At 37.1% G+C, this 69,389-nt stretch overlaps 7 protein-coding genes and 2 long non-coding RNA genes across 16 annotated transcripts; 4 read left to right on the forward strand and 5 right to left on the reverse strand.

The window, feature by feature from the left end:
* Positions 1-10,587: 10,587 nt before the first annotated feature.
* Positions 10,588-13,022, reverse strand: LOC140009846 (replication protein A 70 kDa DNA-binding subunit B-like). Its single transcript, XM_072056181.1, has 11 exons — positions 12,879-13,022; positions 12,509-12,782; positions 12,316-12,412; positions 12,090-12,214; positions 11,924-12,002; positions 11,704-11,833; positions 11,482-11,543; positions 11,252-11,372; positions 10,933-11,122; positions 10,760-10,822; positions 10,588-10,682 (listed from the first exon to the last, which is right to left on the reverse strand). Exons 1-11 carry the CDS (start codon positions 13,020-13,022, stop codon positions 10,588-10,590), a joined length of 1,380 nt encoding a protein of 459 aa, XP_071912282.1.
* A 360-nt stretch (positions 13,023-13,382) lies between these two features.
* On the reverse strand, positions 13,383-18,842 carry LOC140009847 (uncharacterized). The gene is made up of 5 exons (XM_072056182.1): positions 18,341-18,842; positions 18,108-18,224; positions 17,080-17,994; positions 14,202-16,827; positions 13,383-14,094 (listed from the first exon to the last, which is right to left on the reverse strand). Exons 1-5 carry the CDS (start codon positions 18,840-18,842, stop codon positions 13,383-13,385), a joined length of 4,872 nt encoding a protein of 1,623 aa, XP_071912283.1.
* A 2,049-nt stretch (positions 18,843-20,891) lies between these two features.
* LOC113697104 (replication protein A 70 kDa DNA-binding subunit B) lies at positions 20,892-32,178 on the reverse strand. Of its 5 annotated transcripts, none has more exons than XM_072055708.1 (12): positions 31,506-32,175; positions 30,885-31,045; positions 29,856-30,638; positions 23,106-23,273; positions 22,761-23,034; positions 22,567-22,663; positions 22,347-22,471; positions 22,154-22,232; positions 21,911-22,043; positions 21,634-21,794; positions 21,393-21,513; positions 20,892-21,292 (listed from the first exon to the last, which is right to left on the reverse strand). In XM_072055708.1, the coding sequence occupies exons 3-12, from the start codon at positions 30,051-30,053 to the stop codon at positions 21,134-21,136; spliced, it is 1,515 nt and encodes a 504-aa protein (XP_071911809.1). In that variant the 5' UTR covers positions 30,054-30,638; positions 30,885-31,045; positions 31,506-32,175; the 3' UTR covers positions 20,892-21,133. The 5 variants fall into 5 exon arrangements, with proteins under 5 accessions (XP_071911809.1, XP_071911810.1, XP_071911811.1 ...); XM_072055709.1 differs by having other exon boundaries at positions 30,885-31,051; XM_072055710.1 differs by lacking the exon at positions 29,856-30,638 and having other exon boundaries at positions 31,506-32,173.
* Positions 32,179-34,240: 2,062 nt separating this feature from the next.
* LOC113696691 (calcineurin B-like protein 3) lies at positions 34,241-37,226 on the reverse strand. Of its 4 annotated transcripts, none has more exons than XM_072056410.1 (6): positions 36,649-37,226; positions 35,624-35,706; positions 35,394-35,453; positions 34,746-34,822; positions 34,568-34,656; positions 34,241-34,478 (listed from the first exon to the last, which is right to left on the reverse strand). In XM_072056410.1, exons 1-6 carry the CDS (start codon positions 36,770-36,772, stop codon positions 34,471-34,473), a joined length of 441 nt encoding a protein of 146 aa, XP_071912511.1. In that variant the 5' UTR covers positions 36,773-37,226; the 3' UTR covers positions 34,241-34,470. The 4 variants fall into 4 exon arrangements, with proteins under 4 accessions (XP_071912511.1, XP_071912514.1, XP_071912512.1 ...); XM_072056413.1 differs by lacking the exon at positions 36,649-37,226 and adding an exon at positions 36,145-36,446 and having other exon boundaries at positions 34,243-34,478; positions 35,624-35,712; XM_072056411.1 differs by lacking the exon at positions 34,241-34,478 and adding an exon at positions 35,104-35,212 and having other exon boundaries at positions 34,575-34,666.
* Positions 37,227-39,105: 1,879 nt separating this feature from the next.
* LOC113696692 (calcineurin B-like protein 3) lies at positions 39,106-40,611 on the forward strand (the record flags this gene model as incomplete). Its single annotated transcript, XM_072056183.1, has 4 exons — positions 39,106-39,250; positions 39,683-39,771; positions 39,942-40,001; positions 40,573-40,611. Coding segments are annotated over exons 1-4 (234 nt in total), but the record flags the coding sequence as incomplete, so codon positions are not given.
* A 3-nt stretch (positions 40,612-40,614) lies between these two features.
* Positions 40,615-41,015, forward strand: LOC113694933 (uncharacterized). Its single transcript, XR_003449506.2, has 3 exons — positions 40,615-40,649; positions 40,729-40,827; positions 40,918-41,015. It is a non-coding gene; the product is annotated as an uncharacterized lncRNA (long non-coding RNA).
* A 3,805-nt stretch (positions 41,016-44,820) lies between these two features.
* LOC113694827 (protein transport protein SEC24 A-like) lies at positions 44,821-56,092 on the forward strand. Its single transcript, XM_027213716.2, has 14 exons — positions 44,821-45,273; positions 48,472-49,629; positions 49,725-49,863; positions 50,611-50,801; positions 51,013-51,120; positions 51,220-51,423; positions 51,636-51,867; positions 52,382-52,531; positions 52,658-52,814; positions 53,339-53,466; positions 53,548-53,870; positions 53,961-54,146; positions 54,783-55,023; positions 55,443-56,092. The coding sequence occupies exons 2-13, from the start codon at positions 48,529-48,531 to the stop codon at positions 55,014-55,016; spliced, it is 3,153 nt and encodes a 1,050-aa protein (XP_027069517.1). The 5' UTR covers positions 44,821-45,273; positions 48,472-48,528; the 3' UTR covers positions 55,017-55,023; positions 55,443-56,092.
* A 5,261-nt stretch (positions 56,093-61,353) lies between these two features.
* Positions 61,354-64,710, forward strand: LOC140010041 (uncharacterized). Its single transcript, XR_011817297.1, has 5 exons — positions 61,354-61,765; positions 63,561-63,621; positions 63,831-63,937; positions 64,206-64,253; positions 64,365-64,710. It is a non-coding gene; the product is annotated as an uncharacterized lncRNA (long non-coding RNA).
* Positions 64,711-65,677: 967 nt separating this feature from the next.
* Positions 65,678-67,222, reverse strand: LOC113696693 (uncharacterized). The gene is made up of 6 exons (XM_027216072.2): positions 67,027-67,222; positions 66,688-66,944; positions 66,398-66,601; positions 66,227-66,319; positions 66,001-66,102; positions 65,678-65,911 (listed from the first exon to the last, which is right to left on the reverse strand). The coding sequence occupies exons 1-6, from the start codon at positions 67,220-67,222 to the stop codon at positions 65,678-65,680; spliced, it is 1,086 nt and encodes a 361-aa protein (XP_027071873.2).
* Positions 67,223-69,389: the final 2,167 nt, after the last annotated feature.

The raw sequence follows: 69,389 nt of genomic DNA on the forward strand, positions 1-69,389 counted from the left end.
AGCCAAACATCATTTGTTTCTCTGCTCTAGGAAATTCCCGTGGACAGACGGTGCTATCATGTAGCAATGGCTTACTGTCATGAGCCATTAATATTCTTCTCCATAAACCATTACTATTCTTCTTTTATCGGATTACAGTCAGATGGTTGGAGTGTGTGCAATCAAAGGTTCATTAGCTTTGTTGGTGAGGAAAAATTTAAAATGGAGGCACCTGTCTGTTGCCATGTAGAGGGAAGCACCGTTTGTTCCTTTGTTCCAGAAAATTCATTATCTCATATAGATAGATGGTGGTTTTGTGTCATAACCCATTAACGTACTGATATCTTTGAAATTGCATTAGTGTCACTGCATTCTTTTTGTGCGTTCCAAGTGGAGTTTTAGTTTTCTGCCGTCTGTCTTTTCTTTGTGTCAAAGAAGGTAATGACTCTATTTCTCTTCGAATATATAATGATTCTATTCTTGTTGCATGTTCTGTTCATCACCTTCCATTTTCTTCTTTGCAGCTTTTAAACAATTTCCACCTCTTAAACAACTTCCTCTTTCTTTCTTTTGTCGACTTCTAGCTTCGTTTGCTAAGTTTCTCCTTTCCTGCTTGTTATATCTGCAACTCCATCAGCTGGTTGTTATCCGTGCAAGTTTGCTCACCAGTTACAGGTTCGGTTTTATATGCATGCTTATTTTTGTCATTCTTCTGTTTATTGAATGTCTTATCAGTCCAAGGTATGATGCAACACTCCACTCTAAAAAACATTTACAAATTGCTATATACTGAAAAAATTTATTCCTCAACACTCTTCGCTTCAAAATAGATGTAGATTAACTGTGCAACTGGAAGATTACACCAGAAACATGACTTTGGATCTCTATGGAAATGATGCTTCCCAATTGCTTCCTTTTACAATACAAGAGATTCAGCAACAAGAGCAGCAGGTAACCATACATTAACTGAATACATTTTAACTTGCTATTATTACACAAACACCTACATATAACGTACGCTCATAACAACCTGTGACTATGTTTTCCTTGTAGAACGCACTTAATTATCAAGCAATAGAAGAGAATACGAGCAGCAATATAATAATTTGCTTCATCAAGAAGATTGCTTCAAACTATGCCACTCCTTCAAGGTATGCTCCCCTAACCAACACCAAATACTCAGCCATTATGGTACACAAACTTCCCAACATGACCAACACTTCAGAGAGCAGCTCCAGCGGCCTTAGTGGAGAAAAAAACACAACAAAGATGCTCATCGACTCTCCACCACACCCAGTGTGAGAACCCGTAATTTTTCCATTTCCTAGGTTTTATTATATTCAATGGCTTGTTTTCTACATTTTCGTGATTAGGAAAAATTCTAGATACTTTTAAGGAGCAGATATAGTTTTTAGATGATTTTTCTAGTATCGAATAGTTTTTGAGAAATTAAGAGCGTATACCGGACGTGGGACCCGCTAGTGCGGAAAGTTCGGAAAAATTTGGCCAACTAGGTTAAGTTTTGGATACTAGGTTTAAATTATCGGGTGTTATGAGATAATTAGAGGTTGCTATATGGATTGATGTGAAAGGAAACAAAGAGATAGAGATGCATTGATGAAGTGACAAGTGTCACCTTATGAGTGGATTTTGCTTTATGACTACTATTCATTTTCTTACCATTTGACCAAATAAATCAAACAAAAACTACCAAAAATTCACCATTTTCTCCTTCATCTTGGCCGACCTCTTCAAGCAACAAAAGAAAGAAAACTCTTCAAGTTTTTGGCTTCAATCTTGCTTAAATCTACCAAATCAACCACTTAAACTTGCTTTTGTTCCATAAAACCTCTTCAATTAGTGTTGGTGAGGTGATTGGTGAAGTTGTTTGGAAAGCTAAGGTGACTAGTTGCTCTCTCTCTTGTGTTGCAAAGGTGAGTTGTGAAGGAACCCCTCTCCTCCCTCCAATGATGTTTAATTCATGATTGGTGGTGGTATAAGATGCAATTTTATGGATTATATCTTGATTTTTGGTTGAATTGGTGAAGTTTTATAATTATTGGGGATTTTTCTGTTTTCATATGAATATGATTATGTGGTTATGTATGATGATTGCAAATGGTATTTAAGAAAGCTAGAAGGTGGAAAAAGTGGTTAATTGCAAGCAATTTCTGTTTTAGAAAGAAAATTGGAAAGTAGGGTTTCTTTGAATTACATTCTGCCCGGTTTTGTAGCTCATAGTTAGAGGCCGAATTGGTCTTGGTTTAAAACATGAAAGTTGTAGGGAATGATATTTTAGAGGTGCCTTCAAAATTTCAGGTCAATCGGAGTAGCGTAGCTTGAGAAAAGACAGAATTACCCTTGCTGCCCTGGTTTTACTCGAATTTGGGAATTGCTTCTGTAATTGGTTATTTTGGTTAGGAATGCTTCCGAATTGGTTGTTGAGATTTTATGATGAAATGTATCCCTGTTTCTTAGCTTTCAGATGGCTTTGGAATTTCTGGATTTGGACTTAGGTAGGCTGATTTATGATGTTTGTACTAGAATGCGTTCTGTGAATCTATTTTTGCGGTTCTGGTGTAGTAGATTGCATGTTTGACCTGGTTACACTCAAAATTGGGCTGAGTAACCTTCTACAATATTGTAGCCCTATCTCTTAGATTCGAAACGGTGTATCTTGCACCTTTATCCGATAATCGTAGTGCCCTTGGTGCCAATACCGCAAAATGAGATCAAAAACTATTTTTTTCCGGGTTAACACTTACTCCATTTCCGGATTTTTCTGGTTTCCTCTATTGCTTGTGTGTGCTTATGGAACCTTATTTTGGGAATATTTAGCATTGGTTTATGACTCGTTATCGAGTCTCATTGTACTTGTTTGAATGTTTTAGGGCGTGACGGTGGTTCACGACGCTCCTTTGACGGAGGTGCATGAAATATCATTTTCAAGTTTGGTGAGTGTACTACTCACTTGTGTGTTACTATATGGCTTTGATACTTGAACTTGATGAGTTAAATGTTATTGCACCATCGATATTGATTGAAGTGAGGGTGTACTTTATCACTCTCACTTATTTCTCATGTTATTGGAATGTTACATGGAATGTTACATGAAATGAAAAGTACTTGACTTGGTGTCGATTGGACGAGTATCCAACGACCATGATTGTTACCATTGAGCTCAACCCCATTGGTAATTGATTGAATCGAACCGGCGAGGGATTGGTCGTGCCAATTAATGAACCATGGGGATTGTTATATGGAATCTTGTAGTATGAGAGACTCTCGATTCCGGTATACTCGAGTAATACCATAGTGCAAGTGTTTGGAGTTCGGGCCCGGTAGGGGTATGTTGGGTGGAAGAAATGGAAGTAAAGTGGAGTCTACGGTTGGTTACTCTTAAACATTGACGGTGGGTCAATGAGTTTCGATCAAGAATGCAAACGAGGAAAAGGGCTCTTGAGAGCCGCCCGTATCCTTTTATCACCACCATTAATGTGTGCCTTTGTTTACTTTTGATGAATTGGAATGAAAAGCTTTATGCTTATGTGAACTTTGCTGCTTGAGTGGTATTATCTCATTGGGCGTAAACTCACCCTATTCCTTTTGTTTTCTTTACAGGAAAATAAATACTTTTGGACTGCAATTGATAATTGGTTGCCGAATTGTGCTAGTTGGACATATCTTTTGTATAGCTCATTTATTGAAACCCTAAATGTACTTTTGGGACCGTTTCTCTTTTGATTTGGCAAACCAGACATGTATCCACTTTTGAATACTTTTGTATGCCACTTTGGTTTGTAAATGCTAAATTTCAAGATGTAAATATTTGCTTTATATTTAGTTGGGTTCTGACGGGTCGGTTACTATTCATGACCGACTCCATTTTCGTTCTTTTTATTGTCATTTTGACCTGTTTACACGCGTTTGTAAGTTCCGGAACGTTTTAGCTCGCTCTATACTGAACCGTTAGTCCTGGCGAGAGTTGGGCAGGCAGTCCACTAACCCCTTTGGTTCGCCTTAGGGGAAGGTGGGGCTGTCACAGGTGGTATCAGAACTGCTTCGCGTGGTCTCTGCGCGGAGTGAGTTTGGGCCAAGTGGTGTTATGGTCCTGGTTTCGTGCATGCGTCTAAAGGTATAAGTGCTCTTTTGAGCATAAACTATGAACCGTGCATGTCATAAGTGTAGAGATCTTTATCATGGGACTTGAGGAAGTTAGGTACGTATGTCGGGTAGGAATCTTTAATATGGATGATTTACGCTTGGGACCGGCCGGCTCGAGTTGGTAATTATCTTATTTTAGATTCTTGGACTTGAGTACTGAATTTGAGGCAAGTCGTGATGGCAAAGGTCAAGGTACGGAAGGTCCTTACATTTGACCTAGTAATTAGACCGATTGAGAGGATTGGAGATGGAAGTGTTATCATGGACGGATTTCATACTCGTCTGGCTAGATCTCACACCTAAGACTTGGTTTCTTTTACTATGATCTCTGTACTCAGCTTAGGGAGAAGAGCCTTAGCTAATCGTTTGTACGTTTGGGTTAGCTACGTGTATATTTCTTTTGGATGGGGCTTTTCCTCCGTGGATTGTCCATGTTTGTACTTGACTTGACTGGTTGTTTATATGTGTGTTGTTGCCTTGTTTGGAATGTATGTATATGTGTGTAAAAGTTTTGGGATTTTATTTACATGCATTGTCATTTTATTGTTCTAGTACGTTTGTCTAGATCAAATAGTTTTTATGGAAGGCACACGTAGTGGACGGGGGCGTGGGCGCGGGAATAGGCAACCTACGCCAGACCGGGGTGCCGGAGAAACCTCTTCTGGACCTAATCCTGAACCGAGAGTTGACCCCAATGTGCAGATAGCTGCCGCTATGCAGCAAATGACCAACCTGTTGGCACAAGTGGTGCAGCAACAAGGCCAGAACCCAAACCCTAATCTTGGAAACCCTGGCAACCACGTCGAGAGTGAAGACAGAACTCTCGAACGATTTCAAAAGTTTGCTCCACCTAAGTTCATTGGGGGGTCCGATCCGGATGTCACCGAAAGGTGGCTCGAGAAGATGAGTTCATCCGACTCCGCCCAGTGGCTCAATTTGTGACGGAATACGAGAGTCAATTCACCCGCTTGTCTAAATTTGCGCCTGAGCTGATCATGACCGAGCAACGGCGGATCAGGCGTTTTATCCAGGGCTTGAATGTCGAAATCCAGAAGGATCTCGCAGTGGCTCAAATCAATGCTTTTAGCGAGGTCGTGGAAAAGGCCCAACGGGTAGAGAGTGCTAGATTGCAAGTCCGAAACTTCCAGGCGAAAAAACGAGGATTTTTCGGAAGTAGTTCGGGGTAGGGGGATGAGAGTACCCCTTCCAAGTTTGGGCGGGAAACGGAAGGAGAAAGGATGCCGGGAGTGTCACGAGGCGGCCAAGTGGGGAGAGGCCAGAGAGGAGGCTCGGCTTCTGCAGCACGCGGACCTTGCGGGTATTGCGGAAAGTCAAACCACTCGGAGGACAATTGCTGGAAGAAGGAGGGAAAAGGTTTGTGTCGTGGAAGTACAAACCATCAAATCGCTACTTGTCCAATCCTATCACGAGATGGAAAGGGGAGTCAGCAATTGACGAGGACTACTTCCGAACCCGCCGTGGTGGAGGGGACCAAACCTAAGGTAGCGGTTCGAGTGTATTCACTGGAGCCACAACAGGTCCCCAATTTTTCTGAAATTGAGGAAGGTACGATTTCAGTATTTCACCGATTTGCGAAAATCTTAGTAGATCCCGGTGTTACTTATTCATTTGTCAACCCCAATGTTATGTACGGAATAGATACAAAACCTGCTCGTCTACCCTACGACCTGAAAGTAGTACTCCTGTGGGGAAACATCGTTTGAGCACTGGTATGGTTTGTAAGGATTGCCGCGTTTGGGTAGGAGAGAAGGTTTGGGGTGTGTGTTGACGCAAAACCAGAATGTGAAATCTTTTGCCTCTAAAACCCCACGAACAAAAACAATCCAACCCACGATCTGGAGGTAGTCGCAGTTGTTCTCGCTCAGGAAAAGTGGTGAAATCATGGGATAGAAGAGACTATCTGGGAGATGCAAGAGGAGCTGCAAAAGAAAAAAAATCCTGAACTTTTCGTGAGATGAGGTGAGAAATTTCGAGGGCGAAATTCTTTTAAGGGGGAGAGAGTGTGAGAACCCGTAATTTTTCCATTTCCTAGGTTTTATTATATTCAATGGCTTGTTTTCTGCATTTTCGTGATTAGGAAAAATTCTAGATACTTTTAAGGAGCAAATATAGTTTTTAAATAATTTTTTTAGTATCGAATAGTTTTTGAAAAATTAAGAGCGTATACCGAACGTGGGACCCGCTAGTGCGGAAAGTTCGAAAAAATTCAGCCAACTAGGTTAAGTTTTGGATACTGGGTTTAAATTACCGGGTGTTATGAGATAATTAGAGGTTGCTATATGGATTGATGTGAAAGGAAACAAAGAGATAGAGATGCATTGATGAAGTGACAAGTGTCACCTTATGAGTGGATTTTGCTTTATGACTACTATTCATTTTTTTACCATTTGACCAAATAAATCAAACAAAAACTACCAAAAATTCACCATTTTCTCCTTCATCTTGGCCGACCTCTTCAAGCAACAAAAGAAAGAAAACTCTTCAAGTTTTTGGCTTCAATCTTGCTTAAATCTATCAAATCAACCACTTAAACTTGCTTTTGTTCCATAAAACCTCTTCAATTAGTGTTGGTGAGGTGATTGGTGAAGTTGTTTGGAAAGGTAAGGTGACTAGTTTCTCTATCTCTTGTGTTGCTAAGTTGAGTTGTGAAGGAACCCCTCTCCTCCCTCTAATGATGTTTAATTCATGATTGGTGGTGGTATAAGATGCAATTTTATGGATTATATCTTGATTTTTGGTTGAATTGGTGAAGTTTTATAATTATTGGGGATTTTTCTGTTTTCATATGAATATGATTATGTGGTTATGTATGATGATTGCAAATGGTATTTAAGGAAGTTAGAAGGTGGAAAAAGTGGTTAATTGCAAGCAATTTCTGTTTTAGAAAGAAAATTGGAAAGTAGGGTTTCTTTGAATTACATTCTGCCCGGTTTTGTAGCTCATAGTTAGAGGCCGAATTGGTCTTGGTTTAAAACATGAAAGTTGTAGGGAATGATATTTTAGAGGTACCTTCAAAATTTTAGGTCAATCGGAGTAGGGTAACTTGAGAAAAGATGGAATTACCCTTGCTGCCCTAGTTTTACCCGAATTTGGGAATTGCTTCTGTAATTGGTTATTTTGGTTAGGAATGCTTCCGAATTGGTTGTTGAGGTCTTCTGATGAAATGTAGCCCTGTTTCTTAGCTTTCAGATGGCTTTCGAATTTCTGGATTTGGATTTAGGTAGGCTGGTTTATGATGTTTGCACTAGAATGCGTTCTGTGAATCTATTTTTGCGGTTCTGGTGTAGTAGATTGCATGTTTGACCTGGTTACACTCAAAACTGGGCTGAGTGACCTTCTGTAATATTGTAGCCCTATCTCTTAGCTTCGAAACGGTGTATCTTGTACCTTCATCCGATAATCGTAGTGCCCTTGGTGCCAATACCGTAAAATGAGGTCAAAAACTGTTTTTTTCCGGGTTAACACTTACTCCATTTCCGAATTTTTCTGGTTTCCTCTATTGCTTGTGTTTGCTTATGGAACCCTATTTTGGGAATATTTAGCATTGGTTTATGACTCTTTATCGAGTCTCATTGTACTTGTTTGAATGTTTTAGGGCGTGACGGTGGTTCACGACGCTCCTTTGACGGAGGTGCATGAAATGTCATTTTCAAGCTTGGTGAGTGTACTACTCACTTGTGTGTTACTATATGGCTTTGATACTTGAACTTGATGAGTTAAATGTTATTGCACCATCGATATTGATTGAAGTGAGGGTGTATTTTATCACTCTCACTTATTTCTCATGTTATTGGAATGTTACATGGAATGTTACATGAAATGAAAAGTACTTGACTTGGTGTCGATTGGACGAGTATCTAACGACCATGATTGTTATCATTGAGCTCAACCCCATTGGTAATTGATTGAATCGAGCCGGCGAGGGATTGGTCGTGCCAATTAATGAACCTTGGGGACTGTTATATGGAATCTTGTAGTATGAGAGACTCTCGATTCCGGTATACTCGAGTAATACCACAGTGCAAGTGACTAGGAGGCATAAACCGCGTGGTGCGCGGTGGTATAGAAAGAGAAGATGCCCAGGCAAGTATATGATGTGGAAGGAAAGTAATGGAGGAGGATATATTAGCTTAGGTTAATGGGGGTTTTTTTTAATGGTTTTTGTTATTTTTTTTGGTATATGGGGTTTCTTTAATGGTTTTTTGTTTTTTTTTTTGGTATATGGGTTAAATAAGAGCAAAAAAATAAGCAGTAATAAACTGGAGCTTTAGGAAGATTGGAGCCGAATAGAACAAGATTTATAATGGAAACAATTTCCGTAGAAAGAAAGCTCTATAAAATAGAGCAAGACACAGAACTACAATTTATTCTCAAAGACTATCGCAGCACTTAGTAACCCAACACGGACTAAGTTAGATGAACAGTGAAATTAAAATGCCACGGATATAGTTTTTCAATGCCTTTTTTGTTGAATATGATAAAAGCAAAAGAGGTGGCCGACTGTGGAATAAAAAGCAATATGTCTCCAGGGCAAAGAGCATGATCGACTGCGAAAGTGGCCCAATTTTTGTCGAGGGATCTCTGCTTCATGCCAATGCAATACGTTTTATAGCCGCTTATAAGAATTACTGTTGGTGTTGTGTTTTCATGTAGCCGAAGGTCAGCAAACTGTGGAAGGGCCTATTTTAGGGGAAAAAAACATTTGTTAGATCAGCTAAGAATGCAGGTGTAAATAAATAGTATAAAGGAAAGTATTTACCAAGCTGTGCTTAGAACGGTTTGTATAAAACTGGTAGAAAGAAACAAAGGATGTCCAATCGTGCTGCAGAAACTGATTTATGGAGGAGGTGATAGTACATGAATCGGGCTGGTGTCTCAACAAGGAACCAGATGCTTCAACATTAGATGTAATGTTTGAAAGCATAGGCAGAGGAAGTGTCCATGGCATGAGAATATGTGACTGGGAAGTGCAGAAAGCCATGGAATCATAGGATAATTTTCCCTTGATTCTAAAGAAGACCATGTCATTCTTGTGGAGTAAATTCTTTGAACAGTACAGTTCCCAACCTTCTTCAAAGTATCCATCCTTAATTTTAATATTCCAGCAGCGTATGCCATGATACACTTTAATTGTTATGTCATCTTGGAATCCAATTGAATCAAAAAGATCAGCAGAGATTTTCTATAGAAGGGGAAACAAACAGAGTTAAATCTATTATGTGAGAAACGAATAGTTGGAAAACAGGTTTATTCTTATTTACCAACCTGTTTGGTCCTATTTGAGCAGAAAAAAACAAAACACCATGGTCGTCCGACTGGTATGCTTTCAAGGGAAGCGATGGTTGTATCTATAGACAAGGTTATAGTATGAGAAACGAAAGACACTTCAAGCAATAAATATAAAAGATGCAAGATATGAGTATACCAGTGGCTGTAAAAGCTTCAGGTGGAAGATTGATTATGTTCTGCAGCCACTGAGTAATCGAGTTAAACGAATATAAAGATGGTTCTCCTGTATAGCTTAGCACCTGCGGATAAGCCGCAAGGAATTTTTTTTTTATATAACACATGTTCTGTTCCCCAGGATTTTCAACCATTGTTGCAGCATGGATTGTTGCTTTGCTGAAAGTACAGAGAAAGAACCTGGTTTTGCTGTCGTGGGGAATGGCAACCCATTTCCTGAAAGGATTTTTTTGTGTGGTCATTGGCACGTTGGGAAGCACAATAAGAAGAAAGTGAGTAGGGAAAATGCTAAGGGGCGATATACAATAAAAGCTGCAGCAATGTTAGAGAAGTCTGAGTTTGTAAAGTGCAGCTGGCCAGGCATTTGTATGTCCTTATATGCTAGGGGAGCTTTCTGGATTTAATTATAGAATAGTTAAAAGGGAGTAAATACGGTAGGTAGATGAAAGCACTTAGGAATAAATTTTCAGAGATGTAATGAATGGCCGTGGCTAAAATGGTAGCATTTGTGTCCATCTTTATGGTGTTAGACCTTTAACCTAACTGGAAATGGCTCGGGTATAGTTATTGAAGCGAAAATCTGCCAAAACCAAACAGAACAAAGCTGGAAACTCCAAGAGTAGAGAAACATTAATTGCGCAAATGGTTATATCTATCAAGGTAGGAAAGAACCAAGCACGTTCCTGATGAAATTAATGGACATCTGCGCTGCTACACTGCAATGGAGTAAAAGGCAACTGTAGTTTTACCCTGGTTGCACAAAATCTTGGAAACAATAAATAGTTTACGGCCATCCAGAATGTATTGAGAAAAGAAAAGGTAACGAAACTTCTATAGCTTGGCAACAAAAGCTAGCAGCTTGTAAAAGATTGTTAAAAGTGCTTAGGACGATGAGATTAATAACATAAGTAGCTTCATGAGCAAACAGTGACTTGCTTAGCAACTGTTGCCATCTGACAACTATTTGTTGCGCTGCTTCTTTGAAGTGGCTTCCTCAGATTCATCAAAACTACTTCGAAGACAGCGGCGTGTTTTAGATGGCAATTCTTCTTTCTCTGAAAAAAAATAATAATTTGACAGTCAAAATAATATTTTAAGAAAGCTAGTATGAACAAGAGTTCAAACTACATACCTGGAGGTAAAGCAACAGAAGAAGTAGCCTGATCATTACTATTCTGAAGGTAGCTCTCCTTGTCTGCAAAAGGAAAATATAAGGCCAGTGAAATTAGTTATTACATACATGGAAACAGCTATAGCAAAAGCATCACATCTACATCAAAAAACTTAGAGCTTCAAGAAGCGCACCAGTCCCAGATTTCGAACCAACATGCATCTGATTCTCAGCAGAGGCAGTCTCAGCATTTTCTTCAAAATAATATACAACAGTGTAGTTCTGATATGATCCATCATTTCTTGTGCTTCCTGGTTTAAGTTGTACTATGAACATTTTATTCTTCAAGGCTTCATGGGTCCTAGCTAAAGGCAGGTCTTCATTCTATTAAGGAGGAAACAAACTGCAGGAATTAGAGCAAAGATATGGCATGGTCTGATATACATATATTGTCTATTTTTTACGTATATAAGGCCTGAAATTAAACAAGGGAAAAAAACTGCTCATTTAAACCTTGTTGAAGGAATCTATTGCTTGTAAAGCAGTAAATCCAAGCAATGCCTCGGCTTGTTCACCAAAAACTGATGCTGTAAGCGTGTCAGTTTCATCAGTAAGGTCAATATCAAAGCGGCATCTGCAATAGTTACATGTGAAAAAAAGATAAATATTTATGCAAGACATTCAGCAGGGTTGGAGAAATTCAGAAACTGCTGTAAATATCTTTCCTTGGCTGAGCAGATTGCTTTTCATTGCAATGGTTGCAAGTATAAGTGCATCCATAGTCAGCTGAAGTTATGCGACGGCACTTTACACATGCCATATACCAATACTTTTGCAGTATGTGTTCAAAAGAGAACATGCACTTGACCCACGAAACCTTTGAGGATAAGAATAGTGTTATCTGATTTATAGCAGGCGGTAGAATGAAATGGAAAGTTACTCAATAAAAGACAACTGCAGCTCACCTTTTCAGTTGGCAAAACATCTCGTATAGCAGTTAGTTTTTGTTGAGGGCCGTAGAACATTTTAGGAGATTGGTTACTATACGGCTTATCACGGCGGAGAGCAAGTAATTCCTTGTCATTCCTTGATGCCCTATGCATATATAATAACAGAGAGCAGAGCAGATAAATAATCAGTGGAATCGAAAACGTAAATGTACTTTTTTTTTACGCTAATGATTACCAATTTTTTAGGCTTCTAGCATCTCCAACAGGTGGATCAACAACAATTACTGAGTCATTTCTTGTTGACAGTGCTATTCCTGTTAGAACAATTACAACAAGGTGAGTTTAATTAGTAAAACAATACTATCTGAGCATGAACAAAACGGATCAAAGATTCTATATACCATTGTACGTGACAACTTTAAGTCTACGGCATATAACAACTGGATGCCTGTTGCGGTGGTCTGTAAGTAGCTTCCCTTCATTCTCGACAAATGCATTCCACAAAGATAGCACAGTAGGGACCATCCTAACATGTAAAGCAACAGGAAGAATATTTTTTTAGATAAGACTCATAAACAATTTTGTATTGAGACTGAAAGATTCTGAAGCAAAGACAAAATGATATACTCTTCATTCACAATAAGAAATCTCTGGACAAATGACTCCTGCGAATCATTTTTAATTGGAACAACAGGCATTGCGTCAACAACTACGGCCATAATATCTGATAAACGATGTAAAGAAGTAATTAGTTAGGTTTTCAATCAAAGTTCTGGGATTGACTACAAAAGAACTGATCAGAAGCAGAACGCATACTGACCAACAGTTTGAGACTTTGAATCAGCATAACTGGCTAAGTCTTTAAAGCTTATAGGAGCGAACTCGGACGGCAAAACAATGCTCCCCTGTTCATTAAGCTCCTCAACAACAGTTTGTGTGCTTATCACCCACTGCATCGTAAGGCCATTAGTTTGATACCGCTCCTCAATTTCTCTGACATCAGCATTTGATATCAGATACTTCTTAAAAACATGGAGTTTTGTTCCCATCTTTTCAATAGCAGCATTAAACATAATTCCCTCAACTCTGGATCCCTGGTATTACATTCAAAAGAATATGTTAACTCTGTATACTATTTTAGTTAAGCAAAAATATAGACCAATCAATTCATCACAAAGTGTGGTTCATACCTGTTCATCAGCAAAAACAAATTTCTGGTATCTTGTGGGAGACTTTTGTGAAGAAGCAACGTGCATCTTTTCCTGAACAGTAACGTGGGCTGACCATCCTCTCATTCTTGGTCTGATATCAGCAATGCAGAGCAGATTCACCATTCTACTAAAAAAGAAAAGTTTTAAGTAAGTATAACTGATGAACCTGTAGTATTGGGACAATTGCCTCGGGTTTCCTTTGAACTGGCATTCTTAACTACAGCAACAACTCCTCCTATTAGCTAAGAAAACATTACAATCAAATGCTTAAAGATACAACTTTTTTATGCTTAAAACAAAGCAGGACAATCCACTATACTGCTGATTAATAAAATCCCACATTGCAAATTAAGATTTACTTCAAGGTCAAAGAACAGTTGCATACAAAACTTAACTATTTAAATGATGAGGAAAGTACAATCCAAAAATAGAGCATTTAAGGGAGTAAATTGACAAATGGGAAAAACAAACCAGAAATAAAAGCTACTGCTTAGCTAACGTAAGAACTTCATCAAAGACCACATTTCTAGTTTTGCATTCAGTGACTGTGTCACGATATGTTGCTGGCACTATTAGGACTTTAACTGCAGATGAACTTTTTGCACGGGAAAGGGCAACGTATAGCTGGCCATGAGAAAAAACAGGTTCACGCAAGTAAATCCCTACATCATCCAAAGTCTGTCCTTGAGACTTGTTTATCGTCATGGCAAAACACAATTTGATAGGAAACTGAGTTCTTTTAAAGGGTATGCCATTCTTTTCGCCGTCGGAAGTTTGGAGAGGAATCTTTGGCAAGAAGACTTTTTTACCGCAGTACTGACCCACTGCAATCTCTGCACAAATAGTGTTGTGCCGGAGCTCTCGGCATATAAGCCTGGTGCCATTACAAAGGCCTTCCATTGGGTTTAAGTTTCTGAGAAGAATAACTGGACAGTTCTCCTTTAAGATCAGCTTATGAGGGGGTAACCCCTTTGGACTTAAAGAATTGAGAAAGTCTTCATAGTCGCCTTGATCTTTCTCATTTAAAGTTCTATCAGAACTTATATAAACATGCGGATCTTTAGGAAACCTATCAATAATGATCTGGTTAACATCATCAACAGCATTGTTTGTTGGTGATAGAATACACCGATTAATCATCTGATATGGATCTGAAGCATAGATGTTTAGATCACCAAAAACAGATTCTATTAACCTGGTGATTAAAACACAAAGTCAGAACAAAATACCGAGGGTCAACTAAAAGTAACCTATCACATAAATAAATGATATAGTAACACTATACAGAAGAAATATAGTCACCTGTTAAGAGAAGCTTCCTTTCCATCATAAGGGATGATCATATCCTTACATAAAGATATTTTGCCGTCTTTGTCTTCTGGTTCACGGCCCTCGCCTATCCGTAGCAAGAATTCAGAGAAAGCACGATCCATAACAGCCCTCATATTTTCAGTTAAAGTAATTTTCTGCAAAGCACTCCAGAGAGGGGAGTTAACAAAACTTGACTGAACCAAAACATCTCTAGTTGCATCTCGAATCACAGGTAGGGTCTGCCGGAAATCACCTCCGAAAACCACTACCTTGCCACCAAAAGGATCATCGCTTTCCATTATATCTCTAAGAAGCATATCAAATGCTTCGATTGTTTCCTTCTTAGCCATTGAAGCTTCATCCCACAATATAAGTTTGGCCTCTATAAGCAACTTAGCAATAGAGCTTTGCTTACTAACTTGGCAAGCCTTAGTTTTAGATATGTCAAGAGGGATCTTAAAGCGCGAATGCGCAGTCCTCCCACCAGGAAGAATGGAGGCAGCAACACCGGACGATGCTACAGCAATGGCTATATAGCCTTGAGAACGCAGTGTAGCAAGGAGTGATCGATAAAGAAAAGTTTTCCCCGTTCCACCAGGGCCGTCGATGAAAAAACTTTGGGCTTTGGTCGAGAAAACTTGTGCCATGATAGAGTCATAGGCACATTTCTGACCTGCATTAAATTTTGAAGACATTAGCAAATCCTCCTCTGCGAACTGAACACTTCTCTCAGCTTCAATTTCCTTTGTAATCCGCTGATCCAATGTAACACCAAGATAATCAGAAACCAAGTGAAAATCATTTACACTTTTACCCATTTGTTCCAAAAATTTGCTGAGCTCCTGAAGAACCAACATTCTGATGTATTCAGAAGAATATCCAGTGAGTGAACTATGTTTTTGATAATCCCTTGATAGTTCAGTTTCATACTTTTCCCACAGGTGTTTGGGGTTTGATGGGGAGCAGAAAGCTAGCATCACAGCAAATAAGCTTCTGAGCGAAGAAGGCATCTGGAAAGTAGCAGCCTCATCAAGGGTGTCTTCGATATACGTATCTGATTGTAACAATCCCATTTGGAAAGCAGCTTCTCTGTAGGAATTCATACGTATGCCATTTACAGTCAACAAGTGGTCAAATGAAGCAGGTGCACAGACACAAGACAAAAGCAACCTCAAGAAATATCTTTCTCCTTCTGCTGGGCTAACAGTCACCAATCGGCCAACAACTTTTCGCCGTTTTCTTTGAGACCAACGCTTCTTGGCTGGCTTCCATACAAAAAACTCAGGAAATTGTTTGTAAAGCAGCTTGAGCTCCTGAGCATACTTATTTGTTTGATTCATATAAAAGAACTCAGTCAGCATTGTCTTTGAGAAGTCAACATCAGCAACCAAATCAGCAAGATTAGTTTTTCTGTGAAAAGAAACCATTTGCTCTCCAGGCAGATGGACCTGTAATGCGTAGACGCTCGGGGTCATTTCATTTAAACCAAACCGAAATATGCGCCAAAAAGCTTCTGCAGCAGCGACCCATCGCCCAGACTGGAAGTCGGAAATCTCATCAACATCTTCAAAGGTTTTGTCAGAGTGGATATAAAAGCTCACACGATCATGTCCTTTATAAACATATTTGTACAGATACTTAACTAACTTAACAGTGGAACAGATTTCCACATTCAAGTGGCAGTCAAACAATGCTAGAAGGTATGGATTATATGGAACAACCCATCTGTTATCTAACAAATGATCCCTTACTCTTACACAGCGACCATCCATCCTTCTCCTATAATGAGGATAACCATCCTCTGTATAAGTTGTGTAGTCAGTGAAGCTCTTTGGATAATGGTTCTTGCACACTCCATCTTTCATACAAACATTATCTTTTTTTAACGAACCACATGGACCATGCAACATGTGTTTCATAACCAGAAAGTGCAAATGAGGTTGCTTCGCAGGATCAGGTATTTCAGCCGAAACTATCATGTCATAAGCTTCAGGATTGAGGGGCTTATATTCTGGTTTCAAAATGATCAACATATGAGCATGAGGAAGTCCTCTCTTTTGAAACTCAATCACATACACACAAGCAGCAACTTCACCAAATATTTTCTTTTTTGTGATTTCAGCCTTTAATAATTCCAACTTTGCTCTAAACACTCTTGAAACTAAATCAGGTCTATCCTGAGCTTCTTCTCCGTATTTGAGGTTGTCCTGTATTTCCTTCCACATCCTATTACAAGTCATGGTAATGAATATGTCAGGTTTACCGTACCTCTGGACCAAAGACATAGCATCTATATACCTCCGTCTCATGTCCCTTGGACCACCAATAAAGGAAGATGGAAGGTAAACTCTTCGGCCAACCTTACTACCTTCGGTCTGACCAGAAGAGATGCTATCTGTTACACCTTTAAGAATTTCAGTTCTAATTTCTTTTTGTTTTTTCCTATGGAATTCAAGCCTAGAGGTCTCTATCTTAACATAAATATCAACGGCGAACTGCTGCAAGAGTCTCCCTGTGTGCAAGAGCATTGACCTATCATTGTCTCTAATCTGCAATTTGTAGCAATAATATTCTCGAGCAGAAACAGTGTCACGTTTCTTTTTTCCCTCCTCAGCAGCTAAAAAATGAAAAACAAAAGATAAGAAATTTAATATTTTTAAAAACCAATTAACCATTGAAGAAATTATATATTGGTAGGACAAGTTTAAAAGACTTTTAAACAAGACATGAGGACAAACATAAAAGAGTAAATAACAGGCAGCAAAAATGGCAATAAAAAAAATAAGCAGAATTAAGTAAAATTCTTCCCTTGAGGGGAAAACTGAATGTAGGACAGCAAACGAAGAATGATCTTCAGAAATAAAGATACCTTCATTTTCCCTTTGAATAAGACCAATAGCTGTTCCTATTTGAGCGGCATCAACAAGACCACCATCATCAGTTTCCTTCCTCTTTCTTTTATCAGTAGTGGTGTTTCTTGGAATACCATAGTGCCAGCCAGCTTCACCTCGAGGAAACAATAGCGGATATTGCAGAGAATCGTAGCACGCAAAATAGTGCTGAATTCTATGGCTTGTATTTGCATGAGTATAAACTTGTATGTGGGCGCCCTTGTCTAAGGCTTCATTGTCAGTCTCTGTCCATATTGCAGCAACTTCTGAAGACGTTGGCATGTTATATAAACGCTGATCAAGCCCTGGATTGGAATTAAGAAATATACTATGGTCATCCAGATTAGGAAGTTCTCTTAGCGACTTGAAAACCTTGGTATAAGGATTCTGTTCAAGAATACCCATTAGGAGTTTAAGAGTGCTGTCACGTAATCTTGGAGAAGCATCAAGTCTCTTCGACAGTTCCTCCTCTTGATCATAGAAGTATAGCTGGATACCAGTAGGAGGATGGCCATTTGGCTTCAGACTATTCAGAAGGTGATAAATTTGGCCTTGTACACGAAAAGTGTAAACTCCCTTAGTATTCTTGGTCAGATCCTTATCATATTTTGCAGCAAAAGTGCTAAAGGCAAGATTATTATTGTATGTGCGGACATTCTTCCGGAAATGAACGCAGTCCTCATCTGTACCAGAATAGAGCCGGAAGAGGTCGTAAGGCATCACAGGATGAACAACCGAAACCTCACCACCTGAACAGCAAAAATTCGGAGGTTCCAAATGGAATCGCTTAGCACTGCAGTGTTGACACATTGGCGCATCAGGGAGGACCAATGTTTCAGTTGGAATCTGTTTCAAGCGAGAAAAACTGCCTTTTTTGGTCCTTTGTCGCTTACCTAACAACACACAAAACCATATACTAATCAAATTCAAGGGGGGGGGAAGGAAAAATAATGTGACCTGTAGCACTTGAAGGCACAGTTAGAGTAAAATATATACTAAAACTAACCGCTATTTTGGAGTTGTGTGCTAACAAGAATCTGTTGGATGCCGTTTTGTTTAGAGGAATCAGATGGTTCAACATTGATGATACAAGTTCCTTCTCCAACCAGGGAGTCAGTATACGCTGGCACAGCAAGTTCATAAGAAAAACTCATAAGAACTGAAAACATTTATAAAAGAGCCATTCAGATAAATAAGCAAACGTTTGTTAAGAAACAGAGTTTAAACTGAGTATCGCACCTTCAGGCACACAAGACTGCCCAGGAGTAGTAGCTAAAGAAGAGGGCAAAGCAGATGAAGGCAAAGCAGATGATGATGACTGGAGTTTTGTGGATATGCTATCAAACAAATCAGCTAATTCATTATTGTCAGGAATAGGGTTTGGTGCAGAGCTGCACGTCTCAGGTGCAGAAGCATTCAGAATTTGCTCTGGGGGAGGCTTCTTGGCAAAGGCCCTATAGTTTTTCTGACAATGTTTAACTCTGGGGACATTGCACACAGGAGTAGAAGCCGTGGGTGGAGCAACGTGCTCTGTTTTTTTCGCAGCATATAACTCCCTCCTGTGCTGGCGAATTTTATTTTTTTGCTCTTCTGGCATAGCTGAATAGCTAGATTGCTCAGCAGTATGCATGTTACCTGCCTTTTTCCTAGCATACCGCTCCCGTCTTCGCTGCAATAACTCATCCTTTTTCTCTTTTGGCATATTAGCATAATGTATACGTCTAACGGTATTGCGGTCCATGTAGAAACTTACTATAGTATTTCATACAGCGAGGCAAAAGATCAGAGGGTAGCTATTTTTTGAGTTTATGAGAGAAACACGCTGCAACATTGCATATATTAAGATAAAAGATAAACAGCTAGCTATTTTGAGCCGAACATCTAGCAAGTAAATGCATAAACATAAGCATATAAATGCACAAACAGAAACATCTCCACCTAAACAGAACAAGTAAAAAGGCAACTGGACAGGTAACACTCAGAATAACACACCATCAGTTGAGCCTAAGGCATGGAAAGAGAGGAATGAACTAATGAACCTAGTCAGAAAAAAGCATATGCAGAATAAGGTAAGTAAGCACATTTCTACTGAACAATACCTGAAGGCCTTCAAGGGATCGAAAAAGAGCCAGAGAATGATAAAAGGCAAGTCACAGTAGAGCCTCAAGAATACTTGAGCTATCAGGAGCTCTCTGACGGGGGAAAAAGAGAAGAGAAGGCTAGTGAGAACAGAAAAACAGAAGCTGGAAAGTGAGTAACTTCATGCCTAGAAATATACACACACATTAGGAACATTATTATGGCCAAGTAAAACAAGGAAATAGACTAATTAACTATTCAATGGCTTAGTAAAAAAAAAAAAGAAAAAGTCTTAACAAAAACGGTAAAAAAACAAAAACAGTAATAGCAGAAATATTTTCATTCATAATGACCTAAGAAAAAGGCTTTTTATGCCAGCTCTCATAACCAACAAATAGATTGCTTAACAATACAATGGCTTAGGGGGGGAAAAAAAACCTCAGCTATGGTGTGTAAAAAAACTCAAAAAAGAACAACGCATGTAGAGGTAGGTATGCAACACAATGAAAGAACAAAGATTAGGGGCTCATTGTTAGAGTAGCAGGCCATAGAGCAACCTAAGGAAAATATGGAAACACACGGAACAGGTAAAACAGGAAACAGAGTACGTGCAACAGCTCCAATATGTTCATGCATATACCAGAGATATGTTCATGCATATTTTCAATAGAGAATGAAGAGAGGCATACCAGTATCCTAGGGAGGATAAATATATCCCTGAGGCAAAAGAAAAGAGATGAATGTGCAAGACTCTAGTTAGCATCAGCAGGTAACTACCAGTAGCAGCAGAGATATTTTCATTCATATGCAATAGAAAATGAATAGGGACATACCAGTATTATAGAGAAGATAAGTATATTCCTGAGGCAAAAGAAAAGAGATGAATCTGGAGGATTCTAGCTTTCACACCTAACTCCAACGTATGAGCTAGATAAGAAAAAGAAAGTTTAAAAGAGCTGTTGATAGTCTAACATTGTCTTCCGGACCACATCAGAGGCAAACAATAAAACAACAGCATCAGCAGGCAAGTACTAACTGAAGTCCATGTTCTAGGCTATTAAATGACTTAGTTACTTTGAAAGAAGGGGACATAGATGCAGCATTCAGTAAAGAGCAGAATGCTTTACTGAAAAAGCTGCCTAACTGCCAAAGATTCAGGATACAGAACGTACATAAGATGGGCAATAAGCTTTGGTTCCTTTTGTTTTTTTTGCTTGATACATAGTCGGACATTTCTTGCAAGGCAAACAAACTTTTACATGGTCAAAGGTTTTTTGACCTTTTTAAAATGGTTTTTTTATGAAATTAAGATGAGCAGATTATTTCCGCAAAGCTTTTTTAGCTAGTTCATCTTGTGCAGTACAATAGTTTCTTTTCAGGAGGCAGTTTATGGAAAAAGGACTGTGCTTGACCTCTTTGATTTTTTTTTTTAATCAACAAAAGTAAAGCAATCAGTTTAGCTTCGTGAAGACTGTTAACAAGCTAATATATCATAGCTTAGTAGTTTGCGCTTCCGAATTGCCTCACCAGGGAAACATTAAGTAGTGTATAGCTCAGAATCTTATTTGCTTCGACAGTTTTTTCTTGGAACAAATAAATTGCTCGGGGATCGAAATTCACAAAGGACAGCAAGATACAAAAGGAAAATACTGCATGGTGCCTGATAACACATATTTTTTTTATTTAAATAGATCCAAATTGTTCAATAACAAAACAGAAATCAAACAAAAAACATAGTCTAAACAACAGCCAGGCCATGAGAAAATAGCATGGGCTAAGATCCAAATGTGCAGAATGCCTAACCACCAACAAAACAAACAACCAACGACACAACAAATCCACCATGACTTGGCCTAACTGTAACAGCCAAAGAGAGCTCGATATAGCATAAGATATAAGCTATACATCCAAAAAAAACAAACAAGAGAAGTTTACACTAAAAGCTAAAAAGAATTAGGCAGCTTGTGCTTCAGCATCATTCACGTCATAGGAAGCGACGATTGTATAGCGAGCACCCTTTGTAACCCTAAAAGCATGGTCCGAATGCTTAAGATAAAACAACATTACTCTTCCGTTAAGTGCACTCGCCACACGATCAGTAAGATGCACATCCTGGCGACAAAGTGAAAGCAATGACTTATTCTCATAGCCAAAAAATCAGCAAACAACATTACACTTTAGAAGCATATGCACAACAGGGAAATAGCAGTACCTCCTTATCAGCCTGATATAAACGGTGAGAATTGATACCTATTAACTTCTCGGCCTCATCTCCCATGGCTATTACATTCAGTGAACCAGTGCCATCCTTGATAGCAAGAGTCACACAAGCCCTTATAGCACAAACGAATAAGCAATTCATCTAACAAAAGAGGACTCAAAAACAGCAAAATAAAATAAAAAACAGGAACAAATAAAAAAATATAAAAGAGACTACCATAAGAACACCATACCTAGGGAAAGTATAAATGTCTCGGCTGCAATAGCGGCACATGATACCCCAGTTCAAAGAAAAATCATTAGGAAGATAGCAATGTGGACAGGCTAGATACCATAGTCTACCCTTTCTATACTCAAGAGAAACCGTGCCTCTTATCCATGCAGTTCCTATGTCCTGTGGTGGGTAACATACAAAGCAAGGGAGGAAAAGTTATGGGATACTCAAGGTGGATATGAAAACATTTATAGAGAAAGACTATGATTCCAGCAAGAATGTAATAGCAAACTCACAAACTTCGTCGCCTGTGCAATGAATGAGATCTGACTTATACGGCTAGAAGCAACTGGTGGGACCAATACACATGGATTAGCATAACTCCTCTCGTGGACCATTTGCGTGAGGTCTGATTTATTAGCTTGAAACCTAAACAGATTACAGTAATTTGATAAAGCAAAGTAATAGCAAAAAAAAATAAAAAAATAAACAGAGAACAACGAACTGGCAAAAAAAAAAAAAGGAACAAAACAGCAGACCATGCCCGGAGGTTCCCAGCTTCTTGCACAATTGGGGAAACCAATATCACAGACGAAGACTGAGTAGATAACGATAAATCTGGAAAAAGGATTGAGTGACCCAGAGAACAATGCTCAGGCAAAACCAAATGGTAAATTTTAAAAATAGTATGGATAAAAGATGAAAAGATATTTATAACATATAGAAGCTTACAGTTATCGGTAGTCACCCTAAGACGGATACATATCAAAACCGGATTCTGTGCAATATTAGCCATTATGTCAGCCCCTTCTATGGCTTCGAACTCATTCCAAAGAGTTAAAATAACAGGCCTAAGCCTTAACACAGAGGAACATATAAAAAATACTCATTAGCAACCCAAATACAAAAGATAAACTCAATAAACAGAGGGGGAAGAAAAGCAAACACCTACTCATAGTTAACAATAACATAGTCACGTGCGACAGATGGGCCTCCTTCAAAATATACCTCTCTAGCAGGAAAGGCACACAAAACAATTCCCATGACATCTGTGAAGCCACAAAAAAAAAATTAGAGAAAAACAAATGTATAGGCACAAGGAATTCAAGAACAAGGGGAAAAACAACCAACAAAATATAGAGCTACCTATGAAGTTTTCTGTGTCGGCAACAGCATCACACGAAGCAATAGAGCGTAGGCGAAAATAGCATGGGAGTTTTGGAGGGTCAATTTCGATTAATTCATCAATTACAGTGTCATTAGTTAAAACCCAATAAAAGCGATAAGAACCAACACTCAAAGAAGAGTTAGGTATCTCATAAACACGGGCTTTTGAAATGCGATACTTCTTAAATGGCACAAATACATCACTAACACGATCAATATTCTCATCAATCGTAAGTGCAGTCACCTTAACACCCTAAAATAAACAAATCCACAATCAGCAAAAGAACCAAAAAAAATTAAACGAGAAACAGCGCAAAACTGCACCTGGAAATCAGAAAAAACAAAGTATCGGAACTTCTTTGTTAGCTCACTGCCACAAGTTGTCTTCACGTGCGATGCCTCGATAAGCTGAACTTGAGATGTCCAACGAACCAGACAAGCATTAACCTCAGGCAAACGCAACATTCCATCAGCATGTTCAGACCACATAGTCTAAAGAAAAACGCTAATCAGGCCCAAATGAAAAAAAAAACACGGGAAAAAGGGGAAATCAAAACGATAGCATAAATACAAAAAATCAGGCAAAGAAAGACGTTAATCAGGCCCAATGAAAAAAAAAACACGGAAAAAAGGGGAAAGCAAAACGATAGCATAAATACAAAAAATCAGCCAAACAAGGAGCCACAAAAAAGTAGAACTAACGATTACATGAATGCAGATATTCAAGCAAAATACGAGCTAATAAAAATAGAACTAAAAGACAAACAGAAGAGCAGGTCACCAAATATAATGGCAGGTTAAAACCTGCAGTTCAAAGAAATATAACAGGGTGGCCTTGCCTAGCCTAGGTGATGATGAACTGAATTGCTTTTTGAAAGAGAAGAAGCAAGAGAGGAAGATATTTTGGGATGACATTTCTTCACTTCTCATGTGAGTAGTACAACTGACATATATATACAAGATTGAAATAATCTAGATCCTAAATTCAAGCTATCAAGATCCTAAAATCAAGCTAGAATAATTAGCTATCTACTTCCTATAATTAAACTAGGATAATCAGGCTAATAATCAGGCTATCTAATCCCTATAATTGATGTATAATATATCACACGTATCTAGATATATTCAACACTCCCCCTCAAACTGGAGCATACAAATCATATGCACCAAGCTTGCCACATATATATTTTATACGAGGACCTCTTAGGGACTTGGTAAGAAAATCTGCAAGTTGATCACTTGAATTAACGAAACCCGTCTCAATAACTTTGGAGATCAATTTTTCTCTAACAAAATGGCAATCAACTTCAATGTGCTTAGTCCTCTCATGAAAGACTGGATTGGAGGCAATGTGAAGTGCAGCTTGATTATCACAAATCAACTTCATTGGGTCACTAGTTCCCAAATTCAACTCATTGAGCAATTGTTTAAGCCATATTAGCTCACATGTAGCCATAGCCATGGCTCGATACTCAGCCTCAGCACTGGATCTAGCAACCACATCTTGTTTTTTACTTTTCCAAGATATTAAGTTGCCACCAACTAGAATACAATAGCCTGTGGTAGAACGACGATCAATAGGTGATCCTGCCCAATCTGCATCAGTGTAACCAATTACTTGCATGTTTCCTTTATCAGTATACAACAATCCTTGGCCAGGTGCTCCTTTGATATATTTGAGAATGCGGAGAGCTGCATTCCAATGAGTATCACATGGGGAATCTAAAAACTGACTGATCACTGAGACAGAAAAAGATATGTCAGGACGTGTTACTGTAAGATAGTTCAACCGTCCCACAAGCCTACGATACTTTCCAGGATCCTTAAGTGGCTCCCCCTGTCCTGGAAATAATTTAATATTAGGATCCATTGGAGTTTCGACAGGCTTAGCATTTGACATGCCTGCCTCCTCCAAAATGTCCAATGCATATTTTCGTTGGCAAATAACAACACCTTCTTTGGATTGGGCAACTTCGATACCCAAGAAATAACGAAGCTTGCCCAAATCTTTCGTCTGGAAATGGCCAAAAAGGTGGTTCTTTAACTGAGCAATTCCATCATGATCCTGTCCAGTGATAATAATATCATCGACATAAACGACAAGATAAATGCTACCTTTTGATGGAGAATGACGATAAAACACTGAATGATCAGCTTCACTACGGATCATGCCATATTTTTGGACAACATCACGAAAGCGTCCAAACCAGGCCCGAGGAGATTGTTTGAGACCATAGAGTGCACGTTTTAGTCGACAAACCATTCCACTAGACTTCCCCTGAATAACAAAACCAGGTGGTTGATCCATATAAACTTCCTCCTGCAATGCACCATGAAGGAATGCATTCTTGATGTCTAATTGGTGCAAAGGCCAATGATGAACAGCAGAAAGAGATAAGATGAGACGAACAGAAGACATCTTGGCCACTGGAGAAAAGGTGTCAGTATAATCCAGACCAAAAATTTGAGTATAACCCTTAGCTACTAGACGAGCTTTAAGACGATCAATTTGACCATCCGGACCAACTTTAACAGTATAAATCCAACGACAACCAACAGTTGATTTACCAGGTGGGAGTGGGACTAGCTCCCAAGTGGAATTGGAGTGAAGAGCAGCCATTTCATCTATCATTGCCTGACGCCACCCAGAGTGGGACATAGCCTCACCTATAGTTTTAGGAACAGACATGGACGACAAAGAGGACAAAAAGGCATAATAGGATGAAGACACGCGCTGATAATTGAGACAAGTATAGTTGGGACATTGATTGCGAGTAGAACGAATACCTTTGCGGACAGCAATGGGTGGGCTGGCTGGAGAGGAGATCGTGGTAGGTGACGAACTTGGAATAGTTCATGAGACATCAGGGACATCAGCAGATTCTCCAACACCAGTATCTGGAACTGTAGTAGGACAATTCCCTACATTGCGTCTCTGGTAAGTGAGCAATGGTGGTGGTGATGCGGGTGAAGGTAAGGACTCTTTAGGAGGCTGACTAATGTCAGTGTCATGAGTAAGAGGAACAAAATAAGTAGAAACAGGAATATCTTCCGTGATTGTAGAATGCTCAGACTTGTTAGGCTGAAAGAAAGGAGTAGACTCAAAGAACGTAACATCTGCAGAGATGATGTATCGTCTAAGATCAGGAGAAAAACATTTGTACCCTTTTTGTGTTCGAGAGTATCCCAAAAATACACATTTGACAGCACGTGAAGACAGCTTATCTTTTCCAGGAGTGAAATCATGTACAAAACATGTACAGCCAAATGTACGAGGGGAAATAGAAAATAGTGGAGCATTAGGATATACAAAAGAGTAAGGAACTTGATCCTTAAGGACAGATGATGGCATGCGATTAATCAAATAACATGCAGTGAGAATGGCATCCCCCCAAAAACGTAACGGAACATTTGCATGAAGAAGTAAAGTACGTGCTGTTTCAACCAAATGTCTATTTTTCCTTTCAGCAATCCCGTTTTGTTGTGAGGTGTGAGAACATGATGATTGATGAATGATCCCTTTAGACTCCATAAAGGACTTGAAAGAGGTGGAGAAATACTCATGTGCATTATCACTACGTAAGATTTTTATGGAAACACCAAATTGTGTTTGAATTTCAGAGACAAAACTTTGAAAAATAGAAAACACTTCAGATCTATTCTTCATAAGAAACACCCAAGTACAACGAGAATAATCATCAATGAAAGTAACAAAATACTGAAAACCTAAAGTAGAAATAACACGACTCGGTCCCCAAATATCAGTATGGACCAAAGAAAATAGAGATTCAGCTCTACTATTAGCCCTTTTCGGAAAATGACTACGAGTGTGTTTTCCAAGCTGACATGATGCACACTCTAAGGAAGACATGGTAATAGATGGCACCATCTTTCGAAACTTATTTAAACTTGGATGACCCAAACGACTATGGATTAGCAGAGGATCATCTATTGCAGAACAAGATACTGGTGTTGGTAAAGACAGATGGTAAAGTCCCTGAGACTCACGCCCTGTGCCAATCGTCCGCCCTGTACCTCGATCCTGTAAAATTACAGATTCCTCATCAAATGTAACTAAGCAGTTAAGAGAACGACACAAACGACGAACAGATACTAAACTAAAAGGACAATTGGGTACAAAAAGAACAGAATCGAGAGGCACAGAAGGTAGAGGGTTAGCCTTGCCAATCCCTTTAGCTTGGGTTTGTGAGCCATCAGCAAGAGTAATATTGGGTAGAGAAGTAGAACTATGGAGTGAAGAGAAAAGTTGTGGATTACCAGAAATATGATCTGTGGCAGCAGAATCTAAAACCCATGGGCCAAGAGATGGAGATTGAGAGACACATGCGCTAACATTACTAGTGTGTACAACTGAGGCAGTAGGTGTGGAAGACTGTTTGGCTGTAAACCATTTCACAAAATCTTCATACTCAGGCTTGAGAGTTGGTTCTGAACTTGCGCAAGGTTCGGATTGAACAATATTCGCCACTTGTTGGGGAGGACGTCCATGCAAGAGCCAACACCGATCTTCTGTGTGGCCAACCTTTTTACAATAGTCACAGTAGGGTCGATTTTTGTTACCATTATAACCACCTCGACCACGGCCACGTCCACGACCTCCTCTTTGGCTGGATTGAGATGCCAAAGCTGATGAATCAACAACGATAGTCTCCGAAGATGATTTTGATTCATCCGGGAGCCGTAACAGCCGTGAAAAAGCTTGAGACAAAGTAGGAATTGTGGGGCTAGCAAGAATCTGGTCACGAATGGTAGAATATTCTGCAGGTAATCCAAAGAGAGCCAAAAGCATAAAAAATGTACCTCGCTGAGAGAGTTGTTCCTGCTGAGTTGCAGCAGGGGGTAGCAACTCATTGAAATCGGAAAGGACCCCTTGAATTCTGCCTAAGTAAGAACTCATAGGCATATCAAGTTTTCGAGGTGCAATGAGACTCATCAAATCAGAACAAACGGCATAAACACGAGATATATCATTAGTGTATAATGCTTTGGCCTGCTCCCAAACACTAAAGCAAGTCTTATGTGGACGGAAAATTTGCTTTAGTGAAGAATCAATGGTCTGCCAAAGCATGCTACACAATTGAGCATCGATTCGCTCCCACTTGGATGGATCAGTCATAGTATCATCAGGTTTAGTAGTAAGATGATCTTTATATCCTTGTCCCATAAACCATAGCTCTACGTCAGCAGCCCAAGTAGAGTAGTTACTGCCTTTTAGTTTTTCGGTAGTAATAATAGTACAACCAGTAATAGATGGATTGGCCATGAGAGGAGTTGTGGATTTAGATGTAGATGTTATAGATGTATCGGATGTAGACATAATGATATTGGGTTAAAGAAAATCACCGGGTAAAATCACCGGGTGGGATGATTAGAAAACGAATTTCTCTTTCTAACTTGCTCTGATACCATGAAAGAGAAGAAGCAAGAGAGGAAGATATTTTGGGATGACATTTCTTCACTTCTCATGTGAGTAGTACAACTGACATATATATACAAGATTGAAATAATCTAGATCCTAAATTCAAGCTATCAAGATCCTAAAATCAAGCTAGAATAATTAGCTATCTACTTCCTATAATTAAACTAGGATAATCAGGCTAATAATCAGGCTATCTAATCCCTATAATTGATGTATAATATATCACACGTATCTAGATATATTCAACACTTTTCACCTCAACATTTTTAGATAATTTTCTCCCACCACACAGATACATACATACATATATACAGTGCACTAATGATTCATTTATCCAGGCCTTGTATAACTGTTTATATAACTGACACATATTAACAGTAACAGGCATATCCAGGCAGATTTTGAATGCTAATTAATTTCCAAGATTCGACAACCTCAATCAGGAGGAGCTTTATGGGGAAAAAAACACAAATAGCCAACAAGAGCTCCAACCTTTCAATCAGTCATTTTTTTCGCTTGTTTATTTGTAGCAAGACCATTGATTTTTTTTTTTTACTCTAACTCACACTTTTTTTAAAAAAAAAAAAGAGACCAAAGAATAAGGAAAAGCACTCTATTACTCAATCAATAGGGCTAAAAGCAAACAAAAAGTTACATAACACCTGAAACAGGAAGGAAATCTGATAGAAACAAACAAAAACACAAGCCCGGAAGAAGATAAATGCAACAAAAGAACAATTAACCTGGGGAAAAATTTAAAAGACCAACAAAGAGAGAACTGGAGGGAAAGAAGGAAAAAGCACAACAGCCAGGCACTACAACAAATAGCAAAGGGGAAAAAGAACGGGAAAAGGGGAAAATCTAAGAATCAAGAACAAGGGGGAAAATACCCCAGCAAAACACAAAAAAAAGCGTAAAAGGCAATGCAAAAGAAAAAAGGATCTGGCCCAAAATGTAGAAAACACAGAGTCAATGAAAAAGCTAGTTCCGAGCCTAGCAAAACCTCTGGGGGAAGAAAAAGAAGAACAGGGAAAAAATGGAAAAAAACAGAGCAGCTAGATGAAAAGCTTTGCTTGACTAAACCCCGGTGGAAAAAGATATTAAGAAAAAGCACTCTATTAATCAATCAATAGGGCTAAAAGCAAACAAAAAAGGTATATAACACATGAAATAGGAGGAACATCTGATAGAAACAAACAAAAAAACAAGCCCGGAAGAAGATAAATGTAACAAAAGAACAAGTCACCGGGGAAAAAATTTAAAAGAACAACGAAGACAGAACCAAGAACAAGGGGAAAAATACCCAAGCAAAACACAAAACAAGCGTAAAAGGCAGTGCAAAAGAAAAAAGCATCTGGCCCAAAATGTAGAAAACACAGAGTCAATGAAGAAGCTAGTTCCGAGCCTAGCAAAACCTCCGAGGGAAGAAAAAGAAGAACAGGCAAAAAATGGAGAAAAACAGAGCAGCAAGATGAAAAGCTTCAGCACCGAGGGATGAATCTCTCAGAAGCAGAACCAACTGTATTCAGGTAATTAGAAAAACAAGACTACACATTTGCTTGACTAAATCCCGGTGGAAAAAGATATTTAAAAAAAAAATCATAAACAAGCATTCTAGGGGGAAAAGAGAATACCGGGGAAGAAATGGAGGAAAACAGAGCAGATAGCCGGAAAAAATGCAGTGCCGGGGGATGAATCTCTGAGATCCAACACAGGTAAGCAGAACTAACCACGAACGGAGCTAATGTTGAACTGAGGGGGAAAAAAGTAGCTGGAAAAGTAGTACCAAAGCGAATAATGTTTGGAGGGCAAGAAGTAGGGCTCAAACCCATTAATGCTCGAGCTGAAAGGCTGAAAAAGGCCGAAGAGTAAAAGTAAAAGTACAACCGATATTATTTATGGCCGTTAGGTACACGAAGGCTAGCTGGAGAAGCGGCCAAGGGAGACAGCCTATTTTTTTCTGATGCACAGCAGCGGCGAGTGTCATGCAACAAGAAGATTCAGCTAGGATTTTAATTGTTTTCAGCGGCGAGTGTCCCTTTTGTGATTTATTCTTCAATGGCAGATATGGTTATTCTTCAATGGCAGATATCGTAATGATTGCTGTTGGTGTTCATCTAAATGATTTTGGGTTTACAATCATAAGGTCAATAGAGTGAGATTTCTTCCCAGCATCCTTCAAAGACTTGGTTGATTGACATTTAGAATTCTAGAATATTTTTCTGCTTCTTCATGTCATCTACCATTATGAGGCACAGTCGGAAATTATTAACCAAAAAAGGGGAAAAAGAAAGTGGTTGCATGCCTTAGACAATGAGATTGTCGGAAAGGATACACCTAAAAAGAATCCAAAAACAATTCCTACAAAGGTTGTGACAAGCAGCCTCATTGTTTCATTTGGTCTTCTTACGTGCAAGCTGCAGCCAGGTTAATGGGTAAAAACATATCAGAATTAGTGTTGCTATGCTGAGACAGGTAAAAACAATCCTCAATATGTCATTGATTTCAGTTGTAGCTATGCTCAGACAGGAACTCAGGAAGAACACTCTAATCACCAGAATTAATCCTTATGATTTCTTTAAACCATGCAACATAATTCATCAAACAGGAACATTAAAGAAAAACCCTGTCCATTAGGGAAGAAAAAATACAAGTCACTGAACCTGTTACGCCTAGGAGTCCCCATATATGCCATCATTCTGTAAAAGCAAAATTGCGGAAATGCCAAAACAGTGAAACTTCAACTGCGCATGACAATCAGCTTCCAAGCCTCCGCTCCTCCAGAAAAGAAATTCGTATCCTCATGGCATCATCTGAATCAACCCTGAAACTTAAATATTGCTATGTTAAAAAAAAAAAAAGACCTTTTCTTTTTTCCAACTCTTCATGTTTTTGACTAAATATATCAGTGAATAATTAATTCCCCTCACCAAAATGGAATCTCCTTTCCTCAACCCTTATACATTTTTTTTTCACTAAAAACACATAGGAAACCAAATAAACTGGACATAATCCTCTACTCAAAAGGAGTCGTTTTAATAATCACAGTAAAAATGGTATCTTTTTAATAATCGCAGTCAAAATTCACTAATTGATCAACTCTGCAAATCGGAACAGCCAACGAGAGAGTAAAAATCATGGTGCCATTTTCTAAATTTCCGGATCTTAATATGGTATAATACTAACTTACCGATTGTCAAATCCAAAATGTATATTATTTAGCATCAGCAGGGTGCTAATCATAAATGCATAAACAGTCAAAAGCATAAGCTTTTCTTGCTTACAAGGTTGCCAGCTGTCAGCAAAATTCAAAAAGTCTCGGCCGGAACGGAAGAATCACACCGTGGAATTGCAAACTTCTTCTCCAGTCTGGTAAACTACCTGAGGGACCTGAATCTCCTCGAAAAATCTGGATCCTCAGTTCACCGATAAAAAGAAAACGAAGGGCCGAGCTGGCCCAACTTAATCTCAGAATCTGATGTCCACCTGGGGCAACGAACAATCCTTGAATAGAAGTAAAGAACGGGAAGAGAACAATTTTATTTTAGTGATGGATGGAATTATCAAAGAAAAAGAAAAATTTTTGTCTCACAACGGCAAATGGACTTCAATTTTTTCTTTTCTCTCTCTTTTTTTAAATTTATTTTCCTTTCTTCCTCTTTAATCAGGCGTTTAAGATTACAATCGCACGGTGTTTAATAATGACGCCCTGATAATACCACCGAATTGAGGTCAAGTCTTCTGTCGGGGCAATGCTTGCATGTATTACAGCACTTATTTAACCCACTTTTTGATGGAAAATTTTGTGGTGGGATCCATTGAATGGCAAATCAAGACTTGGGATTTTGGTGTTTGTAGGGCTCCGATGTTTCGGTGTGGGACTGGGGAAAGATTAGCTAACTTTAGAATTTGATGATTCCCCGTATCCATGGGATCGCGTTTTCGTTCGTTTGGATGCAACTTTTTGGCTTATTATTGCGTCCTTTTTTCTTTGTTCAAATTATTACATTCTTTCAAAACTTTGAAAATTGCCTATAATAGTAGATGTTTTTTTTTAAATTTTTTTTGTCAAATACTATATACCTACACTGCTCTATACAAACTAGGAGGCATATAACACGCGTTGCGCGTTGGGATAAACATAAAATATGCCCCCTTAAGCATGTGGATTCATGGAACAAAAATGTTTGTTGGTTAATATGTGTACACAACTAAGCATAAATATACATGAATAAGTAGACGGCAAAATCGTTTTACAAAAATAGTACGAATATTTATTTAGATTTATAGAGAGGTACTGCTAGGATTTAAAGTTAATATTTTTTTAGTTAAAATTTGGTGAATTCTTCTCCTATCTTACTTTATTACTCGTTTAGCATGAGAATAAAGTTCAGCATTTTTCATGAAGTGCAGAAGCATAGGATGTGATGATCTGAATATATCGTACTTTATAAGAGAGAGAGTACTATCGAGATAGAGAACTACTTTCGTTGGAACTTGGGAAATTCTTCTTTTATCTCACTCCATTTCTTGTTTAACATGAGAATCAAGTTTACTATTTTTCATGAAGTGTAGAAACATAGAGTGTGACCACAAGTATATATTATGCTTCATAGGACAAAAAGGGAAATACTAAGCTAAATTTGAAGGCATTTTCATTATATATAGCAATACTGATCCAATTGTGATTATAGTAGTTTGAAAAAAAAAAGTGATTGAATTCTCATATTAGTTGACTATGAGTTAATCGAGTTGATCAATGAAATAAAAATGAAATGGGTACAGTTTTTGAATTCCTCTTTAGTTGAATTGGCTAACAATAAAAGAGTTCTAAAATTGTGAAATATAAAGAAATATCTCGCTATCGCAAAGAGTTCTAAGATTGTTGAACTGTTTTCAGATCTTTCCGTAATTCATTGATGGTGGCATAATCCTTTACTAACAGTCATTTCTCTGCTACTAATAAACTGGAAAATATCATGATTTATGAATTTCCTTTGTTGCTTTGTATTTGCAGGACTGGGAGATTGTAGTAGCTTTAGAAAAGCTGGCGGAGTGCCAAGACACTATTTTAAACTGGAAAATTGTAGGACTGGAAAGTAGTTAAAGGCATTGGCTTCACCCATAAAGGCTGCTCTTTTTGATAAGGCCCTTTTTGATAAACTATCCTGTTGTTGCCGCCATGACAACTTCTGAGAAGAATACTCGCCAGCGGTCATCTCTTCTAGATAAAATGCTAGCTGAAGACAAATATGTGACCAAGGATCTCAAGTCTCCTGAAGAATATTTATTCTTGATAAACTATAAAGGTTATTATCCACCAAACATTCTTATTTCATGAATCTATGTTTAATTAGGCATGTTTTTTATTCATTCCAATGCACATCACGTGGTTTGTGCCTCCTAGTAATAATGCTTTCATCAATCACATTTCAAATACTCATCAAACAAAGGAAAATAGAAGCCCCATATAAAACTCTCCAATTTCAGAGTCGGGACCTAAATTTTGCAACAAATTCAATCAAAACATCAACTAAATGAATTATGGTTCATACACTTCCTGAGAGTCACAACATTACAACATCTTTAAGTTACAATTTTTGGCCTATCTCTTCTACTTGAAGTTGCTGTGAGTTAGCCTGGAACTCTGTCATTTGTACATGATTGTATGAGGATGGTACTTTTGAAAAAAAAAAAAATCATGAGGAGGGTCCTATTTTACATCTGACTGCTTCAGAAGTCCAGTCAACTTTGACTACTTCTGCAACAACGTGGATGTAAGGAGGAGCTACACAAGACACTTTTTTAATGGCTGTATTTCCAAAAAGAAAGCATGCGGACACCATAATTTGATTATCATCAATAATGATATAGGACCATCGGATTGTTGGTGCGGAAACGAAGGCCAGAACCAATTTGCTCTGAGGTGGGACATACCCAGCAAAAGATATTTTGACCTAAAACCTGCAAGTCAAGTAAATCACGTATAAATGCCTAGAAATCTAAGACCATATCTCGGAGAGCATGTTGTACCATGATATCTACAGTATTAGTTAGTAAACTTCTATGCACAAGAAGCCTAATTTGATCAGCCAAATGAAGTGCCTACTCTAGGCTCTCTTATTTGCTACTAAGAACAAGAGAAGAGAGAAACGACTTACTGATATCATATTCTCATAAGTACCAAGATCATATGGATGTGAATACAGATAACCTCCTTTTTCAGCAAGCCACATAGCTCTCACACCTTCATGGTACTGTACGGTAAAAAAGGTAGGAAGTGGTCATCAGACTTGATCAGATGCCAGATAGATGAAAAAAAAATACTATCACCACCAATGCAAACCTCTATTGTGGTCTTGTTTTGCAGAATAAGATAAACATGCCAAAACATAAAGATGGCCAGCGCGAGAGTCAATGGCACCAGCAGGATCCCTGAAATGACCTGAAGGCTACTGTTCAAGTTGAATGCAAGGATATGCAAAATTATAACTTGTTGAAATATAGATACAGGAAGAAGTTACATATGCAGCTCTAAAAAAGCCTTTATTTTGCTCTTCATCTGTTGTAGAATCAACTGTTTTCTACCGCAAAGCAAAACCTGAAACAATAAAGAGCAACTAAAGAGATTCAGAAGACTTGGTGAAAAGAAAAGGAGGAGAAGGTATAAACAACAAAATCCGCATTCAAATTAAGGCAAGTTCAACCACAGGCCACAATAATTAAATGTCAACTAATAGGTAAATAAAATGAAAAAGGAGCACAGAATAGAAAAATAAGAATCTTTTATTGAACTGAAAGAGATATATTGATATACCAAGGAGTATATGCATGAAACAACGGCGTAAAGAAGAAATAAGAAGTAAAAAGAAAGATGGTTACATTCAATCTTATCATCAATCGGAGCATTTGGGTGAAAGACTGAAAGAGAGCGTGCAAACTCCTCAAAATCTAATATCCCATTTTGCTTTGTGTCAAACAAGTCAAATACCTGGGAATTTTTAATGATTTTGTCATCGATTATCAAAAGGAAAGGTGACTAAGTTTGAATACTTTCCGCACAAAGAGAACAGGGGGCGTCGGAAAACAGCTCAGAAAAGCTACATACTCCTAATGGAGACAGACACGAATCAAACATATCAATTCTATTGTTCAACATTTGCAGAAAGTACCCGATCAGCAAACAAGCTCTCCTTTTTATTTGTCTTAAATAGTGCAAGTTGAAACTCTTCCTGCAAAGCAATTAATTAGCATAATTCAGGAAAAAACATAAATCAACTACAAAATATAGAAAAACAAAAACATGAGGGATGTAACTGAGACAGAAAAAGTACAAGTCAGTGCATTGACAGTATGGCTATGTTTGAATAGCACTTGTACCACTTACAGTGAAATCTATTACCTTGTTGATAAGCCTATCATCAATCACAGCACTGCTGATCTTCTTAAATAATTCATACAGTGCCTCTATCTCACTGACACTGACTGCAGCTAGATTTTCCAAAAAGGGGGAAAAGAAAAAAAAATAACAGCAAAATTTCCAAATCAGAACAACTGGTAGACAACTGATATAAAAAAAATTCTTATCAGCACGAAAATGAAGTAAGCTCTGAATATTAGAAATTCCATTTAGTCAAGGAAAATGAGCTGAGCACGGTACAAAGAAGACAAACTCTCCAGATGGCCCCATTTTAGGCAATCTACTACTAAGAAAATGCACCACATTTTCAAAAAACACTTGTAAGGTCTGCAAACCTCAACATCTTTGTTAGACCATTTATCACATAGGAGATATGCGAAGTAAGAACCAGCTAGATGATCATGTCTACTATCTTCAAGACTATTTAAATCATCTACATGTGCTTCAAATAAGTGTGGTCTCTTCATGATTAATATCTTCTACGCCACTACTTTCTTGTATACCTTTGCCTTTCCTTAGATATGACACCAATTCTCCAAAAGAAGCCATGGTTCAATCTGTGGCCTGAGCTTGCATCAAGTTAAGACATGGCACCTGATATTAACATGGAAGGAGGAGTCACCAAGTGCTAGAGAAACTCCTTCGGTCTTTGAGAATTTATATGGACACTGGTAACTTATTTTTGCCTCATGCAGCTTTAACTCAGAGCTTAAATGCACTGTGAAAAGAATAGCATAGAGCAAATACTGCAGTCTTTGTTAATTTAAATCACCCCTGGCCAATCAGCAGTAGAAATTTCAGTCCAGTCAGATGCCATAAGTTCAACTAAGTAAAATTAATTTCTCAATTTGCGCAACAATTATGTTGATGAAGCACGTGCCATTCAATGAAAATAAGGCTACGTGATCTAAGTAACAATTTCGTTTCCTTCAGTGTGAAAAAAGAAATGCAAGTGACATAATATAGGCTCTTGGTACAATGCTAGAAATCAGTCTTGAGTGACATACAGACAGTCTCCCTTGCAAGAGCTTCAAGATTTTCTAATCCTCGGGGTTGCTTATAAATTTCAGAATCACAGCAATTGACAACAGCAGAAAGTAAATGCTTCACACCGTCTAAGCAACGCAACATGATATCTTACAGAAACCAAAACACTCCATACCTGTAAATTAAATGTTACAAAATTTTTGACATATCATTTCAGAAAAAGTGTTGATGCTTGAATTAGTGAAAAAACATCCAATGATATGTCAAAGAATAGGATATACTTAAAAGGAATACAAATCAATGAGATAACAGTAAAAAAACTCAAAAGAATGGACTGCAAAAGAATAGGTAATTGCAAACAATTGAAGGTGTAACTTGTCCATACACTTTTGTCTTTAACTGAAGACATCATCTTTTAATTCATTAATGTGTTTTCCATACTTTTGACATACTTGCACAACATATGTTTCTTTTTTCTTTTTTTGAATAGAAATAAAAGTATTTGGCCATACAGTAGCACGAACACAGTTGAATTGTTTACTGATGATAGCAATATTGAATCAGTATCTTAGTAAACATGATATCCTCGTGTGCTTATATGTCAGTAAAAAAAAAAACATACAAAGATATGTTACAGAATTTTTGAACTACAAACGCTGATGTTTAAAACCTGATAATGCATACAAATTGAACTTAAAACCAACTTATTTATTAATCTCCTCTTTGAATTAATAGCTGATGTGTATGGCTGAGCGATAGAAAAAAGAAAGGATAGAATCCACCATAGCACACCCAAGGTTAGAAAAGCAGAAATCAAGCATACTTGGAGTCAATAATGAAAAACAGATACCAAAAAAGTGAACTGACCACAACAGCAAGACGAAAAACGACACCATGGCCACCAGATAATCAATTATTTCAGTTTAACATTTATGTAATTCAAAGTAGCTCATACGAACATAACATTCCCAAAAGTCTGGACTTTCTGAAAGAGAACAGATGCTGAGACCACAGGATCTAGAGGTCCCGGGTCAAATCCCCCTTCCCCTATCCTGCTTCCTAAATTCCAACCCTCCCCTGCCAGGAGAAGAAAAAAAGAAAAGAAGAAGAAGAAACAGAACATAAAATTCCTTTTTTTACACGGCTGTGCTCCTGCCAGTCAACAAATAATGATCAGCTCAATAGTCCAAAACCAATGCTTGTAAGGAAGCCCTTAACCACCAAACCCAGTTTGTACCCCACAATCCTCGATGCTGATCCAATATCGAAAAACCCCAACAGTTCGAGAAAATATCACATTAGTAATATCCCATAATTTTTTCAACATTTATAACACAGAAAAGAAGATTTAGATTAAGAAAAACAAAAGCCCTGACACTGGCATAGACTGCAATCAAATGCCAGGTAACAAGCAACAAAATTAGAGATTATTTTAATTTGCGGCCACACTGCTGCAAATTTTAACTGACAGTCAACTAAAGGGAAAGAAAGGGAAACCAAATTATCACATCAATCATCAAGGACAGTCTTTTTTTTCCAAGTTAATTTTACCTAAATATTTGCACTGGAATTTAAACAATAAAAAAACTGAGATATTGCGCAAACATATACTACTCTGGTATGTCAAAGCACAAGTGTATGATAACAAAAAAAAACATCAGAAGCAGCAAATGCAGTGATTCCAATGCTCTACTCTATGTAATGTTCAGCTACAGAATGTCAAATATGAATTATGTTTCTAACTCCATACGGACAAGTTTACTCACAGTAGTCCCTATCTTGTCTTTTGAAACAAGGTCATCATCCACAAAACTCTGGACAACATCTTTCACCAGCCTTTATTGGGACCCAATTACTCCAGCTCCTTGATTCAAAACTCATGAGAAAAATTCAGAATCCAAGAGGTAGAAAAAAGAAAAAGAACAATGTCAATTCATAAAGGAACATTCAAAAAAAAAATTGAACACATAAAACCAATGCTCTAAAAAAAAAAAAAAGAGGAGGAAAAAAGTACCTCTTGCTTGACGGTGGCATAACCTAAAGGAATCCATCTTTCTTTTTGGGATTACTGCTGCTACTAATATAGCTATTAGGATTGTTACAGCCAAACCTACAATAGTAAATGTTAAGCACTCAATTTATAAAAATCACCAATAATAAATAAAGGGCACTAAATGAAAATGATTAGACGGTCCATACAAATTTAGAAAAATAAGTAGATCCTAGTTCTTATTTTCATTGAATGGCACGTGCTTCATCAACATAATTGTTGCGCAAATTGAGAAATTAATTTTACTTAGTTGAACTTCTGGCATCTGACTGGACTGAAATTTCTACTGCTAATTGGCCAGGGGTGATTTAAATTAACAAAGACTGCAGTATTTGCTCTATGCTATTCTTTTCACAGTGCATTTAAGCTCTGAGTTAAAGTTGCATCAGGCAAAAATAAGTTACCAGTGTCCATATAAATTCTCAAAGACCGAAGGAGTTTCTCTAGCACTTGGTGACTCCTCCTTCCATGTCAATATCAGGTGCCATGTCTTAACTTGATGCAAGCTCAGGCCACAGATTGAACCATGGCTTCTTTTGGAGAATTGGTGTCATATCTAAGGAAAGGCAAAGGTATACAAGAAAGTAGTGGCGTAGAAGATATTAATCATGAAGAGACCACACTTATTTGAAGCACATGTAGATGATTTAAATAGTCTTGAAGATAGTAGACATGATCATCTAGCTGGTTCTTACTTCGCATATCTCCTATGTGATAAATGGTCTAACAAAGATGTTGAGGTTTGCAGACCTTACAAGTGTTTTTTGAAAATGTGGTGCATTTTCTTAGTAGTAGATTGCCTAAAATGGGGCCATCTGGAGAGTTTGTCTTCTTTGTACCGTGCTCAGCTTATTTTCCTTGACTAAATGGAATTTCTAATATTCAGAGTTTACTTCATTTTCGTGCTGATAAGAATTTTTTTTATATCAGTTGTCTACCAGTTGTTCTGATTTGGAAATTTTGCTGTTATTTTTTTTTCTTTTCCCCCTTTTTGGAAAATCTAGCTGCAGTCAGTGTCAGTGAGATAGAGGCACTGTATGAATTATTTAAGAAGATCAGCAGTGCTGTGATTGATGATAGGCTTATCAACAAGGTAATAGATTTCACTGTAAGTGGTACAAGTGCTATTCAAACATAGCCATACTGTCAATGCACTGACTTGTACTTTTTCTGTCTCAGTTACATCCCTCATGTTTTTGTTTTTCTATATTTTGTAGTTGATTTATGTTTTTTCCTGAATTATGCTAATTAATTGCTTTGCAGGAAGAGTTTCAACTTGCACTATTTAAGACAAATAAAAAGGAGAGCTTGTTTGCTGATCGGGTACTTTCTGCAAATGTTGAACAATAGAATTGATATGTTTGATTCGTGTCTGTCTCCATTAGGAGTATGTAGCTTTTCTGAGCTGTTTTCCGACGCCCCCTGTTCTCTTTGTGCGGAAAGTATTCAAACTTAGTCACCTTTCCTTTTGATAATCGATGACAAAATCATTAAAAATTCCCAGGTATTTGACTTGTTTGACACAAAGCAAAATGGGATATTAGATTTTGAGGAGTTTGCACGCTCTCTTTCAGTCTTTCACCCAAATGCTCCGATTGATGATAAGATTGAATGTAACCATCTTTCTTTTTACTTCTTATTTCTTCTTTACGCCGTTGTTTCATGCATATACTCCTTGGTATATCAATATATCTCTTTCAGTTCAATAAAAGATTCTTATTTTTCTATTCTGTGCTCCTTTTTCATTTTATTTACCTATTAGTTGACATTTAATTATTGTGGCCTGTGGTTGAACTTGCCTTAATTTGAATGCGGATTTTGTTGTTTATACCTTCTCCTCCTTTTCTTTTCACCAAGTCTTCTGAATCTCTTTAGTTGCTCTTTATTGTTTCAGGTTTTGCTTTGCGGTAGAAAACAGTTGATTCTACAACAGACGAAGAGCAAAATAAAGGCTTTTTTAGAGCTGCATATGTAACTTCTTCCTGTATCTATATTTCAACAAGTTATAATTTTGCATATCCTTGCATTCAACTTGAACAGTAGCCTTCAGGTCATTTCAGGGATCCTGCTGGTGCCATTGACTCTCGCGCTGACCATCTTTATGTTTTGGCATGTTTATCTTATTCTGCAAAACAAGACCACAATAGAGGTTTGCATTGGTGGTGATAGTATTTTTTTTTTCATCTATCTAGCATCTGATCAAGTCTGATGACCACTTCCTACCTTTTTTACCGTACAGTACCATGAAGGTGTGAGAGCTATGTGGCTTGCTGAAAAAGGAGGTTATCTGTATTCACATCCATATGATCTTGGTACTTATGAGAATATGATATCAGTAAGTCATTTCTCTCTTCTCTTGTTCTTAGTAGCAAATAAGAGAGCCTAGAGTAGGCACTTCATTTGGCTGATCAAATTAGGCTTCTTGTGCATAGAAGTTTACTAACTAATACTGTAGATATCATGGTACAACATGCTCTCCGAGATATGGTCTTAGATTTCTAGGCATTTATACGTGATTTACTTGACTTGCAGGTTTTAGGTCAAAATATCTTTTGCTGGGTATGTCCCACCTCAGAGCAAATTGGTTCTGGCCTTCGTTTCCGCACCAACAATCCGATGGTCCTATATCATTATTGATGATAATCAAATTATGGTGTCCGCATGCTTTCTTTTTGGAAATACAGCCATTAAAAAAGTGTCTTGTGTAGCTCCTCCTTACATCCACGTTGTTGCAGAAGTAGTCAAAGTTGACTGGACTTCTGAAGCAGTCAGATGTAAAATAGGACCCTCCTCATGATTTTTTTTTTTTTTCAAAAGTACCATCCTCATACAATCATGTACAAATGACAGAGTTCCAGGCTAACTCACAGCAACTTCAAGTAGAAGAGATAGGCCAAAAATTGTAACTTAAAGATGTTGTAATGTTGTGACTCTCAGGAAGTGTATGAACCATAATTCATTTAGTTGATGTTTTGATTGAATTTGTTGCAAAATTTAGGTCCCGACTCTGAAATTGGAGAGTTTTATATGGGGCTTCTATTTTCCTTTGTTTGATGAGTATTTGAAATGTGATTGATGAAAGCATTATTACTAGGAGGCACAAACCACGTGATGTGCATTGGAATGAATAAAAAACATGCCTAATTAAACATAGATTCATGAAATAAGAATGTTTGGTGGATAATAACCTTTATAGTTTATCAAGAATAAATATTCTTCAGGAGACTTGAGATCCTTGGTCACATATTTGTCTTCAGCTAGCATTTTATCTAGAAGAGATGACCGCTGGCGAGTATTCTTCTCAGAAGTTGTCATGGCGGCAACAACAGGATAGTTTATCAAAAAGGGCCTTATCAAAAAGAGCAGCCTTTATGGGTGAAGCCAATGCCTTTAACTACTTTCCAGTCCTACAATTTTCCAGTTTAAAATAGTGTCTTGGCACTCCGCCAGCTTTTCTAAAGCTACTACAATCTCCCAGTCCTGCAAATACAAAGCAACAAAGGAAATTCATAAATCATGATATTTTCCAGTTTATTAGTAGCAGAGAAATGACTGTTAGTAAAGGATTATGCCACCATCAATGAATTACGGAAAGATCTGAAAACAGTTCAACAATCTTAGAACTCTTTTCCCGAACTGTTGTGGTTTTTCCATATTGGATCAGCATCGAGGATTGTGGGGTACAAACTGGGTTTGGTGGTTAAGGGCTTCCTTACAAGCATTGGTTTTGGACTATTGAGCTGATCATTATTTGTTGACTGGCAGGAGCACAGCCGTGTAAAAAAAGGAATTTTATGTTCTGTTTCTTCTTCTTCTTTTCTTTTTTTCTTCTCCTGGCAGGGGAGGGTTGGAATTTAGGAAGCAGGATAGGGGAAGGGGGATTTGACCCGGGACCTCTAGATCCTGTGGTCTCAGCATCTGTTCTCTTTCAGAAAGTCCAGACTTTTGGGAATGTTATGTTCGTATGAGTTACTTTGAATTACATAAATGTTAAACTGAAATAATTGATTATCTGGTGGCCATGGTGTCGTTTTTCGTCTGGCTGTTGTGGTCAGTTCACTTTTTTGGTTTCTGTTCTTCATTATTGACTCCAAGTATGCTTGATTTCTGCTTTTCTAACCTTGGGTGTGCTATGGTGGATTCTATCCTTTTTTTTTTCTATCGCTCAGCCATACACATCAGCTATTAATTCAAATAGGAGATTAATAAATAAGTTGGTTTTAAGTTCAATTTGTATGCATTATCAGGTTTTAAACATCAGCGTTTGTAGTTCAAAAATTCTGGAACATATCTTTGTATGTTATTTTTTTTTTACTGACATATAAGCACACGAGGATATCATGTTTACTAATATACTGATTCAATATTGCTATCATCAGTAAACAATTCAACTGTGTTCGTGCTACTGTATGGCCAAATACTTTTATTTCTATTCAAAAAAAGAAAAAAGAAACATATGTTGTGCAAGTATGTCAAAAGTATGGAAAACACATTAATGAATTAAAAGGTGATGCCTTCAGTTAATGACAAAAGTGTATGGACAAGTTACACCTTCAATTGTTTGCAATTACCTATTCTTTTGCAGTCCATTCTTTTGAGTTTTTTTACTGTTATCTCATTGATTTGTATTCCTTTTAAGTATATCCTATTCTTTGACATATCATTGGATGTTTTTTCACTAATTCAAGCATCAACACTTTTTCTGAAATGATATGTCAAAAATTTTGTAACATTTAATTTACAGGTATGGAGTGTTTTGGTTTCTGTAAGATATCATGTTGCGTTGCTTAGACGGTGTGAAGCATTTACTTTCTGCTGTTGTCAATTGCTGTGATTCTGAAATTTATAAGCAACCCCGAGGATTAGAAAATCCTGAAGCTCTTGCAAGGGAGACTGTCTGTATGTCACTCAAGACTGATTTCTAGCATTGTACTAAAACAATGCTCCATTTCAATGTCATTAATGATACCGTTACTCACTGGGCAATGGAAGACATGAATACCATGGCTGATGGAGGAAGAGGTAGATTCATCAAGAGAGACTCCATTTTGAAGGGCCTCTGTAGATCATTAAGAATAAATATTTTTTATCAACATTAATGGTTTGGAAATATGCATGAATTTCCATGCAAGATCCTATATAAGTATAGATTACCAAGTTGTAAACTGAAATAGATAGGAAAGATAGTCCACAGACAAGAAGAACGACAGTAGATCTAATAGATCAGTCCACATGACACATACCTAGAATAAGTCCAGGCGCACAACGCACGTGAGAGGACGACCAAAACGAAGCCGACCAAAGAGGCCTTCGGCTGTTATTCTATATATGTTGATAACTCAAGACTAACTAATAAGTATTGCTGGAAACTTACTTAAATAAATAACAAGAAATAAGCATGACAAATCTTCAATGATTCTTGAACCCGATTGTACTATCAACCATCAATCGAATTTTCTTGAATTTGAAGGGAATCCAAATCTTCATGTTCTCATCACTGTCACACCCAGAAACAACCGAAGTTGCACATACACCAGAACCTTCAGCAAATATAGACAGCAATCTCCTGACCGCACTCAAACTGATAGACAGCCCCATCAAAAAACAACGAACCGACATCTACAACAATTAGGCTTGCAACCCTTTAACAGTTTTGAAAGTGCAAAAAGCTCTAAGAAGCTTTAGCTGTAAATATGTTTAAATATGCCTGCATGATCCTGTAAACTGGATATAAACAATGATCCACATAAATTTATCCTTTTGAAAAGACCTGAAAAATTATCTATATCACAGACGCAGTCCAGCGATCTTTTGCAAAATATGCATTTCACTTAACTCCTCAATGCAATAATATAAAAAAAAAATCCCATGACGCCCGCGCATCGCGCGGGGACCGCACCTAGTAAATATATATAAAAAAAACTTTTGCAAGAGTGGTACTCTGTTAGAGTTTATGCATAACTATTCTGATAGATCATGTGACGTGATTTTTAGATATTAAATTAATTTCTGACAATGGACAAAATCAATTAAACACAAATTAATTTTGATTTTCGACCAATCACAAGCCGATTTCTATGTTTTATTACTGAATATAAAAATGGAAAAAATTGATATCCAAATCTTTTTTCTTTTTTTTTTAAATAAAATTTAAACTTACTGTCCAAATCTTTTTTCTATTCTAATTCAATTCCATATTTCCATTTAGATTCCAATTGGGACACCTATAGGAGGAAACAGATATTGATCGTGTTAGTTTATTTATTGTGAACTAAATTATTGGACGTGCCAAGTTATTTTCCTCGTTTATTAGTGAATTTATACGCACTTTACCAATTATCCAACAAAAAATAAAGAGTTAATAGTTGGTGAACTTTACCAAAAATATGGAGAAGTTCCTCCCCGGCGGCCACTTTCAGGCTCGCTGCTCTCTTTAAACCCGTCCCTCTGCCGTCCCCCCACCGCCGTCCTCCCCCCACCGCCCTACAAAGGCCAAAAAGAAGACCAGGAAGACGAAGGGCTACATAAGTTCCGGCCACAGTCGTGTCGGCAAGCACCGCAAAAATTCTGTGGTATTTTGGTGAAGTTTAATGAGGTATTCAGAAACTCTACAACCAATTTTGTTTTCTAATTGTTAGATAAGCAACGTATTAGAATACTTGATTTCCCAATTGTTGATCAGCAACATCTGAGAATGGTAGGATCAGTGCTCCAGTGGATCGATCATATGTTAATTGGTAGTAGTTCGCTTTTCAGAACTCTTGAATGATTAATTAATTAATAATTATGTTAATCCATTATTAGTTAAAAATGTCGGCTTCTCAGATTTTTTTTCTGATTTTCAAGTTATAAGATTGTGGTATGCTCCCTGCTTAATCTGTATTGTTTGAGTTCAACTTCATCTGCGTTTAAGGTAGGCTTGATCTTGGAAGAAGAGATTTTGTTAAGATTAGAAATTCGATTATACACCTCGGGCATGGGGAGGTAAAAATGAAAATTTGGTAAGCTGCTAGTGACTAAATTTGGCATTCTTAGTTTTGAGTCACTTTTAATCGTCCAATCTTTTAACTTTTACTGCATTTTAGTCAAACATGGTGAAATAGGACAATGATTCTTTGTGTTGGAATCTACAACTATTAGACCACCAATTCTGCATTTTTTTTTTCAGTCTAAGACACAACTTTTTGACATTGAAATTGCTGGGAGCTAGTATAGCATGAATTACTAAACACATTCAAGGGAGATTTCCCATGGATGTTCTGGCTGACTATTGTGCTTGGCTAAGTGTTGGATGAAAATTGTGCTTCTTACCCCATTCGTAGAAATAAACTTTTAGAGATAGAGGAAAGAGGCTCCTGATGAATTGAGACTGATAACAATCAAATTCAAGACTCTGGCTTCAAGAAGATGAGAAGTCTCACTGGTTTCTAGTGACAACTGCTCAAACCTTTATAAAATCAGAATTCTTTCCTGCTTTAGCCCTTCAAAGTTCACTCTGGATTTTTAATCTATTGACCCCCTTTTTGGTTTTTACCTTGACTTTTTTATCTGAATTTCAAATTTTAATGGAGGTGAACTAAGTTGAGGAATCTCGTGAATCATAAGACGACTGGAATTGACTCATTGATATTTGCTGCATAGTGTGAAATCCAAGAAACTGATTGTTGTGTGGAATATAAATATGCTAAGCTGAAAATACACAAGTGATGGAAAACAGGATTTGCATTTCCCCAATCTAGTGGCTTTACCAAAGCTTAAAATTGCCAAATCATTGTTTATAAATTCTTCAATTTGAGTTTGGCATCTAAGGTTTGAAATCTTTAAATTGACAAGTATCTGCCTAAAAAAGGAGGATCTGTAGGGATACAATCTTTCTTCTTTTGTATGCATAGCATGTGTAGCTTAAAATGCAAAATCAACAGGTGTAATTTTTTTTCCTATGTTCTCGGTCCCAAAGTTGCATTTATTTAGAATCAAGCAGAATTCATTTTAGTTCTTGGTTACATGGAAATTTTCTTGTTTATTTAATCCAAAAAGAAAATGAATTGGACATGTAAGAAATAAGAAAATCAGATAAACTTGGTCTGTGAAATGCCAAATGGCTACTGCTAAAGGATAGAGGTGTTAAAATTTGAACATTACTTCATAAACTTTGTTTACAATTCTTGTCTTCAATTTGTAGTTCCATTATTTGAAAAAATCCAGTTTCCTAGTTTCACTGCTGGTCAAAATAGTTTTGTCTTAGGAATTCAAGAAAGTATATAGTTCTCGTGCATGCTACAATGGAGAGTGGATTCTTAACATCGTCCTATCTTTAAAAACAAGAATACGAAATAAAATTAAAATTAGAAGAAAATGATTATGGTTCATATCACTACGGAAATTCAAGAATATGAAATAGAATTAAAAGAAAGTCTTTGTTTTTTCTAGTTTGTAATTTGATTCTTTTAGCATTGTTTGACCATGTGTTTAAAAAGGTTGCAAATTCATTTATTCGTGATTGATTTCTTGTTTGTGGATTTGATTTTAAATTCATTCCCACCTTGACTTTAACCTTTATTTGTTTTTTGGCAAATTTATGGTACCAATTACATTCAGAAATTGTTGTGTATGGTATGGACCATAACAATGAGAAAATGTGAGAAATTTAATGCTGCTTTATTCTGAGATACTTTGGGAGGCTATTTGTGGACATGAAATGTTGCACTGCGGATGTTATCTCAATGATATATTTGTTTTTCTACAAGGAGAATCTTTGAAAAAGTACCTCAAATTTAACATGAATATTTTTTTAAGCTCCTTTACATTCAAAATTTTTTTTTTGTGGTATCATTAATGGCAAGGCCACTAACTTAAAATAAATTATGTACAATAAATCATGCAGAAAATAGAATGTAGTAATAGGTATAAAGTAAGAGTTTTTATTTGAAGGTTAATTTTTTCAAAGTATTTTAGATGAGTATATTAAAGGAAATGAGACGATATAAACTAAAAAGGCCTCCCAACTTGAAAAGGAATAGTTAAGATAAGAAGGCCATAGGAAAGGATGATTTTAGAAATTGGTACATTCGTACATCTCATGTGAGGGACAATTTAACATCCTTGTAAATGCGAGAGACCAAGAAAAACTTTTTTTAAAATGCGAGGACTGTTTCCGTTATTTTCTCTCTTCTTTTCAACACAACTTGGCAGTGGTTGTCCATCTGAGCAGAGGATTAATGGGGTGGCTATCTCATTTTTTCTTTTTTGGCTAATGTAATTTGTATGCAGTATTTTATAGCATATCTGAATAGTAGAGGTTGTTTGCTTAGTATTTTGAATTGGTTTGGATTGAAAAGTGCACTTGTAATTTATTCAAGTTACTCAATTTGCAGTAGTACCACTGGAGTCAGTGTATGTAACGGTTTCTTTGACTCTTATTAACTGACATTCTTTTTGTAACTTAATTACACTCATATGATTTGTGGGATTTTTGCACTACGCAATTTAAGCCCCCTGCCTCCCTACCCTACCCCTTTGCTGGGAAGAACTGAACGAATTAAACTGGAGATTGGCAAGTTTAGAATGATCTTCTCATGTTCTAAACTGAGGATTTCTTAGTTTTCTCATAGATTGAGAGCAGAGGTCACTTCTACCCTCCTCCACCTTCAGCTATTACTAGGACCAGTAGAACTTTTGGGTGGACACTATTTATTACACTTTCTTGTGGTGTGTTCAGAATCATTTGAATGCTATCTGCATGTAATATATCATTTTATCGCAAGTGACATATCTGTATTGTATTTCATGGAAGGTAAACTTGTCAAAGCAAAGGCATTGCAGCAGGATATCAAAACTAAATTGAAATTACATGGGAACTGAAAATCCTAACCGTGCAAGTTATTCTCAGAGACCATCTACCTCACCATTCTTTGCTGCTCAAACTGCTTCACCATTTTCATCATCTACCCCAGTGGCTGGAGCAGAAGCCTCTTCTTTTCGCTCTTATAATCCTATTCCCTCTTCCCAGATCCCACCTTCCTCCTCAGAGGCCTCTGGTTTTAGGTCTGTACAGCCGGGCAGATCTAATGATCCAGCAGGACCACCTCCTCCACCATCCTATGGCCCGCCACAGACTGGACCTTTTCAGCATCTCTCAGGCCCACAATTTTCCTCACCTGTGCAAGTGCCTTCTCTTCGGACTTCAGCTGGGGAGCGGCCAGTAGTTGCTCCACCAGTAAGACCTCCCGCTGGCCCTTTCTCATCTACTCCAGTTTCCTTTCAAATGCGGCCACAGCCTCCTACTATTCCTTTTGGATCTCCGCCTCAAAGCATGAATACTGTTCAACCAGGTATGAATGTTCCTCTATCGTCTGTGGATTCACCTTTTGGTGCTTCTAGCACAAACTTACAGCCATCATCACCACCTATGAGGGCATCGTTTCCTGCTGCCAGAGGTACCTTGCAGTCAGCTTTTTCTGGGTACCCTAGTCAGCAGTATAATGCAGTTCCACAAGCTCCACCTGTGAACTCTGTTGCCTTTCCACCTCACCAAGGTGGTTCTGTTACACCTGCGCCAGCAGTATCAGGGCCTTATGTTGGTCAACAAGGAGGTTATGTGCAGTCTCCTCCAACTGCAGCTCCAGTAGGGATGTATTCACGGGACCGCATGCAACATCCAGCCTCTCTGCCACCTCTAGGCACTGCACAAGGCTTGGTGGAGGACTTCAGGTCCCTCTCTCTTGGGTCTGTTCCTGGATCATTGGATGCAGGAATTGATTCTAAAGCATTACCAAGGCCATTGGATGGGGATGTGGAGCCTAAATCTTTTGCCGAGATGTATCCTATGAACTGTAGTTCTAGATATTTGCGGTTGAGCACATGTGCGATTCCAAATTCTCAGTCCTTGGCTTCAAGGTGGCATTTGCCTCTGGGAGCGGTTGTTTGCCCTCTTGCAGAAGCTCCAGAAAGGGTGAGTATCTTTGCACTCATGGGGGTTGCTGTTTGAAAATATATAGTTTGCTGATCTTTAAAACTAAGTTGCTCTAAGTACTTATTTTCTTGCAGGAGGAAGTTCCTATAGTTAATTTTGTGACAACTGGCATCATTCGTTGTAGAAGGTGTCGTACATATGTTAATCCATATGTCACATTCACTGACCATGGAAGAAAGTGGAGGTGCAACCTATGTTCATTGCTTAATGATGGTAAAATTTCTGCTTGCGGTCACAAGAATATACACCTTGTCTGTCTTTGAAGAAGTTTGTTCTGCTTTCTTTGTTTCCTCTTCCATTTGGGTTGGGGAAGGTTTCTCAGGGTTGGGTATGCGTGTGACATTGAATCTCATTAATTATCTTCTGCATGTGGAGTTGTTGGAAGTCTGGTTTTTTTAGCTTTTTGTGTATATGTACTTAGTTTTATTGTTGTCATCCTTCATTGGTGCTAACTGTCACCTATCGCTTTAGTATATTACAGGTGACAAATTCTATCTCATGGCCTGTATATAGTCATATGCTTAATGTTATCTACAACTTCTATTGAGATTCCATCCTATGATCCTTTGTGCTGGGCATGAGTATTGTGGATTGAGCCACTTAGTCCAGTTATCTAGGGCATAATTTGCCCGTTGCTTCAGTCGCTCAATGCTTTGATTGGTGATTCAAGGTGCTGATTGACTTCTTTGGATCTCTGTTTCAAAAACAAAGGCAATTTAAAATTCTTCTTTAGTCTCTTCCCACGTTGTTTCATTTGTTAGTACGTGCTTGATGTGTTTCCTTCTCTTGTTTGTACAAGCGGATGGAACATCCTCTATTATGTTCGATGTTTGCCTTCTGGTCTTTTCATTTCACAATATGCAGGTCCTCTTCGGTGTGCAATAATACATCATCAATATATACTTATCTTTCTCAGTTTTGTGACTGATGGGCTGATCTATTTCAACTTTTCATTGCTAGTCCCTGGCGAATATTATGCCCACTTGGATGCTAGTGGTAGGAGAATTGACTTGGATCAACGGCCTGAGCTTACTAAGGGTAGTGTTGAATTTATTGCTCCCGCTGAATATATGCTCCGGCCACCAATGCCGCCACTGTACTTTTTTCTCATTGATGTTTCAGTCTGCGCTGTGAGAAGTGGAATGCTGGAGGTATAACTTTTAGCTCCAAATGTCAAGATTATGTTATTATTTGTGGCATCCTATTTTGCTTGTGGCTATTTTAGTTTCCGAATTTTTTGTGCTCTTCTTTCCCTTTTCTGCATATCTGTTGTTTCTTTACTTTTTCCTCCATTGACACGTGTCTTTAGGTGTTGTATTTTTTACTGGAATTGGTGTGCAATTATTCAAAGTCATTTTGCAGGTAGTAGCACAAACTATTAAGTCTTGTTTGGACACCTTGCCTGGATTTCCCAGAACACAGATTGGCTTCATAACTTTTGATAGCACAGTGCATTTTTATAATATAAAGGTTAGTGATTTTTTTGGGTACATTGTTCTGTGTCATTTGTTATGCGTCCTTCTGATGGTCAAATCTGCTGATCAATTCTAAACCTTTTCCTTGCCCCAGTCTTCTTTGACTCAGCCCCAGATGATGGTGGTCTCGGATCTGGATGATATATTTGTACCCTTGCCAGATGATCTTCTTGTTAACTTGTCTGAGTCAAGAACTGTTGTTGATGCATTTCTCGATAGCTTGCCCTCCATGTTTCAGGAGAACACGAATGTGGAGTCTGCTTTTGGTCCGGCTCTTAAAGCGGCTTTCATGGTTATGGTGTGAAATACTTTCCTCTTTTTCCCTTATTCTTTTACGGTGATGCGATGTTATTATTCAATCACTATTTGGTAATGGAATTTCAGTCTATGGCATCTACTGAACTCCGATGTGGGCCTTTGTGGTTCATTTTGGATATTGTTGGTTCATATTTTTAAATTTGTTTGTCAAAAATGCAGTTGTTATAAAACAATTTTACTTTCTATTGCCAGAGTCAACTTGGTGGCAAATTGTTGATTTTTCAAAACACGTTGCCATCGCTAGGTGCTGGCCGCCTGAGGCTTCGTGGAGATGATGCACGTGTTTATGGGACCGAGAAAGAGTATACATTAAGAGTTCCAGAAGATCCATTTTATAAACAGATGGCTGCTGATTTCTCGAAGTTTCAGATAGCAGTAAATATATATGCATTCAGCGATAAGTATACCGACATAGCCACCTTAGGTATGCTTTTATTCTAAGTTTTACTGGATGAATGTAGTAAGAGATCTCTTAGTTGATTTTATCACTTGACAATGCTTTATTAAGGCTAATGGTCTGTGCAGTCCATTAATAGCTGCATACACTCACCTTTCTGTTTTTATTATGTGAAAAGACCCAAAAAATCTGTATTTGTAGGTGGTATGAGAACTTTTGGTTTTAGAGCTCATGCACTCATGCATATTTTAATGTTTTCACATGATAAAAAACAAGAAGGGGAGTAGATTAAGTAAAAAGTGGAGCGCATAGATCCTTACCCTTTATCAATTGCATTTTTTGGCATACAGTGCACGTTGATGGCTTTGCCACTTTCTCTTTGCTGAACTTATGAGTATAGTTTGATTCAATAATTTCTCTAGCATCTTGGACTACAAACATTTGGTACAGGTTTGATCATTGTCGTGATAACTGTTAGTAAGATTTCAATCCATTTTCTGTTAAATAAGATTTCAATCCATTTTCTTCTGATCTGTTGTAGGAACTCTGGCAAAATATACTGGTGGACAGGTATACTACTATCCAAATTTTGTTGCTTCTATTCACAAAGATAAACTAAGACACGAGTTAGGTAGAGATCTTACAAGAGAGACTGCGTGGGAAGCTGTTTTGCGCATACGATGTGGGAGAGGTCAGTTGTCCTCATTATTTGATAAGTGATATAATATCATTTCTCCAACTTCTGTTTGACTTTTCTGGCTACTCTTGCATGGGTTGCTTCATTGGTACTGGCAATTAATCTCACTTTCATTTATAGGTGTGCGTTTTACTTCTTACCATGGGAACTTTATGCTGCGATCTACTGATCTTATGGCACTTCCAGTTCTTGACTGTGACAAAGCATATGCAATGCAGTTATGCCTCGAAGAAACACTGCTGACAACAGATACGGTGTATTTCCAAGTTGCTTTATTGTATCCCTTGTCCTGGAAAATGAGTTTTGCTGTGCTTCTGCAGGCTTGTGTCTATGAGCTCAGTCATGTTTGATTTTGGAATTGAGTGATGGATAGCAAAATAGTTTTTGTGTGTTTATATATTTATATATCTAATATCTGTATATCTATGAATAGATATGCATGTATATAGACACACACAACAACCACCCAGACACATATCTTAGAACCATCCTAAAGGCAGTATATATATGCTGTAATCCCATTGTTCTAAAGAAACCTGTATTAATCAGGTTTTTGCTGGAGTCTCCATTTTCTCTGTCCCTTTTTCTTTATAAAGTGATTTTTTTCCCCTCCATGTTCATCTTCAGGTCTCTACATCTTGATTTTGTCAAGGATCTCTGTGCATTCTGTCATGATCAACTTGCTTGTTCCATGGTTTCTAGGTCATAGTGGAAGTTCATTTTGTTTATTTGGTTGCGACCTTAGGCGGCTTGCATTTGATGACTGTTGAAGGCAGTCTAGTATTTCTTAACCATTTTTAGGTATACATCATCTTCCGGAGAAAGGCGTATCAGGGTCCACAATGCTGCAGCTCCAGTTGTTGCTGATGTAGGAGAATTGTATCGCGTGGCTGATATTGGTGCCGTAGTATCTTTGCTTTCGAGGCTTGGTAACTGGTTCTCTTCCCTCTTGGTTTCTCCTGTTGTTTAGGTCTGTTCTTGATGGTCCTCGTATAAACCTTATTTTACAGCATTTGAGAAGTCATTGTCCTACAAATTGGAAGACGCTCGAACTTCTGTTCAACATAGGATTGTCAAGGCCCTTAGAGAATATAGAAACCTTCATGCTGTCCAGCATCGGTTGGGAGGCAGGATGATATACCCTGAATCTTTGAAGTTATTGGCTCTATATGGTTTAGCATTGTGTAAATCAACACCTCTTCGTGGTGGATACGCTGACACACAGCTTGATGAACGCTGCGCTGCTGGATATACCATGATGGCTTTGCCAGTTAAAAAATTGTTGAAACTTCTGTATCCAAATCTGATTTGGCTAGATGAGTATCTCTTGAAGGTAAGCAGTGCTATTTTAGTGTGAACTCCTGCTATTAGTGTTTTTAATTGTTTTGGTCCTTGTATCATATTTTTTTTAACCTATTTTCAGGCATCTTTTGCCGATGAATCAGAGAACATTTGGAAGAGACTTCCACTTTCTGCAGAGAGCCTAGACTCAAGGGGAATTTATATTTATGATGATGGTTTTAGATTTGTTTTATGGTTTGGCAGAGTGCTATCACCTGATATAGCTAGGAGTGTACTTGGTGAAGATTATGCTGTAGACTATTCAAGGGTATGTATTGTTTCTTCTTATTTCTTTTTTAGCCAGGATTTTCTTTTCTTTCATGTCCTAAATTTAAGAGCACATTTTCTTTCTTTTATTTTTCATTGTTATCACGATAGTTATACAGCTTGATTTTTGGGTATGGTGATGCCAATATGGTGTTTAGAAGTTACAATAATCTTTATTTGTTTAAGTAGAAGATTATGTTTCTAAGCTATAAAAAGTTTGCTAAGTTTACCATGTCTAAGGAATAGGTTTTTTATCAGTATCGTGGAAATTTAACTGTGCGGATGTTACTTGTTTTCTGTGTGCTGTTGACATTAATGACAATTTGTTCTAAGCCAAAATTTTCTTGGACATGAAGCAAAGCATGTGATTCAAATAGCCAAAAGATAAAAGATAAATTAAGAGCTTTCAAAAGGATCTGTAAAGTTGAATAGTTGTCTGAGCAAACATTTACTTCTGACAAAGTTGTAGCCCGTAGGAAACTGGGATCTCAGGCCACAACCACCAACAGATTGCAGTCTGTTGCAATTTAACTTTCAAAATGTGTTTAAGCACTACAAAGTGTTCTCAGTGCTTGTGCCTTTTTCATGGCTCTGATCCCCCCTGAATTTGCTGCTCTTCTTGTTTTGTGAGAACCAGGTTTGCCTTACTGAGCAAGACAATGAAATGTCAAGAAGGCTGATGAGGATAATTAAGAAGTACAGGGAAAGTGACCCATCATATTATCAACTCTGTCACCTTGTATGGCAAGGTGAACAACCAAGAGAAGGTCTCTACCTGCTTGCTAATCTAGTTGAGGACCAGGTCGGGGGTACAAATAGCTATGCTGATTGGTTGTTGCAATTGCATCGGCAAGTTCAACAAAATGCATAATTTACAGGTAAATTAATCAAGGACGTTCTTGGGCTATTCGGTTATGCAGGTGATAAATTGATATTTTTATTTGCTTTGCCCCCAACCCTAACAAATTTTGAATCTCTGAAAAAGATAAAAATACTAAAGATGAGCGTTCAGTGCTAGTAGATCTAGTACGGATGACCTTTCTTATTTACCCGACCTCTCTCTGCCGCCTGAAAAGAAATAAGTGAAATGGGGTAAAGAAGAATATCATTCCGAACTGTTGTTGTGTCCTGGAGGTATAAATATTCGAGTGGAAGTTACTGAACCTCTCCATCACAGGGATTGACATAGTTACTTGTCTCAGTGATCCTATTTTAATTTCACCATGTAGGTGCTGCATATTCCTTTTGCTATTTTTGTACATTTGTTGATATTTGCTGCATTATCCAATCTTCTCAGGGGCTCTTATTCATCTGTACGAGTTTTCCACACATCCAGGGATGGTTAAGGCCCATCTCTTTACTTGGGCCGAAAAACAGCTGCCTGTCATGTATTAGATCGTCGAGTTCATACCAACTAATTTGTTGTGTCAATGAGAGCTGTATCTTCACTTGCGTATTTTTCTTGTGTTCATTATCAAGGTGTTCTTCGTTTCTTTTAGCATGGGCTCATTGCTTGAAAGTTTCAAGATCTCTCTGGCGGAGTATTTCTTTCATGTTTCTGGGGAATGAAGATAGTTATGACACCATGATATTACCCCTTTTTGGTTATCCTTGAACAGTGCTGGCGAAAATGAGACCAGGCTTCCAGCCTAAAATCTTAATGTATGTGACCTTATTAATTTTTGCGACCTTTTAGTTTTCTTATAATAAACTGGTGTAGTTCATTAGTTGATTTTCCTCTTCATTCTTTTGCCTGGAGAAGGCAGCTAGTTTGTGAGGACATTATTCTTTTTTTTGGGTTTTCTTTTTGTATTTAATCGTAGCTGCTCAATGCAGATTTTGTATATACCACTTTTGCATCCTGGAAGGGGCGTGATCCCGTTCTGACATTGCAGTTTCGATTATCTAAACTGTTTTTCGAGTGTTAATGAGAAGTTATTTGTTGAATGGGCATAAACAGAGTAGTTTCCTTTGCTATTTTATGAATAAAAAGAAAAAAATGAAAATGATTTAGAAAGAAATAAAAAAAATCCCCTTCTTTTAGGACCTGAAACAATGGAAAATGAAGGAGAGGAAAAAAAAAAAGAAAATCGGTCAGATGCCTAAGGTATGGGGCATACATGTTTTGATTTGGTTTTGAAGGGCGAAGCAATTTTCCAGTGCAATGGATTCAAAATTTTTGTGCAATATGTTGCCCATTCTATTTTCCTGTCGTTAGCTGGAACAGTCTGCGATCAACCACCGAATCGGCCCATGGATGTGATATGCGGGCCCTGTCAATATTCTTGCAATTAGTTCGTTTGTATAGCTGGATTTCTTTGTTTCCATTGCCGTCTCACCTTCAAACCTTTAATGAGAGAATTGTACCGATCGTTATTAACATATTACGTCACATATTAGTGATGTGAAATTTTAATTCCTCAGAATTAAAATGAGAAATTTTAGTACTTAACAAACAAAAAAAGCTCACTTTTGATTCCTTGTTACCTTTCTAGTCAAAATTTGGCTGGAATAAGTCGCAAATCCATCACTTGATCAATATGTAAAAAATGGAATAAATTATAGACTAATCACATGATCAATATTTAGAAAGCAAATCTGACAACTCAATGTTGAGCCATTGTTTTATTAATTGACCAATTATTCTCCAAATGCCAAACTAACCAAAACAGTGGTCTCAGTAAAAATTTAATATCTCTATTTTTCTTTCTCTTTCCTTTCTTTGTTTTTCTTTTCTTTTTCCTTTCTTTATCATCTTCTTCCTTCTATTTTCTTGCAAAGCTCATAGGAGCTGAAATGGTAGATTTCAACACAGCTACGCGCGGTCTCACCGGGGGTCGCCACTTTCTGGTCATAGAATTTTCTCAAATTTTACTATCCACTTGGTTTTCATGTAGATTCCGATTCTGACATTATTTTTGGCAAAAATATACAAAAAGGGGGTCAAATGGCCAAAAAATAGCCACAGTTTCTTCTCATTGTCTCCCTCAAAACTCATGGAATTTTCAGCAAAACAACCCACATGAAACATAAAGTGCATTTGATAAAACTTGAATCTAAAAATTGAAAATTGAAATCTGAAGTTTAAATCCATTAAATTATTTAATTCTTAAATACTAAATTTGACAGATTTAACTATATATCACATTAAGTAAGTGAATAGCTTATTACTTATATTTTGTAACAAGTTTTATCTAAAAAATTTAGTACCACTTAATTAATTCATATGTTGTATTTTTTAATTATCAAACACATTGAGCATGTTAAGATATGAACCCATTAAATTTAAATGCTAAATTGAGTTACCAAATAGGGCCATAGAACATTAGTAAGCCTCAAATCAGCCATACAACATGAAGGATCAACATAATTACAACAAAAGTTTGAAACTTTACAAGACCCATTTCCATGGAATTTAAAAAACTTGAGTGAAAGAAATAGACCTATTTACCAAGGTGGGAGGAAAGAGAGAATAAATGAAGGAGAAGGGGAAAACATGATGGGGGAGGAGTGAGAAAGGATTGGGGGTGGTGGCGGTGATGGTGGAAATGAGAATGGTGTCAGAGGATGCTGGTGGAAGGAAGAAATGGATATTGTGTATTGGGTTTCCAAAATTAGGGTTTTAGTGGAGAATAATTGGAGAAAATGGCAAATAAAGTGAGAAATTAGATCATCATTAAGTGAGTTGTCAAATTTGCCCTTCAAAAACTGATCATGTGATGGGTTCATGACCTATTCCGATCAAAATTTGATTGGAAAGGTGACGCAGGACCAAAAGTGAGTATTTGTGTTTGTACTAGAATTGCACATTTTGATTTTGAAGAACTAAAATTTCATAATAGTAAATATGTAAGGGATGATTTGTGCAATTTTTTTATTTTTAATTTCTACTTTAAAAGAAGCAATATTTACTTCAACCGTTTTACGGAAAAAGTTCTTTGGAATGAAAAAAGGGTTACAAACCTTGGGATAATTAACAGAAGTCACTCTATGGACATTTCACCTTGCATAACCAATGGAATTTAAATTGAAAAAAAAAGAAATATCACTAACACATTTTTATTCTTACTAACCACTTAAAAGTCACCAAGGATTTTCTTTACAACGTCATATACATTTAGCTTAGAAACGAACAACGAATGACAAAATTGCCTCAAAAATTGGAATAGACTTTTTTACTAATTACAAACAATCTCTAAAAGGTTACTTACTTGATGAAAAATTGTTTCATCAAATATCCCATGAAAAAAGAAAAAAGAAACAATAAAGTAAATTGCACAATATTTGGCATTAGATAAATCTAAAAATAGATACTCACAGGAGTCATTTTCAGACAGAAAAAGAAAGAGTTGATATTTCTATCAAAAACATTAGAAAAAAAAAGAGAGTGAGTGTTGATATGTGCAATTGTAGCAGGCAAATTGGTTCCAAATACAACTTTACTTTCTTTGTTTACATGCATCATTTGAGTAATGACTTACTGCTAAATGGATCTGATGCCTTCATAAAACATTTGAGGGAAAACCAAGCACTTCGTACTTGGAGCGGGCAATCTTTTATTTTTATTTTTGGGTTAAATCCAAAAAATCCCTTGTGGCATCATCAAAAGTTAGCTTGCCACCTTATCATTTGGAAATATCCATGTAACCCTTGTACTCCGATTTGATATGGAAAATAGATGAAAAACATCTGGACAGATAATGCTTGATACCCATATGAGCTGAAATTGCAAGTGGCAGAAAAAACCGCATCTTTTGACCTAAAAGTCTTTTTCGTCACCAAATAAAAAACCATTAAAAGAGGGGTTGTTCATTCAAAGATAGGAAATGCAAAACTAGAGAGAGAAACTTTGGAAAGAAGAGAAATAATAGATCACAAAAAGTGCACCTCGAGAAATCTTAAGAGCCTTCCCAAAAATGTCAAGTTCGAACAATTTTGCCAGTGGGTAAAAGATTTGAGATATCAATATCGGAGATGTTTTTCTAGAAACAAAGCCAAGATCAAATTATTGAATCCAAAAAGCCAGCAAAAGGAATGCTTTTTTCTATCTGTGAAATTGATTCCTGTTCATTTTTTTCATTGTGTAATCAGATTAACAGAGATGGACTCAATAATGAATGTTCTTGTCACAGTCCATCACGAGAACTTTATGAGCCTAACAATGGAGAGGGGGTGAAGATGAATAGCAACAACATGGAAGGCACTAAAGGATTGATGAAAGTGATGACAATAATGTCTCTTGTTGTATCTTGTTTGTCTCTTCTAATTGCACATATCAAATTATTGCTATTCTACCAATGTGCAATGACCGAATAGCCTATCTTGTGAGAATGTTTCTTCAAAATTTTTGTATGATTATCCCAATTTTGCAATGAAATTATGTTTCCTCCACGCAAATTTGTAAGTATACTTGGATAATAGTTTTCAACAAAGCCTTTTGAACACTTGCATCATTCACGAATAAACTGAGCAATATGCAATATACTTGAGCCGTATGTAATAAGCCAGAAGTAGAATAGACAATAGTTGATAACACTTGAGCAAATATGAACATATAGCCAGTAAATGTCACTTGCACATTGCATAATGTATCAGCTAATGTCAAACCCATCTTACAGAATGGATAATGCAACATTTTTAACCTTCACGTGATGTGTATAAAAAGAATTCCAGCTTAATAGCCAATAACATCTAGTACTGAACAAAATACTGCAGAATATCAGCATAACTAGAAGCATTAGTTGTTCTTTGAAGTCTTTGTTGCAAGAGTAGATATATAAACCACTGTTGGAGCAAATTTCCCTTTCTTCTCTTTTTGGTGCCTATCATTCTGTCTTTTGTTGCAAAGATTTGGAGCTGATGCAGATGTGATGATCCCCTCCCCTACCTCCTTCTAGAGCTCTTTCAACTGGTGCCCCATTGTCAAGAGTACTAGCTCCACATTATTGCTCTGAGGTACCTAATTTGCAACCAAACAAAACAAGACTCAACAAAAAGAAAATAACACAACATACCAGTAGCACCCACTACAACAAAAATGGCCTTTAGCGGCATTTAAAGGTGTCAGTATAAATAATCTAACCTAACATTTTATCTTTCCTCACACCTCGGACGAGTGTTGTCCCTTCCAATGTGGGGATAGCCTAATTTCTTTAGCGGCATTCAAATGTGTTAGGAAAACCATGCTGCTATAGCATTCCATCGGTCAACAAAAACACCTTTTTGTGATAATCGAAAGTGTCCGTATAGCATTAGTACATCACTAGTATATCGAATTCTATGAAGGCATTTTGAGGTGTCTTAATATATTGCTTTAAGGACACGTAGCCTTGTCAATTTACATTGCTTTGGACGACATGCCCATTTGTCATTAGATGTTGCTTTCGAAGCGGAGCTATGCTGACACTTTTAATTGCCAGGATTTTTTTTTTCTGTTTTTTTTTTTGATATGGAAGCAACCTGCAATTAGTACTCCCTGCTATACATTCCATCAACCAGAAACCCAAATGACTTGTAAAATTGTCCCAAAGAGCAGAATGCATATAGTAATTTACAAGAAGAAGTTGATACTCAAATATAATTCATTGAACTAAAAGTCGATAATCCTCACAAACATAGCAAGTACTAAAATCCCAAACAAGTACTGAAAGATTCTCATGTACGAGAACTTGAAAGACTTTCTTGTGCACAAACTAAAAGACTCTCATCCCTAAGAAGTTGAAAGAAGTAGAAGTAACTTCCAAACTTTCCATTGTGTTGAGAGCCCTCAGTCATAACCACGAAGTCCCTATCATTCTTCAGCTGGTTCCACCTGTGCACAAAGTTTGTGGGGATCATTAGATCATCATAGTTAGAACTAAAATTCCAGAAAAGCCACAATGTATCACTACAAGAAAATTTCCCTATTATGGCATACTTGTTAGGGCACTATTCAGTAAATGCCTCAAATAAACACTTATTAAGGCATTAGGTAGTTTCTGTCATATTAGCACCTATTAATTAAATAAAAAAAAATAATGTATAAGGGACAAACCTTGTAAGAAAAATTGAAAATAAAAAAATATAAAGAAAATATTTGTAAAGGCATTTTAGAGATGTGCCTCAACAACTATTAGGGGGAAAAACAATTATTTCATGAAAAAACAAAAAAAAAAATGCTTAAAATTGGCGTCTAAAAGAAGCGGCAAAATTGTCCCAAATCCCAAATTTTGCAAGATACCTTAACGATTCATTGACCCATCTTTCTCCCTCACTCTCCCTCTCGGCCCTATACCAATCTACCCCAAATTCTAATCTAACACTTTTATTTTTCATTTACCCATCTCTTTCCCTGACTCTCTCTCTCTCTCTCTCTCTCTCTCGGTACTCTAGCCTCAAATTGTTTCTCTCTGTCCTTTGTTCTCCCAATCTCTTTTCTCAGAATTTTCCTAAAACTCATTGCCGGCTCTCACTAGCTCTCATCCTCCCAATCTCTTTTCTTTTGATTTCTCAAATTTATGTTGATTATGGTGGATCCTAACTCAATATCAAGAAGTTGCTTCGAATTCTGTTGATTGCATGTTGGTCGATTGAAGGATTTTAGGACAATCATCACTCACTCTATTGTGCTTGAAATTAGAGGTATGTTTATATACTCATTAATTCCTATTAATTAGATGTATATTCCTCCATTTTGAATGTCGACTTTATCAAATCCAAAGGAACAAGGAGCAAAAGAGGCTTGATTTTTGTTGGGCATTTTGCTGCAATCATTATTTGCTTGTACCCCTTTACCATTTTGATCATCAAAATTCCATAGCCACCCCGATAAACCATCCATGAGAATATTGGCGTTCGACCATGAATCCGCTTCTTGATATAGCACTGGCAATTGTGGATTTTCCATTACTAGATGTAGCGGTACCGTTGGAATTTCTTGCTGGGTTTGTATTTGGGGAGAGAAAAGGGATTATGGGCAATCGAATATGTTAATAAGTTAGTTAATTAACATAATAACATTTATATGGTTGAGTCAGACTGTAGAGAAAAATGATGAAGCAACAAATGACAATACCACCAAATCTTTAAGGTGTTCTTTACCGAAAGAAATTATAAAAGAAAAAGAAAACCAAGTCTTTGAGGTGTGTAGGCTTCTGAACAACGAACAGCTTTATCTAATTTTCCTTTCTTGTCTTTTCTTTTCTTTTCTTTTTTTCATAGAACAGCTTTGATTCCGAACGGTGCACGAATTTTATTGTTTTGGCTTCATGTAGTTTAGTCATTAGTGAACTTCTTTGAGAAAATACAGCAGCAATCTTTGTTTTTGGTACAATATATATAGTGGCAATCATTGGTATGGATCTTATATTCCTTGTCTGGGAATCTTATGTCCCGCAAAGTTAACAATATGTGTTAGTTTCAGAATAATATATAATCTAGAATAGTATCTTATTTACATGATTAATGTTGGTTATGGTTTCAGCTACTCCTCTTAATCTCACTTCAAGTGAGTTAATTATTCTTGATTAGGTATATAGTTTTACTCAAATGGGAGCCTTTCAATCTTTTCTTGCAATGTTTCAAGGAATGGGCTTTTAGGTTCAGAGCAGAGCTCATGTTGATAGAGGCAAGTTGCTCTATGTGATGAAATCAGAGAGAATTTGAGATGAAAATGAGGATTATTGTGGGCTTATATAGGGATTCAAAGTGTTGAAAGTTTGGTGCTCTGATATGTGTTTTCTTCTCTTTTTTTCCTTTTTTTTTTAAAAAAATACATGATATAATTTAAACAAATAAAACATTTTGAAACTAGCGTCCAAATACATAAGATATAATTTATAAACTTTATATTCGAATGTAAGTTCTTAAGACTGGGTGAATAATTATCTAAGACCAGAATTTGTTTGTCCCAGAACATGTAGTCTAAGTTTCAACAAAATAATGCTCTACTATAAACTTATCCCTTTTCATAATTGGTTCTTTTTCATGAGCCTCCATATAACAAGCCCTGTCAATTAGGGAGTCATTATTGTTTAAAAAAATCAATATCTATTTGACTATCTGTCCAGATTGGACTTTCTTTCTTCAGTCCTTGTTTTCTGTTTCTCCCAGGTTCAATAATTTGCATTTACTATATTATACTGAAGTTGCATTTGGTGCCCTTAGCAGTGACGACAAAAGTGAGAGTTAACACATCATCTTTCAATCATCAAAAGTCAAAACAAATCCGGTTCAATTTGCTACGAATAATAGTAATAACCAATTACTAATTCGGAAACATCCAGCTCCCTCCATGGTTTCCTCCACCTCTAACTCTATATATATATATATATATAGCTGCTTGGGATCTTCTTTCTCCCAATCATTTCTAGCAGTAGCAGTTGCAACTTCAGAGTGAATTTACTCAAGGTAGTTGCTTTCACTTTATTTTGGACAGGTTTATATTTGCTGGTAAGTATTTGACGGAGGAAAAGTGTTACTTTGGTATTCTTGAGCAGGTACATTACTTTATTGGTCTGGTTTTATACCATGTTATAATTTTGGAACAATTTGCATCTTATGTTAGCTAGTAATGTTGTTTAAAAATTTATTTAGTTCTTCTTAATTGCTGAAGTTTCATTTTTACATTAAATGTGCTGAATTTTAGTTGTAGATTATAACTTTATTAAATTGACTAAATGTTACATGAATTGAGTTTGTTGTTCAGGCATGGCTAGGACTAAGAAAGGAAGAAATTCCAGCACCAATCGACTATTACAATTGATGAGCATATGGAAAATCAGTCTATAAGAGTGGAAGAGCTTCATAACACAGGTATTAAGAGTATTTGATATTTTTAAATATATTATTTAGAGCAAAAAATGGTCATAACTTATTGAATCAATCAAGAATCACTTCAACATCATCTAATCATATGTCAACCTCAAGTTCCAGTCTTAGACCTCTTAAAGTAAGTTTTTAATACATTTGTTCAGCGCAATGGCAGTCCTCTTTGCTTGATAATGATATGATATTTAGGCATGTTTTGCTATTACAATTTGAACGTGATGAGCATTTGATTAGGCCTTATGTGCCTTTGCAGACAATTATTGATTCAATTGGTACTCCTATAGCTTGGGCAACAAAACTAGTATGTTTTTCCTTTTCTAGCTTACAAATTATGTTAACTATTAATATCTCATATGTTTGTCTCATTCGATAATTACGATAGATTTTAATACATAATATACTTATGCTATAGGTAAAAATTTGCGAAGATTGATGTGCTGAAATTCAAAAGTGGACAAGGTGTTGCAGCATATGGATACTTATCCATTTATATGGAAGTGCTCTAACTGTAAAAGGACAAAGTGTTGCTGCATATATCACAAGAAGTTGGTCTACTAGCGGTTTAGTTGATTTTAATTTATCTGGTGCTATTTAGGTGAATGTTAAATCAAATATTATGTTTTTTTTGCAAGGATGAAAGTTTAATTGGTTGGTTGAAAAACTAGTAGTAGTTATGAGTACTTTAATTGTAATCATTGATTATGGTGATAATTTGAAAGTGATTTTTCAATCAAATATTGTTGGTTTTGGTCATTGAATGTGAGATGTCCAACATGAATGTATGATTATATTGATATAATAGGGATGTTATATTCACAGCAATACCGTGGTTGGGCATAAAAGAAAAAAAAAATACAGTCTATTGAGGCACTTGTAAGTGTCGTGATAAGGGTTTTTCGTAGTAGAAATTTTCTTGTTACGCAGCAGGTTTTTGAGGCATTTTTAAGCGTCAACTTAAAGTTAAGATGGCATTATTTTGTGCCTCTAAAAAGTTGAGATTTTGAAAGTTGAATCCCAATTAAGGCATTTATTTGTGTAAGCATTATAACCTTGTTTTGGCACTTCTAAATGTCTCAATTGTTTTCTATGTCGTGGCACTTAATTGTGCCTTAAAAAGCTTTTGTGACATAGGTTTTACATGGCACACTAAGTATGTGCCTTAATAAATTAAGTGCCTCAACAAAGTGTGACTTGTGACATTTTGATGCGCCTCTATAAGCAGTTTTTCTTGTAGTGTATTTAAGTGCATATCTCACCAAATGACAAGGCCAAGCAACTGGTGCACCAAGTGCATCTTGAATTGTTTGTTGCAAATCATACGGTCTAATCAATTGCTCACGTGGACTCATTGCAACTTGTATCTGTATTTTACACCGGTTTGGCCCAAGAGCTTGTCCCCCGACCTCATCCAATGGATTCAGACTCCGTAAATATCCCTTTGCCACGATTTTTGTTGGGTCAAACAAACTTTTTAGTGAAACCATATTCCCTACCTAGCAAAGATCCAACAAGTACAAGAAAGTAAAGTCATGCCAAATTCCAGATTACAAATGTAAAAGTTTAGAAGTTGTAAAGACTTACTCGAATAGGTCGCGTGGCTCGCGCTGGAGTATGGCTTGAAACATTGTTAGATGATGATGAAGGATGTCTCGGCCTGTCAATCGGATCGCCTCTTCCATGTTGAACTAAAATCATTTTCTTCAAGCTGGCTATTTCATCATCTTGTCACTGAAGTCTTTCCTCCAAACGGACCAATGTTGACTGTTGTTGAATATTGATACGGTAACATGTGTTACGACTAGGAATGTCTTCCCATAAGTCCGTTGGATTCACACCGTCACTAAACAAGCGAACATGACCATGTTTGTCTTGCCCAACCACCTGGGCAAATATGTCATTGCGACCAACTGGATCGTGCAAATCCGATGGAAGCTGATTTTTCAGTTCATTCATTTTTTCCTACATAATAAAGGAAAACACTTGTTATTGCAAAAGCCTGTATGGAAACAATGGTAGAATTTATAGGCTTGTGTTTCGAGGATCCTTACCAAATTCTCAGCAACTATACTACTTGATGGAGTTCCATCGACATGGGTATAAAACTTATTAAACATTTCTACTCTAGTAGGAGGTCTTCCCAACTGTTTGGCCTATAAGAAATTGAATTTTTTTAATTATAATTTTACCATTTAGCATATAATTAAAAAACAAGCTAACATAATGAAACCTGTATGAGTCAAAAAAATTAGCAACTAAAAAAGGATGAGGTATCACCAAGTGGTTCCGAAGATGAGCAAATGACTTTTTTCCGGTTGTGTGGTTCATCTTCTTCTCCCCTCTAGCTTTCTTGTTCCTCTCACTTAGTTGCTAAATTTCAAAATCAAAAGCAAGATTACAGCATTGAATAAACACAACTTTATGAAGAATGTTGTAGCTGATTTGTACCTTTGCTTCTTCACTTTTCCAATAAGCCCAAAGTTTGATCCATTGCTCTTCCCGTACCCTTATGTCCTTTTGAAACCGAGCTTCAGCAATTGGCACGGCAGGATCAAAATATGTAGCCTTTAAATCTGCCTTCCAGCTTCTCCATTTTTTGCCAATAGATCTTAAGGTCCAAGCTTCCAGTCCCATAGGCAAAGCAAACCTTTCCTGAAACGTAGTTAGGAACAAGAAAATGAACATAACTTCACAGTAATTTTTTTAGAAAGCATACATAATACAAAAGCTACCATTACCTTTATCACTTCTAACATGTCCATTTTAAGTTTCCTTGGCACCTTAAGCCAACTTTCAACATCTATTGGACAATACATACCATTCCTATCCAAACTGCCCAAGAATTCAAAGAAAGAAGTTTTCTCACTTATAGGGATCCTATTGTCATCGAGTTTAATCTCAATCCGTGGAAGGTCCTTAGGCCGACCCCAAATTTCTTTCATAAATGTAGGGCCTCGGGTTTTCTGATGTACTTCACTTGAATCGTTTGTAGTACCTTATAGTATAAAATAAGAAAAAGCTGGTTATGAACATAAAAAAAAGCAATTCTGGAATTGGTTCAAAACAGTAAGTAATACCTGCATTATCAGAGTTGCATGACATGAAGGTGGTGTCATTGGAATGTGGACCTCGAGAATCCTGATTTGGATTTTCTTCAGTTGGTTCATGCCTTGTTCCAAGTTGAGATTGTTGAATTGGAGAATTCTGGCACTGCTCATGCAACTGTGAACCTCCATCAGCTTGTTGAGTAACTTGGTCACCTGATTCATGCATTATTCCTAATGTAAAATGCTGAATTGGAGATTGAGGTGCCCGAGCAGCTTCTCCTTGAACTTGTTCAGTTGGTTCATGGCTTGTTCCAAGTACACAATCATTTGCTGGCTAAAATCAAGCAGTCCAGTACACAATCATTTGCTGGTGGAAAACAAAACTAACAGAATAGGCATTTTAGAACCCAAGTTCTACCAAGTAATAGCAAAGATTTTCAACAATCATACTAGAACCTAGAGCTATCATTTTCATTTGTGACTACAAATTCCCTCATAAACAATCAGCACCAACATTTTAGAAGTCCATCATTCATGGGGAAAAAAAACTTTGGAAATTTACTCTTTAAAGCTGTAATAGAGAGCAACTGATAATACACAACACTACGTTGCATTCGACAGCAAGCACAAGCCACATTGTCCTAACTTGACAAGAAAGAAGAACCACTAGGCACATTGTCCTCTATTATGAGGATGTTGTCAGAAACCACACAGTAAGAGCATCTCTACCAGGGCTTTCGACCTATGCAACTAGAAATGTGCTTCTCAAGCCCTTAGGAGCTTGTCATAAATGGGAATCGAACAACCTAAAATTAAACCTGACAAGAAATAGAGAAGGTGTGCAAGAACATGTCTACCATGCAATGCAAAATTAGACACAAAATACTGAAATTACCTCAAACTAGGGCTTGAATCCCTAACTTCTCGATTTCCCCAAGCTTCAAGCTCTGAACTCCAGCCTTCACCCAAGCTGTGAAGCCCTAATTTCTGAATTCTTGCCACCAAGCCAATGCAACAGCCGAATTAGGGATTTTCCTGGTACGAGCTCAACAAAGTTACCCAAATGGGTGCGAGTTCATGGATGGGTTTACCCAAATTGGTGGTGCGAGCTTGAAACAAAGAGAGAGGACAAAGAGAGAGGAGAACGAGAGAGGGAGAAGATGTCTGAAATAAAGGCGGTACTAATGACGCCAAAGTAAATTAGTGAAGTCTCTTGAATTTTTCACTTTGCCGCGCTACTAATGACAATTTTTGTGTGTTTGGGCAAAATTTTGTTAAAGGTATATAACAACTAAAAATATAACAACACAGTAGTTTGTTAAAGCTATATACAATATAATATAACAACTAAAAATTTTGTTAAAGCTATATACAATATAATATAACAACTAAAAATTCTAACAAAACAACTAAAAATATAACAACTAAAAATTTTGTTAAAGCTATATACAATATAATATAACAACTAAAAATTCTAACAACTAAAAATTTTGTTAAAGCTATATACAATATAATATAACAATTAAAAATATAACAACTAAAAATTTTGGTAAAGCTATATACAATATAATAAACAACTAAAACTGTTCTAAAAAATATAACAACCTTAAATGTCCTATAAATATTTTTGAGGAAGATGTTGTCCACTACAGATATTGTTAGAACTATATTTATGAAGCTAACAAAAAACATTCTTTTAATCAAAATGTTTTCGGTACTCAATTTATTTTATGCTGCTAGCAATTATGTACGGCTTGTAGTCTAACAAGTCATTAGGCCGATCGAATTATATTATCAAACAAGAAAGTGAACTTGCAAATACATGAACCCAACGCTTGATAAATGTTAGGATTATAATTGATTGAACATATATATATTCAATGTTTTCAATTCCAAACCAATTGCCGTTCAGCTTTGTGTTAATTAGAAGCTATTAAACACTTACAATATCTTAAAATTGTACTTTCCACTAAGTGTTTTTGAAAATGGATTTTGATTTCAAAATTTATAAATGATCACTGAGCAAACTGTCTTACACTTACTTTGGTTTGATCGATTCGATCGGTTCGATCATGTCTTTAGTATTATTCAATGGTTAATCTAAAAATTCAATTAAACCAGTTTCAAGATCAAAGATCAGTTATGGAGTAAACTAGTTATGCAATAACAACCCAAGTTCGGTATGATCGTTTTGATCGATTCGATCGTATCTCCAGTCACTTTGATGGTTAATCCTAAAATTCAATTAAACCGATTAAACTAGTTCAATTAAATCGATTAAACTCGATCAAAGATAAGTTATGGAGTATACAGACTATACAATAATAACCTTAAAAGTTCGGTATGAACGGGTTGATCGATTCAATCGATTTGATCGGTTCGATCGATTTGAT

Source organism: Coffea arabica, chromosome 6e (assembly GCF_036785885.1).
Source record: "Coffea arabica cultivar ET-39 chromosome 6e, Coffea Arabica ET-39 HiFi, whole genome shotgun sequence".
Taxonomy (NCBI): Eukaryota; Viridiplantae; Streptophyta; class Magnoliopsida; order Gentianales; family Rubiaceae; genus Coffea; species Coffea arabica.

Coding starts and splice junctions, on each gene's coding strand:
- LOC113696691 (XM_072056410.1), bottom strand. CDS start 36,772: ATGTTGCGTTGCTTAGACGGTGTGAAGCATTTACTTTCTGCTGTTGTC. Junction 35,707..36,648: donor TCTTGCAAGGGAGACTGTCT/GTATGTCACTCA, acceptor ATCTAGCTGCAG/TCAGTGTCAGTGAGATAGAG. Junction 34,823..35,393: donor AGAGCTTGTTTGCTGATCGG/GTACTTTCTGCA, acceptor TTATTGTTTCAG/GTTTTGCTTTGCGGTAGAAA.
- LOC113697104 (XM_072055708.1), bottom strand. CDS start 30,053: ATGGGTTTGAGCCCTACTTCTTGCCCTCCAAACATTATTCGCTTTGGT. Junction 22,472..22,566: donor TATGTTATTGTTAACTATGA/GTAGGTGTTTGC, acceptor CTCTGTGTTAAG/GCTTAGGCCTGTTATTTTAA. Junction 21,514..21,633: donor GACATTTATACTTTCCCTAG/GTATGGTGTTCT, acceptor TTGTGCTATAAG/GGCTTGTGTGACTCTTGCTA.
- LOC140009847 (XM_072056182.1), bottom strand. CDS start 18,842: ATGGACCGCAATACCGTTAGACGTATACATTATGCTAATATGCCAAAA. Junction 16,828..17,079: donor TATTCAAAGGGAAAATGAAG/GTATCTTTATTT, acceptor TTCATTTTTTAG/CTGCTGAGGAGGGAAAAAAG. Junction 14,095..14,201: donor AAGGAAGCTTCTCTTAACAG/GTGACTATATTT, acceptor TTTAATCACCAG/GTTAATAGAATCTGTTTTTG.
- LOC113696693 (XM_027216072.2), bottom strand. CDS start 67,222: ATGCATGAATCAGGTGACCAAGTTACTCAACAAGCTGATGGAGGTTCA. Junction 66,602..66,687: donor ACATGTTAGAAGTGATAAAG/GTAATGGTAGCT, acceptor ACTACGTTTCAG/GAAAGGTTTGCTTTGCCTAT. Junction 66,320..66,397: donor GGAAAAGTGAAGAAGCAAAG/GTACAAATCAGC, acceptor TTTGAAATTTAG/CAACTAAGTGAGAGGAACAA.
- LOC140009846 (XM_072056181.1), bottom strand. CDS start 13,022: ATGGTGAATCTGCTCTGCATTGCTGATATCAGACCAAGAATGAGAGGA. Junction 11,544..11,703: donor ATGTTTTGCCAACTGAAAAG/GTGAGCTGCAGT, acceptor GCATGTGTAAAG/TGCCGTCGCATAACTTCAGC. Junction 11,373..11,481: donor TGCAACCATTGCAATGAAAA/GCAATCTGCTCA, acceptor TAACTATTGCAG/ATGCCGCTTTGATATTGACC.
- LOC113694827 (XM_027213716.2), top strand. CDS start 48,529: ATGGGAACTGAAAATCCTAACCGTGCAAGTTATTCTCAGAGACCATCT. Junction 50,802..51,012: donor TGAGAAGTGGAATGCTGGAG/GTATAACTTTTA, acceptor GTCATTTTGCAG/GTAGTAGCACAAACTATTAA. Junction 52,532..52,657: donor GCGCATACGATGTGGGAGAG/GTCAGTTGTCCT, acceptor TTTCATTTATAG/GTGTGCGTTTTACTTCTTAC.